We start from the raw sequence: 71,843 nt of genomic DNA on the forward strand, positions 1-71,843 counted from the left end.
CCCCTTACAAAGCAGTGTGCAAAGACAGCAAGTAGCACAGGGGAGTTGGAGCCACAGAAAAAAGCATGCTCAGGTTGTTTGCCCTTACAATGCTTAAGCCAGAACTTACAGCAAGAAATCACTACCCATAATAGCACTGTCCATTATTAAAGTCCAGGGACATGTTCTGGCTGTATCTCAGCTACACACTGGGAGCACTAGGCCACTGCATGCAGCAGTCTCACATGTTTTTATGCTGCTATTATTACTTTCAGTTCAATATAAGGAATCCCAGACTGCTGCCCAGACAGGATGTAGCTGGATCCAAACTATAATCATAGAATCATTGAATCATTTAGGTTCACAGAGACCATTAAAATCTTCAAGTCCAACCATTAACCCAGCACTGCTGAGAACACCACTAAACCATGTCCCTAAGTGCCACATCTATACATATTTTAAATACCTTCAGGTGACTCAACCACTTCCCTGGGCAGCCTGTTCCAATCCTTGACAACCCTTTCATTGAAGAAATATACAGTCTGAGATACAACTTGAGGCTGTTTCCTGAGACCAACCCTCACCTCACTGCAACCTCCTTTCAGGAGTTGTAGAGAGTCATGTCACCCCTGAACCTCCTTTTCTCCAGACTAAACAACTCCAGCTCCCTCAGCTGCTCCTTATCAGTCTTGTGCTCTGGACCCTTTGCCAGCTTCACTGCCCTTCTCTGGACACTCTCCAGTGCCTCAATATCTTATTTGCAGTGAGGGGCCCAGAACTGGACACATCTGAGGTGTGGCCTCACTAGTGCTGAGTACAGGATTGAGTACAGCATTGAGCGGGATGATCACTGAGTACAGTGATTGTCCCCTGCACTCACTAGTGCTGAGCACAGGGGGACAATCACTGCCTTGGTGCTGCTGGCCACACTCTTGCTGATACAGGCCTGGATGCCACTGGCCTTCTTGGCCACCTGAGCACGCTGGTGGCTCATGTTCAGTCAGCTGTCAAACAAGGCCCCCATGTCCTTTTCTGTCAGAGAGATGTCCAGCCACTTTCCCCTAAGCCTGTAGTGTTGCATGGGGTTGTTGTGACTCAAGTGCAGGACCCTGAAACTTGGTGGTTAGACTTCTTTCTGGAACTCTTCCACAGCCCAAAAGATATCACAGTTAATGTTATCTAATACTGGATCTCAAATGTTTTTCTCTCTCCACTGTACCCAAGTACCTACAATGCCATTTTTTTTCAGAAAACCCTGATCAAGAGTACCTTGAGGCTGGGACCTAGAAAGAAAATAGCTTGATTACTCTTCACATTTCATTTCACATTCATGAACAAAAGGTATTTGTATCCCCTATGTCACATGTATGGCAGTATTAACTTGCACAACCATGTGACAGGCAATAGTCAATCATGTCATATTTGCCTTTAAAAAAAAATTTCACCAAAAGTGGACTTGTACCACAATTGTAAATATCCACAAGTCAAATGAGCAGAATCCATCTCAAAGTGACAACATTTTTTTGTGCATAAAAATGTTAGGCACTGTTTTAAGCACTTTTTCCCAACCTACTCATGATAGAAATGGGAGTTCTAAGAGAAGGAGAACCTTGACTTTTCAAGGGAATAGTTCACACATTTTTTACCCTGTAGTGTGATGAGGTAACATAGCTCAAGATCATGCAATGATACACATTCACAGAAGAGCTACTGAAGATGACCTCACAAGAGGAGAAGTTTCAAACATACAGTTTTAAGAAATAATGTCACCTAAAACACTATAAAATAGTGAACTCCCTTAAAATAACTTGATGCAAACTCTTTCCCAGCATGTGACTGCTTGGCATGGTCCAAACCTTTCAATGGTATTCATCTGCAGATGACCAGCACAGTTTATTGTGAGGTTTTGCTACCTGCTGACTTTGCACCTACACTAAACACAGGTTGCTAAAATTCTCCACTAGATCATCCCACAGTTTGTATATATAAAGGCTGACAGAACTTCTTTCAGAACAGATGTAGATGTTGGCTTCCTCACCTGGGGCACATTTGATCACAATCAACAGCCTTTTACTCTCCAATAACACATTATTTCAGTTGTCCACTCCAGCCAAGGAAACTGGGACATCAGCAATGAAGGGGTGCTTTAATCCTTGAGCACTGATGTTTAAAATAGACACCCTGATGCACAAAAGTGTTCCAAACATGATAGCTGGCATCAGTCCCTACTTATATACTGATTGGATTATTTTTCCAGAGAAGATTATTGGTTTTCTTTTGAATGAATATCACCTTCTTAATGAACACCTGAATGCAGCATGCTAGTGCCCCTAAGAAAGGAAACCCAGTCTTGGTGATATTCCGTGGATACCAGAGTTTTGTCCACAGTTTCTAAAGTCTCAACAGAAACATTCAAATAATACACACCAGACACCTGGACCCTAACTGAGCAAAACACTACTTTTTCTTGCTTAAGATAACCCTAAAAACAAATTAATGGATCTTTCTTGACTGAAGTGCTATAGAAATAGTATAACCACTTTTTTATTTTTCAGAATAGGCACCCTATTGCCCACTATAAACTTAGCCTATATATAAGAGAAAATGTTGGCATTCAATTTTTTTGCTAATTATTTCCCTGTTAAAATGATAATAAAAAATTTTCTTATTATTAAAAAGGTAGGAACATATGTTGGAAAAAATGACTATGTGAAATACGAGCAGTGACAAACTTGAAAAGTGGTCTCACAACATGCCTATTGACATATGGTACCCTTGGCAGCATAAGTGGTCATTTAATGAGGCCCATTGTAGACTGCATGTAACTTATGCTTTAACTTTTGTAAACAGCACCTAGTTGCTATGGCTTGAGGCTCTGTATAAATCATTAAACAAATATATTCAACAATTTATACAAAATCAAGAAGCAGGAAAGCTCCATTTCCATATTTAAATCAGCCTGTATGTACATCATTATTTTATTAACTTCCCAACAGATCCCCTCCATCTCAAACTGTGTTGACAACAGTTGGCTTTTATTTAGCCTACACTTATAGAATTTTGTATGGAGATGTGGAAGCATAAGTTACATTGGGGTTTATAACCTTTCTTTAAGTAATCAAGTCAAGAGGGGTCCATGACCAGATTAATAAAATGGCTACTTATAAGGAAATGAGCTATGGCCACAAGTCACCATCAAATCAAGAATTACAGAGCGAGCACATACAATCTTTTCCAAGCTCACATCAGGCCTCTTCCAGAAATTGAAAGAGACAGCCCTACAAGGGCTCGAGCACAGTCTTTAAACTTAATGTGAGTAATCACATTAGCATCAGTTGAACTTCTCTTGTGCTTAAACACATGTAAGTCCTTGTGGTATTGGTATCTAAATTCATATGGTTAGACTTTATGGAATACAGAAACTGCAGAGCGCATAAGTGTAAAAAAATGTCCTTCTATCGTTGATTTTACACCCAAACAGTTCAGAGTTCTAATAAAAGGCACACAGAATAATGGTATAAAATTATTCTTATCCCTTATTCTCAGAAGCATCAGTCAATGAGAAGAAAAGACTATAGCCTATCCATATTTAATTATAAAGAAGGTTTCTCTCTGATTAATTGAATCATTAAACATGCACAGATACATTTCATGGTATTAAATATTAGTTACCTTCCAGTATATTAAGAAGTAAAAATCAGAGTGGATTAAATGGGAAGAATTATTCTTAGAGTACATCTTGCAGTGCATACCACCCCTCACTTGTTTCCCAGGAAACCAAATGAAAGCATAGACATTTCACACAGAACAAGAAAATGTGCATAGGCTGCAGAACAACTGGCAAAAAATCTTGACTTCTTTTTAATTTATTTATGGTTTAACAATTGTACTGTTTATTCTAGCCTTTACAAATGAACAATTTCAGGAATACTCATAATCTGGTGCTGGCAGTTGGTGTCGCCATTAAAAATACAATAAAAACACTAGTTTAGGCATTAGGAGACATGGAAAAACATACTGAACCAAAATATTCACAGCATATGTTCATAATAACAGAGGATTTATCGAAACAAATATTTTTATCTGAGAATCCATGTTTTAAGTAGCAAGTAACTGTGTTAGCAAATGCCATGCCTCAGTTCACAGGTTTGTTTATATACATATATGTATATATTTATACATGATTTACACCCAGAGAATTTATTTCTGTCCTATAACTTAATTAAAAAAGAGTATAAAGGAGAAGATTAAAAAAAAAAAAAAGGAAATTAGGTGTCACTCAAAGAAATGACAAGGCTGAGAGAATAGTTTGGAGCAGAGGCTTTAAGCTGCCATGCTGTGCCTTTCACAGCTGCCTACACTTCATGTCATTAATAACCAGTAAATAAGATCTGCAGGTGGGCATATAGGGCACCCTGAGCCAAGAAGCTGTAGCTAGGGCTTCTGTCTCTAAGATGGGTGGCCAGGCTCATTTGCACAAGGCTGCTTATGTTTCCATACAGAAGTGTAACCCTACTTAGCATAGCTTCAGGGAAGCTGCTACAATAGAGAGAATGCTAATTACTGTAACCAACTGGCAATGATGCATCCAAAATTAAATGGCCTGTGACTGAGCAGATGAACAATTTTTATAGCCCTAAGTTCAGGGAACATGGATATTCTGTCAAATTAACAGACAGTCTATTTGGTCTTAATAGGTAAATTGAAGTATTTTAAAACACATTTAAATGTGCTATTAAGTTATCAGTTATTAAGTGCAGTTCTCCTTTCAGCTTAAAGGTATACAATTTGAAGCTAAAATGCCTCTAGTTATTACATTAAAAAATGAAAACACACAACCAAACAAACAAAAATAAACTTACAACATTTTATAGTCCCTAAAAGCTTAATTTTCAGGTGAAACTGCAACATTGCCTCTGCTCCTACTCTTAGTTCCTGTTCATCTCTTTGTACTTCGGCAAAATTCCCACTGAAGTCAGTAGCAGCTCTGAACACAGAGGTCCTCAGATACAGACACTGGAGGCTGCCTCATCAGTTTTCAATTCCAGTGAAAGCTGGGATTTTTTTCAGGAGAACACTGTAAGATCAAAGTTCTTACTTGACTTTCTACAGTGAACATTCATAAGAAAATCAAAACCAAGGCCAGATATAAATAGTCCTTGATTTTTTCTCATTGCACTTAGCAAATTAATTAGCCATATATTTCAGCACAGATGATACAGCAATCCAGGTTTCCTATAAGCACTTAAATAAATTCATATATTCCTCAACTAACTTTATTATATTTTTAAAGTTACCAAAGATCTTTGTCTGAATACTAGAAAATACTTGATAAAATGAAAAAAAAGAAAAGTGAATAAACTATGTACAAAAAAGTTACAAAAGGCAAATTTTATTGCCAGAGTACAATCCTTTTCAAAGGATGTTTTGTAGCAAGTAAGACTCACAAAGAAAATTATTGGTGCAGTATATCTGTAAAAATGGTTCATTTAGAGAATTGTCAGCAAGCAAGACTGGTTCATTTCAGGAAAATACAATTGTAAGCAAGTCTGCCTTAGTGTCCCCCCAGAAATAAACAGCTGGCTCTAAAACCCACTGCACTTAGGATATTATTACAGAAATGTCACTGAAATCAAGATCTTTAGTTACTGGTCAGACTTCACTTTTTTGTCAACTGAATTGAAGCAGACATTTCTTCACCCAGCTTTCTAATACCAAACTGTGGGATTCACCTTGTCAGCCGTAAAACAAATCTACAATATCTGGCAAACTCACTCTAGCAACCCTTTATAGGCCCTGGGTTAAAACTAGACACTTGTAGAATACAATTCAGCAAATTGATTTCGGAAGTTTATCTGAAGATGTGATGTCATATCCTAGAAAGCTCTCTTTCTTGGCAGTGACTCCTAGATGTTGTTGGTGAAATTTGCTTTTTGTTGGATGAAGAGGAATCTAAAAAAATTTCTTACTAATTTTTCAGACAGCCAAGTTGTGCACCCTGCACTCCTTTCAAAGGGCTCTTTATGAGTTCCTTGAAGAGAGCACACCCACCGAGGGAGCCCCTCTCAAAGCTACCGGGACACCACCTCCTCCACTCCCATGAGCATGGAGGGGTGGAGGGAGCTGCAGGGATGAGCTGCAAGGAGCAAAGCTGGCAAGAACAGCTTCAGCCATCACTCAAGCCAGAATTGATGGATATTGATAACATCACCACGGCATCTCTGCAGTTTTATCTTCGGTTCCTCACCCTCCTATTCATTGTTCATTCCAATTACTTCTCTCTTCATTCTTCCGTTTCTCCATTTCCTGCCTAACATAACCCCACAGACAGATTTGGAAAACAATAGCACAAAGTTTATAAAGCTGCAGCAGTTTCTGGATAGATGTTACATCCTTCACTCCCTTCTCTTGTCAATTTAAGATCTGTACAGCAGCCTATTTCTTTATTATGTTTTTTTGTGAAATTTGCCTCAGTGGCTAAGACCACATTTACCTGAACTGTGGTGTCCCAGGGGCACTCTGAAGTAACATCTGACAAGCTATTATAAAATACTAACAGGGTGGGAGATTTCTGTTTTAATCTGGTGACATTACAATGACAGACAAGAAGAAAAATTACTTGAATATTTAACATCTTTGCTAAACATTCTCGCAATGAAGAGATGGAGAAACTGGGATTACAGATTTCAGAGGTAAGTCAAGAAGGAAAGATCTGGGACTGATTTGGATCTGTAGCATCTTTTACATCTTTCTGGCAAATGCCTGGTCCTGCAAGGAGCCATGTACAATGCCCTGGTTGCCACTTCACTCCAGAGGTCACTGATTTTGAGCCAAGGATAACCATATATATATATATAAACAAAATACAAAATTCCACTTTTTTATATTTTTAACAATAAAGGTTTTTCAAATATCAGCTGAATTCAATCAATTCAATCCAATTAATGCAAAAACAGGTGTATCTACTGCATATACTTACAGGAAATGCATTGTTTTTCTCTTACATTATTCTGAAGTTTAAAGAATTTCATTGAAATACACAGCCTTGCATATTCTAGACTAAACAAACTCTGCATGTTTAGGAAAAGATTGATTTTTTTTTTTTAAAAAAGGCATTTTCATAAGCTAGTACCTTATATTCAGCTACCATATTAATTCTCAGAAGTGCTGAAGATTGTTGAGCAGTGAATTAGTGACAAAATACTTCAGTGGGAAAACACCAGTTGGGCCATTTTGCAGGTGTCTGCAGCAAAAAGCCAGGAAGAGTTGGGGCACTGTTACAATCATCTCTCTCTATTGCTTTGCAGCTTTTCTTTTTCTTCTTTTCTGCCAGAAAAGATTGTCTGGGATTACCAAACTCAACATAAAACACTGCTGAAATTCACAGTAGCATCTGTCAAACCACTGGATAAACTGGATAACCTGGTTCCAGCCATCACACTATGGCAAAGAACTGGTCAGAGAGTCATATATTTACTGGATCTCCTTGGCATCCCTCCTGTTTGAAGACATTAGCTGCAACTGGCCTCAGAATCCACTTCTGATTACACAATACAGAGAACAGACAAGCATTTTTTAAGGTTACAGCTGAAGCAATTTAACATGTCCCCAGTTCCATACCCTTGCTAGCTCTTCTCTGCTGGAAATGATTGTGCCATAGCAGACAATGCCCTTCTAGATTTGCCATAAATGCAAAACAAAGAAATTTTGTCCAGCATGTTCATAGTCCAACGATAATGAAAGTAAAAAACAGTCTAACTTTGCAGCAAACAGAGTGGTAGCAAACAGCTTAGAGATGAAAATATCTTAAATCTTCACAGCTACTCATAAAATAAATGGGTTATCTGAATGCCCTCTGCACACATTTCTGACATGATCCTTACAGGCTGACTCTGAAAGTGCAGAAAAGCAGTGTGTGTGACAGATTTAAAGGAAGGGGTCTGATAACTTGCTGCAGTGTGATTTAATTTTTTATGGTAAATGAGTGGTATATTTGATTGGGGAATAGGACTCTGGAAACTACATCAGCTTTCTGCAACTTTAGATAAATGGATAGTCACAAAAGTGATCCATTCTCCATCAGCCAAAAAAAGGAATGCTAACAGGGGTCTGCATGACTCCATACTGATGCTGGAGAGCACACCAGGACACTCTGCTGCTCATGATTTGAAACTGTATTTCAGAGCCTCTCAGAAGAGCTGTGCCAGGATAAATAAGAGTTTTGGAGTGACAACAACGGGCAACCAGTTTTGATGTCAGACATAAAAGATGAATCATAGAATTTTTCAGAGCTGTAAAAGATAATAGTCATTACATGATCCCATTACTCTGAAGTCCTCAGTCAAGTGAGATTTTAGGGAACATTGACTTTGACACGCTTTTTTCTAACCAGAGTATGGGACAAAGAACCAAATGTACTGCAGAAGCCAACCAAGAAATTTGTCAATCTCAGTGTGAAGTACAGCATTCAAAGTAAAATACAAAGTAGGGGGTAGAAAAGGATGCGTCCTGCGTGGTGAATGCTTTAGGTCACTCTTCAGATGTGTGATCTTACTCCTGATATGTCCTGATCTGTTTCTTAAACTACAAGATCAGGCATACCCACAAATATACTGCTTCAAGTGTGATGAATGTGCTATAAGGAGGACTGTGTTCCCTCCAAATGCTTTGATCAGTCCTTACTCTTCCTTGCAGCATCTCACTTCAAAAATTCCTAAATTTCTGTTTACAGACACAACTTCTGCAAAAGTAAGCACTGGATTTTTTCCTAGGCAGAAGGGAGGCAGAAGCAGGCCCTGCAAGAGCACTCCCAGGTACCCTCACCATCCTAGAATGAGTCACAAGTCATGTGCAACCTCCATGACAGGGACTGCAGCAGGGCTGGGGACATTCAACCTATGTACCCACAAACACAAACACCACTCCCATGGCTTGTGGGATGTCTGGCAGAGGCCAAGGGGCAGCCAAGTGCTGTATGACAATCACGAAGACAACATCATCTGTGATGGACTACCAGGAATCAGGACATGGCCACTGAGGGTGGGAAGAGAAATGTCAGAGCCCTCTTTGCTCCTCTCAGAAAAATCCACACTTAGTCACAAATTTACTCCTACCTGGGATGAGTGGTATGTATCTTTGACATGAAGAGGTTTATGGGTGACAGATGCCAGTCAGCAAGCCCTACAGGATGACTGTGGGCACTCAGGGCGTTCCACGAGGAGGTGACAAACCTGCCAAAAGGTGGCACAATGTGCAGTGGCTGCACCGTTGGCTGGCTGCTCAAATTAAATTTTAATAGAACTTTTAAAAATAATTTCAGTGTAAACCACAATGTATGTGAGTGAGCCTAAATTAATAAAAAACTATCTTTCAAGAATGAAGAATAAATGTAATCTGAGATCAATATTTATGAAGCTGTGATTAATTGACTGATGACCAAATGATTACAAACTTCTGTCTGAGGCAGCTACTCAAATGTATTAGCTTTGACAAAAAAAATTTAAAAAAATACAAACTGGGTCAATGAAAAAATGCATTCCTAATCAATTTTTAATAGCACTTAAGATTTTATGATTTTTTAAACTTTCCTTTTAATAATTAATCAGAAAAATGAATCTAATTTAAACAAGGTGGTGTAAGGTGTTCTGTATCTGTTTGATGGTGTTCTTAATGAAGAAATTCAATTAGGGCTGACTTTTCACTATAAATCTCTGGTTTTAAGGAATGCTCTGATTGGCTGGTAAACATTTGAGACTGGGAGAATAATGGAGGTGAACCGCACTGCTCAGCACAATCTACTCATTAAGATTTTACACTGTTAATTCCAGCCTCCCCTTGCTTAACAAGGGAAGGGAAGGGAAGGGAAGGGAAGGGAAGGGAAGGGAAGGGAAGGGAAGGGAAGGGAAGGGAAGGGAAGGGAAGGGAAGGGAAGGGAAGGGAAGGGAAGGGAAGGGAAGGGAAGGGAAGGGAAGGGAAGGGAAGGGAAGGGAAGGGAAGGGAAGGGAAGGGAAGGGAAGGGAAGGGAAGGGAAGGGAAGGGAAGGGAAGGGAGACCATGATCTCTGTAATCTCTGTAACTTTATCAAACTTTTCTGATGTTTTGCATTTTTTTGCCTCACACACTACATCCTGGGGGACAGATCCTCCACTGCCAGCAAGCACCACAAGGTTTTCTGAAAGGCTTTTGTAATTACAATTTAAATCAAGACCTGTTGCATCAAACCATCAAACACTTGGAGCAATGCCAGAGATAAGGTAGCAACCAAAACTTGTAGAATAATGGTCTAAATTTGAAGATATTCCCTGCAGAAGCAGTCTCCTAAGTCAGTTAAATCTATGCAGATGGGTTAGCAAGAGACTTTCTATGTATAAAAGATAGCTAAAATTCACCCCTCTTCACTGTTATATGGCCTATTTCACAAAGGCTCTCTATGTACTAGCAAATAAAATAAGCAAATAAGATTAGAAAGTCTGTTTATCCATACCTCTTGATGGTCAGCACCTCACGTAGTACATGTGTGGCTCATTGCAACCAGCCTTCATCCAGACAGTCTCCTGTCTGGTGAAAAGTGCATGGAGACATCCTTAGGCTGAGATATGCGAGCAGGGTAGAGACTGCCTGCACAGCACAATATTTGTGGGGCTTCTCCCTGCCCTCAGATGTTATTCTACTATAATACAGTTTGTTTAGATAAAATATCTGAACAACAGTCTAAAGGGAAATCAACCTCTTGCATGACCCTCAAAAAGAAAGAAGGGCACAGCCTAATGTCCTAAGTATGAAAGCTTCATCGACTTCAGGTACAACTCAGCATTATCTATTTACTTGTTTGACTCCTTGCTGACACATCAAGAAAAATGGAAAACATCAGAACTGCAAGATCAAAAAATCTAAAACAGATCATGAAAAATGGGGTTTTTCTTACTGAACTTTGGATGCCTACAAGCAAGATGTCTACATCTGAGCTAGTCCTTGAATTCCCTTGTGGGTTTGGAACCTGAGAGCAGAAACATTCTTCTTTAAGAAGGTAAAGTTACAGCGGTTAAACTCAAAATGAAAACTTTATCTTTAAAAGTGATTTGCCATCTTTTACTATTTCTTGTGAAGAAGACTAACTGCACCAAGCTTCCACAAGACTATCAATCTCAATTATTAAATCAACAAGATATTCTCTTTCTCTGTCCTAGTTGGCTTACCCAATGGCCAGAGATTATTCTGGCCTCTAATATAAATTTTATTTCCTTTCTGGAAATACCAGGGTTTTTTTGCAGTCAAACCCCAAAACACTCTTTTAAAGAGAGTGCTTACATTTTAAAATGAAAGCCACATGGGAACTCCCAAAGAGCAGGTGGCAAGAGCAGCCTACAGTCCCTCAGGCAGCATAGACAGGGATAGCTGAGAGCTACAAATTTTCACTGAATGGTCTCTGAATGGAAGCTGGTGAATCCCCAAGATAGTGTCTCACAACAGGAGTCAGTGAGGCCACCACTCTGCAGGGCTCCCCAGCAGTAAAATCCTGAGCAGGTGGAACCTCTTTTCACCCTTTAATAACCACAGGTCTGAATTAGGCACTTAGAATCCAATGCTTCTTTGCTCAGTTTGAGGCCAATTTCACTGTGTATTCCACTACATCATGCAAAACCACCTGGGAAACCCTTTTATAAAAGCTGAAGATCCATCCAGTCTTGTTCCTGGAGAGGAAACTCTTCATAGCCAACTTGAACAGATTTCGCTATTGCAGAAGTGGCCACTGAGGGTGGATAGTTTGGCTATCAGTAGTTTATATCTATTTGTGTTGGTACAAAAATGACCTTTAGGTTAGGTTTTCACGGCATAAAGCCCCACATCCAAATATATATATATATATATATATATATATATATATATATATTCAAATTATTGGAAGTAATGCAACTGCATTATTTGTCACTGGGCTAATCAGCCAAGAAGACAGACATTAGACATTTCATACCTACACCTGCTCTTTCCTCTCTCTGCACACTGCTGGGAAACATGCACAGATCCAAAATGCAGGAATTTATGTACTTTAAGCCAAAAATATGGTAAGTCTATTAATCTTAATGAATCAAACAATATGTCTCAAGCAGAAAAGATTTAATTGTCTCAGTTTAGTACTCTGATCAGTTTTTCTTGTCCTATATTGGTTCTTTTCAAGCTCTCATCAAAGAACTTTTCACATTTTGTGGCTATTTTCATATTTCCACTATTAATCCTCTCGGGTTTCTGAGATTTCAGGAGCAGGTAGTGAAATTGCTGAAGCATTTCACAAATGAAGCCCTAATCCTAGGAGATCATTCATGGTCAGAGTCTCGGCTTTTAACCCATCTTTCCTCTATAGATTTACCAGCAGTGGCCAGACTGTTGGAAAATTGCCTGACTGTTTGATCCTTATGCCCTAGTGCCTCTGCAGAGGCATGCCAGGCATTCCAGGAATTTTTTTATCTGTTTCATCCTGGCTCCAGCCCTCTTGCAGAAGTATCCTTCATGCTATGTGGACTATGGTGTTCAATAGCCTGGACCTGTTAAACATTTGTTACCTCCTGCATTTACATGGTATTTCTCAGCTCCCCTCAGCTGCAGCAGATTGTTACCCCTCCAGCTTCTTTCTCCTTGCTCTCTGAGGTCTCACTTTCAGTACTGCAGAATTAAGTATTTTCCATACCCCTGAAGAGTTGGTAACATCAACCCATAAATTTCAACAAAACCTGAGGCGCTACTAGATCACAAATAATTTTTTTAAGTATTCCTTCACAGACTATGCATACAACTTCAGCAGAAATCCACTAAACAAATATGTTTAACCTCCTTAAGAGAAAACATGTTCCTTTTAGCAGCTTATTCAGAAAAATAAACTCCTTTACAAGTTATTTTTGGTTGAGAGAAAATATATTCATCCCAACAGAGCTTGTTCTCTAACAGGTCACTTTCCAGTTACATACACTTTTTTGAAGCAGTGGAAGTCATGTCTTTGAAAGGGTTCCTGCTTCATCCCAGATTCATTTAAAAGAGTTTCACATGTCAAATGTAAGACACATTTCCTTGCTTTTGATTTCTCTTTCATGCATTTACCCTTTCTACTCTCTATATTGTCTATTCACATTTTTTCAATAAAAGTCAATATAAAAATAAAGCTAAGAAAAATAAATAAGAGGGATTTGTGGCGTTCCTGTGTAGTTTGCTGGCTTCACAGTAAATTTACTCAATGAATTTTTAGACTTCAGTGGTTCTATATCAACCTCAAAATTCTCAAAAACTTTACATTTCTCTTGAAAAAATTTCTCTGAGCACCATCACACCTAAGCAGCACATCAGTAGTGCCAAGACTAAAAGAATCTCTACGTAGATGTCCACTCACTCCAGCCTATCTTAATTAATGGTATGTGCATTATGTTGGTAAATGGTTCTTTTCTTATTTGACAGCAATTTTTCCTGAAGTTTACTAAAAAGTGTTGTAACTTGTAATTTTTATCAAGCACACCTTATTTAAATCCATCCTCTCCTACCCAAGCATTGCGTTACCACCAAATCCGCTAGGTCTTGTCTGTGCTGGAATGTCACCATGGATTAGTTCCTTTGCTTTATTTGCAGTGACTTACTTATATCAAACTGAAATGCATCCTTGCAACTGTGCTATGTCTGTCTAAGATACTTTCCTTGTTAGTCATTGCATCCACAACTTTATGCTTGTTTGAATTAGCTGCACAGCATTATAAGCATTTATCTTGTGGTGCAATGTTAAATCACTCAGGTCTATAATTTTCAGCATGCTGTGGCACATTTACAAGAAACTACAGGAATCCTGGGACTGAGGTCAAGCGAGCAGGCTCCTAGGAGCCTCATATACCCCCAGCACTGCTACCCAGCTGCTCTCCAGCAGCCCAGAAAATGCAACACAAAAGCTCCATGATTTGCAGAGTCGTTGGCACAAGCTGAGCAGCAGATGCAAAATTTTCATCCTTGGATTTGGCCCCACATGGTATCATTACATGTAGCACCTTGCAGGGCATGAGGGCTTACTCCAGTCCTCATTTTCTTGTTGTCCCCAAAGCTGCAAGGGCTGTGCCTATCCCACCTGAGCTGCTGGGCAATGCGGTGGGCCAAGAAGCAAAGCTGCCCATGCAGCAGGAGGGAACCCAGCGGTGATGCCAGGTGTGACTGCAGATGGACTCGAGGTAATGGGGAGTGGGGGCTCATGCCCTGGGAGCTTGCCCGAGAACATGAGAACATGTTCCCATATCCCAGGAAGGACGTGTGGGAATGAGACCATAGGAGGCCACCAGGTTGGTTAGAGGGATGGAGCACCTCTTCAAAGGCTAAGAGAACTGGGATTCTTCAGGCTAGAAAAGGCTTCAGGGTGACCTAATTGCAGCCTTCCAGTAACCGAAGAGAACTTACAGGAAAGATGGGCCAAGACTATTTACAAGGGCACAGGAAAAGGAGGAATCGATTCAAATTGAAAGAGAGCAGGTTTAGATTAGATATCGAGTGGTGAGGCACTGGAACCGGCTGTCCAGAGTTGTGGGTGCCACGTGCCCGGGAGTGTTCCAGGGATGGGGCTCTGACAGCCTGGTCTAGGAAAGGTGTCCCTGCCCGTGGCACGGGGCTGGCAACAAGACCATCTTTAAGGTCGCTCCTATCCCGAGCCATTCTACGATCCTGTAATTCTATAACTCTGTAATTCTACGATTCTGTGATTCAGGACAATTAACAGAATTAAAACAGCCGTTTATTTAATTCAGCACGATGAAACCTGAGCACAGCAAAGGTTTACCAGGGGAAAGGAGATCACCCTCGCTACGGCGTCGGCCTCCTCCTGCACAGGCACCGTGCCTGCGCCTCCCCATGGCGCCGTGCTTCCCCCCAGGAATGCCGTGCCTAGGCCGAGACCTCCATGGACCCCCGGGCCACCCCCTCGGGGGGCAGCAGAGCAGAGCAGAGCCGTGAGGGGCCGCGGCCCCCGCCCGCCCGCCCTCCAGGAGCGCTGCCACCGCGCGCGGCGCTCCCCGCCGCCCAGCCGCGGCTTGGCCTCGCCGGCTGCCGTAGCGGGGCTGGCGGGGCCGGGGCCGCCCGCGGGACTTCCGTGCTGCTGGCGCCGGGCCGCGCCGCTCGGGCCGCCATGGCGCAGCACGGCCCCAGCGTCACGCTGTCCCTCACGCTGCCCATCACCTGCCACATCTGCCTGGGCAAGGTAACGGCGCCGCCGCGGCCCGGCCCCGGGGCTGGGTGCGGGGCAGGGAGGTCCGGCCGGTGGCGGCTGCTCAGGGGCCCCGGCGCGGCTCGACGCTCTGACCCTCGCCGGGGTTCTCTTCTAAGGCTCTGCGGCTCCGTGCGGGGAAGGACATTTGCGTGTGCGCCGTTCCCGGCAGTGCCGAGGCTTGCTGGGACCCTTGGGATGTTGGGAATCGCGCGTGGTCCCGGCGGGAGGTGTTGAATGGCCGGGGGGGCGCGGGTGCGCAGCTCCCGAGGTGCGGGTGCCGAGGTTTGCGGGGTTTGTCCCGTTTCCAGGAGGATGCTCGGATATCAAATGCTCGGGGAGCTTGTGTTTGAGTGTCGCGGAGGACAAGTGAAACAAAGAGCGGGTGTACAAGCAAGGAGATTTAAAAGGGGTTGAGCAAAACTGCAGCAGTCTGGAGAAAAAGTTTCCGTTTCCTCTCTCTGACCCTTTCTCAGTTCCTTTCTCTTCTCCCTCGGGAAGCAGAGGGCTCTTGCTAGTCTGTTCTTTTCTAAAAGCCCCAGAGCTAATTTCATGGCTGTCACTAATTGCTTCTCAAATTCTTTGCGCATTCCTTACTACTTTTTTTTTTTTTCCCTCGTTTGATTTTCTTAAAACTCAACAATAATTGCAAGGGGAGACGTAGTGTTTTATGTTTGTACTCTGGCATTTATTGTCTGGTTTGTTTCTACTTCACCTGGCCTTTACTCCCAGACCTTCTCTGTTGGAGCGATAACAAAAGAGCCGGCACATTTGATGTGTGAAGTAGGTGTGTAGCACTGGTAGTGAAAGTACTCAGGCGTCTCTCTTTTCTTTAGCCTCATAATTCTGACAGTGTGTTACTTTTAGAGACCGTGTTTACTCATTTCTTGGCTTTTTTTCATGGAAGCTGAGCAAGACTTTCTGGCTGTTGTCCTGTTACTTTTCTTTTTGTGTTCATCTGTCTAATGAGAGTGGAGGAGAAGCCAGGTGTATTCTGTATTGTAATGCAGCGTGGATCCCTTCCACAGAGAGAGTGTGAAACCAAACTGACAAAGATATTTGCGATTTGGATCCGTTCCTAGTTACTTTCTGCTCTAAGCACTTAACAGTTTGGTTGGGTATTCATTCATATCTTGCTATATAGCCACTGTGTTATTCCAAGCCACTGTTTCAAACTTTCACTTCCTTTTTAGATGTTCCTGAGTTTGTAGTGGAAGAGACTTCCACCCTCTTCCTTGCTGTCTTGCACTGAGATAATACATTAACATACATGAATGAATTGTGAATCCATTGGTGATGCATGTAATAAAGATACTTGAATGCTTTCGTTTTTAGATGTGTAAATCTGTTTAAATTTTGGCAAAGCTGACAGCTCTGACTGCCCTTTCTTTTTAATACACATCTTTGTCTCTAGCTTGGAACTTCATTGAAAAACTTCACCAGAAAAACCCATTTTCTTAGGATTAAGGTTGGAGGAAGGAATTTGTTTAGCCTGAATTAAGGAAAAAATCTTGTCAATTTTACTGTCTTTTGGGGGAAGCAGGGAGTATCACGGAGGATTGACATAATCTGATACTTTTGAGATTTGTAGCGTAGATTTCACGTCAGGTAGAAGGCCCACCCTAAACTCAGAATGTATCTCTTGCTATCCCTGCAAAATTTGCAAAGGTCTGACTGCAAGACACAAACTATTCACTGAGCAGTATGGTAAGAGGATAAAAAAGGAGATATTGCAGAGAAACTCTTTCAAGGAGTTGGCCACTCATTGTTTTTAATGGAGCTGAAATCTTGGGCAGCAGGGACATATTAGCCCATTTTGTTAATGTGGGCAATGTTAGAAAGTATATTGGCAAGATGTGCAATAACCATTTAAAATAACAGTGAATTGCTTGGGTCAATTTCATGTTTGTTACTGGAATATTCTTTTGGTACAGTCGGGGCTGTCTTCTAACATACCTGTATTTTTTTAATTAGATAGCAGATCAGGAGCCATCTGCTTCAGACTGTTTTACTTGTCCCAGGATGTCTGAAGGTCTCTCTTGTTGGTTCTAGTGTCAACAGGTTGCTTTGGCTCAAGACACACTTCTGTGTTGCTTGAGACAGTGTGGGATGTCTGGGGATTGGTTCACTGGTGTGTACCTGATTTTCCATGTGCCTGCTCCTCCGTTAGTGCTGCCTGAAGGCCCAGAAGTGCCTTCAAAGTGAGGTAGATCTGTACAGGATTGGATGTTGATCTGCATAAGAATGGCAATATGTTGGAGGGAAAAATTAGGAAATTGCCCAAAATCACCAAGCTGATCAAGCCTTCTGAAATAAACCATAGTATTTCTAGACATTGTCGTCAATAAATGAACTGGAATTGTGCTGTAATTCAAGTAAAATGCTTTTTTAGTAATAGGTATGTCCTGGGCTTGTCACAGTTGGTGGGAAGGGCAGTGGCACCACCAGCCATTGTGTGACATTTCAATAGTGGCTTTTGCTGTTCTGGTGTGCATTGCTTTGTGTGGATCCTGAGCCAACTAAAGTATAAAACCCCAGCCCTGAAATGAAACCTGTAAAGGTGTGTAAATCAGAAGCACTGTACCCTGGAGAGTAATAAATGTGACTTACTATTTTGCTAGAGATATGGAGTAATCATTCATGTGCAGGAAGTGTGCTTCTGTGTCAGGTTTGGGGTAACTGAGGGTCTCTTGCTCCCCGGGGGGAAAACCTGCACTCATGAAACGTCTTTTCCTGTTTGGATTATTTTATGTTATTCTGCTCTGTATCTTTTCATCACCATCCATATAACTATTCTCAGGCTGCTTTAGAGTAAGAAAGAAGTATGGCTAGAGAAAAAGTCTTTCTTTTTTTCCTGCTAGCTGCAGGTGAGAAGGCTATTCTTCTTGTAAAACAAAGCAATAAGTAATAGGACTTTTAAAATTAGAAATAATGGAAATTGTGGTATTTAAATGTTTCCAAAGCATTGGTGTGCTAATGCTTGCAATAATCACAAAAAAAAGTCTTCTTAACTAGAGGTGAAAGTTCTGTTCATACCTTCAGTAACTTGAGTTTCTGTTTATGTATAGATACTTCCTTTGACTCTCAGGATATTGGAGGTCTTAAAAATATTGTGAATCCTGTAAGGTAACAGAGGCATAGAGAGTGAATTGAAGAAGGAAGTGACAGATCTGGGCCTTAATTCATATCCATGAATATTTCAGTGGTTAAACAGTCGGGATTTAACTTGTGCAATGCTGATCATAAGGGTACAATTGCTACAGGACACATCTGGTCTTTTGGCCCAAGTGGTTACTGACTGTCCTTTCCAGGTGATTGCTTCTCCCTGCCAACATTTCATTTTTCCTTTTTAGTCTGACTATTAACAGAATGAAAGAGGAATATCTTGAAAATTATGAGGAACTTCATTTTAAGATGAAGATTCTCTTGAACTTGGGTTTTAAATGCAGTACAGTAGAATTTACAATAATATATATTGTCACTTCTGTGTCTAAAAATACATTTCTTGGAAAAAGACAGGAGTGAAGGAAAAACAATTATTTGAAGACCCCTAACACAAATACTAATGTTAATAAGTAAGAGATTCAAGAGTGTATATTATAGTAAGCTGTAGCAAACTGCAATAAGGCATAAAGTTTTTCTTCATCATATTTGGTCCCTCTATGCACATTTACTTTCAAACAGGGTTTGTACTTAAATGACAAGACAGAATAGTGCATTGTCATTAATATTTTCTAAAAGTTTGTTTACCCTGCTGTTTTGGAAGGGGAGGGAAAGCTTGAAAGAATCTGTGTCTGATTGGAATATTTAATCCTTCAGTTAGCTGCCCCATTCTTGGCTAATGACTTATTTAGTAGCAATGCATATCTAGCAGGAGACTTGAATTAGTGATTGCTGGTTCACATTTCAGCTCTGTGGTTTTGGCCCTGGTCCTTTTAAAAGCTGATTTCCATGAAGCTGCTTATCCGCAGGCTAAAGTTAATCTGTAACACTTTATGTTCCAATGATACCTTTTCCACAGTGAAGTGTTGGATGGTGCCAGGAGAGATCCCTCCGTGCCTCACTTTTGAAAAGACACCTATTTTGGTCGTGTTCTACCTTGGGAGGAGAAGGCATTTCTCTGGAGTAGCTGGCTGTAGTTCATGGAGGTTGTGGGGTAAAGGAAAGGTGCTGCTGCTGCTCTGGTTATTAACAAGCTCTTGCAAACAAGGACCTCAGTTCTGCAGAAATTGTTATAGCTTTGGTGCCTTTAATAAGAGGGAAACCTGGTGTTGTGAGTCAGGAGATTACTCCTAGCCCTGCAAAACAACAGTGTCACTTTCCTGCAAGGCCAGACTTCCTCTGAGAGATGGGGTTGTGTATTTTCGTATTTTGTTACTTGAAGAAGTTTTTTGGTATTCAGAGTCTGTTTTTTCTTTTTTTCTTTTTATGTCCTCTTTAATGCTAAAAGGTCCGTCATCCAGTTATCTGTGTGAACAACCATGTGTTCTGTTCCGTTTGTATTGAAGTGTGGCTGAAGAACAATAATCAGTGCCCAGCTTGCAGGATTCCCATCACACCTGAAAATCCCTGCAAGGAGATTATAGGTAAGGACAGGTTTAGGCTTTGAAAAACTTTCTGGTATTTACTGCTGGAGGAGATTGCTTTGAGTCCAGAGATGCCTGGATACCTTTTCTTCTGTGTGTTTTTTACCAACATCTAAGGAAGAATTAACTGAATCTTTAACCTTGTAGCTATTAGGGATGTTAGTGGAAAGTTCCAAAGATATTGTGTATGGCTAGATTATGGCTAGATTATGGCTAGATTATCCAAACACAATAAGTACCCAATGGCTCTAATCATTGTTTTTAAATCTTGGTTGGATGGTGCCTTTAACTGAAAAAAATGCATTAAAAATGCATTTTCACCTATACATTGCATCCTATTCACCTAAGAGACCATCAGTTAGCTGAGAAGTAGTGTACGTCAATCCAGAATCTTGAATGAGTATGTCGGTTTTTTTACTTGTTGTTCATTTGTTTTGTTTTGTTTGTCACTTCCTCCTTTTTTTTTATTTTTAAGAAAATTACTCTTAGCACAGAAATAAGACAAAGCTACAGCAACTGCATGAGGCTCTTAACTTCCCCAGAGCTAGGAAATACTGCACTCTTTATTTGACATAAAATATCAGCCCTGCTATTTCATTCTAAGAGAAAAATTATCCTTATAATCTCACTTTAAGAACTTATAGTAAGTTGTACTAATTAAATGTATGCTTGATACCCTGCCCCTTTCCTTCAGCTTTATTAGTATGGTCTTAAATAACATAGGATTCTGTTAAGGAAAAAAATAGTTGAAAAATGTAAAATTTTCTTCCTTCTGTGAATCAAGATTTTGACTTCTAAACATCACTAGTACGTACTCAAGTTAAACCTGTTTTGAAAGGGAAAGGACTTTAACTCTTCCATGGTAGCCAATTGGTCCAATATGAGATGCATTTGTAGTTGATAATATGAAAAGTTGTATAAGGCGTATTACTAGTATTGAATTGACTGAAAAGGAAACAGTATCAATGCTTCTTTCATCCTGTTGTTGCTTTAGGAGGAACAAGTGAAAGTGATCCTATATTTAGTCCAACAGTCAGAAAACACCTACGTAAAACAAGGCTTGAATTGCTCCACAAGGAATACGAGGTAAGGACAAGTGGGAGTGTTGTGACTTTCACATACGAATGGTCCTTTTGCTTTGAGTCCTGCTGTTTTTAATTTGAGTAAAGGTGTATACTGTATCTACATGAGACTCAATTGCATTAAAATGCCACCTTTTGACTAAAGTTACAAGAGAGCATTTGCTGGTGCTTCAAGTGGTCCCACTGAAGTCATGGTAATAGTCTTTCTAGACAACAGGTAGCCAAGTACAACCAATTCTTTAGTTTTGTGGGAATTTGACCCCCCAGGTGGTATGGCATTTTCTTTATGCGTATTAGGTGTAGGGAACTTTTTGTTTTGTCTTCAGTACAAACACTGACATTTTCTGAAATAATTCCCTGTTGCTCAGAGAGACTAAATTCCGTCTTAAAGAATACTGCTCTTTGTAACCTTCTGGCATAGGTTAATTTTTAGCATTATTGTTTTACTGTTTTCTGAAAGTGAGTAAGTGCTTGAAAGTAGAGCTGAATGCTCCAATCTCCTGCTGGAAAAGTACTCTCTTGGGAAGAAGATGGAAAGCTGTTAATAAGGAATGTGCTTAGTTTTTTTTCTCAGCTGTTGTTTCCTCAGTAGCAGCAGTGTGAAGACATCACATATTTTTGAAGGAAACCTGTCATGGGGAGGAGAATGAGGGAAAGGAAATGGACTCTCTCTATATCCTTAACACTGGGGAAGAGCTATCTTTTATAACATGCTTGCCCATAGCTCGGGTTCTTTTAGTCTCTCTGAAAGAAGGAGTCAGGAAAAGATGCTTCCTGCCTTCCTGTTGAATCAACTCAAAATTCATACAGCTAGTCCTACAATAACATAAATTGCTTCTTAAAAAATGCTTATTTTAAAATGGTTGTTTCCATGCTAGGGGCAGGAGTGATTATTTGTGAAAATATGCCTTGGATTTATGTAAATGCTGTATGTGGCCTCCATAAGTAGTGTTACCATGAACAACTCATACAGTTGAATTGGTAAACAGTGTAGAAGGCATGTTTTCAGGATAAATTATTTCTTTTATCCCTTTAACAAGAGGCTCTGGAAGGTTTTTGCTTCCCTGTAGCTTCAGACTGATACAGCTAGGAGCTTTGTTCTTTGCATTTTCTTTACAGTCTTCTGTAAGATGTAGCTGCTTTGGCATAGCTGGAGCGGCCTTGTCCAGGCAGTGTTCTGTCTGTTTTGAATTTGGAGACTTTCAGCATCCCAACGTGTGACGTTTCAGAATAATATGAGAGAAACACTCTTAAATAACAGCAAATGAGTCAGCAGAGGACGACCTTAAGAACACTCTTGATACAGGAAATCCTCCCACAGAGTGCCCTAATAATAGATTCATGTTGCTGAATGCTTTGAAGCTTTTGGTCTGCTCGACAGTTTGTTCAGGGTCCTTTATGTAGTCAAGGGATTCCCTGCACTAAAACCTTCAGTATGCTTGAGTGTGCAGGTTGATTAAAATCCTGCCTAAAGCACAGTACATAAGCATACTTAGATATATGTGTAAGTGAAGGCATGCATCTGGGCTTGCCAGAACCCATGTTTCTAAAGTGCTGTGGGAACTTGCCAGTATTATTTAATTAATCTCACAAATTATTTTAATTCCTCTGAATTTCTGACACCTTTAGGATGAAATAGAATCCCTGCAAAAAGAAGTAGAAGATCTGAGAGGTAAAAACCTCAGTTTACAGATACAGCTGAAATCTCTTCTGGATCCTGCGGCATCAGCTTTGTCTTGCCAAAATGAGGAAAGTAGCCAGTCAGCAAATGAAGCAAATACCAGTGGCCCAGAAACCCCAGAGGAGTGGAGCAAAAAGCTGAAAACTGCCAATGATATGTGTGAAAAACTGATGGATAATGTGGAAAAGCTAAGGGAGGTAATAAATGTAACATTCTTTGTCTCTTCTTTAGTGTAACTGTTTTGTGTTCATTAAATGAGAGTAAAAGCTACCATGACCTTCAGGTACTTCATAGATCTAGAAGAAAGAGGAAAAAAATTGAATTCCAGTGAGTGTTGGTGTATCATAGTATTTCCATATAGCCCTTGCAAGCATCAGATGTTATTGCTTGTTCTAGTGAGTCCTGTATGTGACTCTTAGTCAACTCCTCTGTCACTCTGTGACTGGGTAATTGGATTATAGTAGCACTTGTCGACAGTATTGATGACCAGATTTTTCAGGCTTGCAATAATCTATACAATATATCTATTTTGCAACATCCAGTGGGCAAACAGTACAGTTGGCTAAGGCAGATTTTGCACTATTGCCCTCCCTGCTAGCCGATATTTTTGGTGCAATTTGCTGAGACAGAGTAACTTGACCCTTTGACTGAAAATAGACAAGCTTCAGCATTTTATGACCAGAATATCCTTTACTGGAAACCTGCAGACTTTTTATACATCTTGATGTAATACAGAGGTAAATCTGATACTGCAGAAGCAAGGATGAAGGAGATAGGCATGTGAAAAAAACCTCTAAATAAAAGTATCTTGCAAAATATACCTGCAGGTGCAAGTAAAAGCACCTTAAACATTGAAGAAGAGTGAAATTTCAGATTAATTTGAAATCAAGGTAGAAAAAACTGGACTTGTATTTATTCAAAATGCTGCCTTGATTTCTTCTATTAACAATACCGGGTTGCTCCCTGCAAAACTGAAGTGTGGTACGTTTAGGACTTCTTTAAGAAGTTTTTAGCATTAATGGTGTTCACACTTTTTCTGTGCTGTAAATTCGGAGGCACACATTGTGCTGTTCTGCCATTTTGTTAATGTGACACTTCTAGGACCCCAGGAGCTTCAGATTCATTTGTAGATGGCAAAATAGGATTCACAGCAAGAAGTTCTTGTCTGCATATATTTTGGTTAGGTTTCTTTTCATCAAGTTAAACTGTACTGCTTCTTTTTCTTTTTTTCTCTTTCGGGATGACTAAGTTTTTAACTTATTCTCTAGGTAAGTAAAAAGAACCCTGTAACAGAAACTGAAGAAGGGATTTGCTTGGATATTTTTTCAGTATAACTTTAGCCTTAGCAAGAAAGGAGATTTAAGCATATTTAATCTCTGAATTTGGTGAAGAGTTAAAAAAAAAAATAAAGGCTTAGGTTTCAGGGAAGAGTTCTTAAACTGTTGTCATAGAATCATTTGGGTTGGAAAAGAACTTTAAGATCATTGAGTCCAACACTTTTTTCCCATCTGTTCCCTGTCCAACAGCTGCTCAATTCCATAAGTACCTAAAGCAGTTGGCTCTGGCAGACCTTGTCTCACTTGTCAGTGTGCACTGCCCATCCCTATTCTGAGCAGCAAGACACCTTTCCCATGCACACACTGTCTGGAACCAGAAACCTTCTCCCTTAAAGTACCTGACCCAGGAGTTTCAACCAGACAGCACTTCCCAATTAGACAAGATCCCTCAGTAAATGTGGTTGCTACCACTTTCTTTTTCAAGACCAGACTGAATCTGGAAATAGCAACCACCTTTATCATTTAATGTTCTAGAGCAGACAAATATAGTAATGCCCAAGGTAGGTATTATTGCTTTGAGTGGAGTCATAAAAGCTATGGAATTGGTGAAACAAACTCCATGAGAGAAAGCCTAGACTAAGTACACTCATTAAAAATGCAGTTACATGAACTCATTAATGTAGACATTGTGCTGTAAGTGGGGGTCCCTTGCAGATTACAGACTTGTAGGGTAGACACTAGAAGAAAGAGGACAGAAGGACACCAGAGGGGTTCAGTCCTGCCTTGCCATGTGCCACATGGATGCCTTGCCTATCAGCGCTACACAAGTAATGAAATTTTTTACTTTATTATGCAGCTGGGGTAAAACTGTGTTTTTGGAAAGAGAGAAAGGGCTTGGCCATGTTGTCAAATGGTTTGATGATACTTTGGAACTGAGCGCTCCTGAATTCTCATTCATTGCTTTCAGGATAGTTTTTAGTGCTTTTATTTTTTAAATACCCAGTAGTTAACACTCAACTCTGGGCTCACCCTTCCCTTCTTTGCCACAAGTCTCTAGTTATTCTTTCTGTCCTTAGGAATATTGTGGTGTTGGGGATAGGGGGTGTTTGTTTATATTTTTTTTGCTCCATTTCTCCTCCCCCTCACTTGGAAAGGTTGCTAGGGATATTTGTATGAGCATTTAAAGTTCTCTGACTCTCTTCTTGCACCATTTGATGCTTCTGAAAAAGTACATTTCACTCTGAGCCAAACTGCATAGCTCTTTCTTCAGATCTAGCTCTAGATCATACTTTTATTATGCAGTGGAAGCGTTATCTAATTGAGACTATGAATTACAAGTCCTGGACTGGTGGTGCTGTTTTTAGCATAGGGAGATTGAACAGACTCTAGGAAGTGCAAAGAGTGTATTCTGCCTTGTTAGGATAGTGGCATTCATTGTTCTGAAACAGGGCGGCAGGAAAACTTCTCTCTATGTGAAGTGTATTGTTAACAAGTGTGTCTGCTGAGCTGAGAAGAAGGAATTGACCTCAATTCAAGGAGTAAGAATGGTTGTGAATCAGGAATCTTAATCAGAATGTCTTGGAAGAAAGTGAAGACTGCAAATAGCTTGTCATAATGGATTTACATCCACAGGATAACTATGCTTTAAAAACAAGCCAAAAACCCACAAAGTAATCTTGCTCTAATTTGGAATGGAGGAAGCTGTTCAACATTAGTTTTGCTGATACCTGCACATTGTAATGTTAATGTACTTAACGTATTTAGTCATGTGGAAAAAAAACATGGAATTGCCATTAGTACATCTCCTTAATGACTTTCTGTGCTAACTAACATAGCTGTGTTTATTTCCCTAGATAGGACACTTGCAATGTATTTTGGGAATATAAATAAAAAATGTCTGTTCGCCATTCAGTTTTGCAAACCATTTCCCGTGGTGATTTTTAAGTGGTGTCCCTGTCTGAAGGCTGTTTCCTGCCTGCACATTTCTAGTTCTGTCTCTTTAAAAAGCAGAAACAGCTTGTCCTATAAATATTAGAAGTCATTTCTGTTTCACTGTATACTTATTTTTTTCCTTTTCTTTTCCTTAGGCAAATAAGAAACTGAGCGTGGAAAACAATAGCCTTTTAAGAGAGAATTTGCGACTAAAAGCTGAAGTTGATAGTAGATCACCCCAAAAGTATGTGAATATTTTAAAAGCTACTATCTTTTATTTATAGACTGTTTAACTGTTGTAGGCCTGTTTAACCTAAAACTGTGGTGGTGTACGTGGTGTTGCATATGTGTCTCCAGGTAGACTTTGGAATTTTTATCCTCATGGACATAGGTGAAAAATGAAACTTAAAAAATAGCAGCAAGTGGGTGAGAAATGCAAATTAGAGTATCACAGCAAGTCCACAGTGAAGGAATATGACTTGATTACAAGTGCTGTTCCTTTGTTACATGGCCAGTATTGAAGTACTGGATTTGTATTGAAACACTGGATTTGTGTCTGGGCAACATATGCAGAATTGAGCTTCTGCAGCATGAGAACATTCCCAGAACTGACATCAGTGTTTAATACTCTGTTTTAAACAGTTATAACACCAAGAACAATACCCTCCAAAAGCAAAAACTTCACCATACTCATTAGAGCTGTATTCTAAGGTACCTCTTTTTGGGAGTACTTTGTGAAGCAATATATTGATATTTTTAAAGTTCTTTTCTTTCATTGATTTTCTCTACCTTTCTTCTCTCATTTGTTTAGATATTAAAAAGCTAATAGCTATATTGTCCAAAGGTTTATACAGAGCTTTTGAGGAAGGGGATTGAGAGGCACCCATGTAACGTGAAAAGAAAGCTTTCTGGATTTTGTTCTAGTTCTGGCAGCACACCTGCTGGAAGAGAAAATTCCTCCTTGTAGAAGAGCTTACTTGACAGACTGCTTGTTATTAGAGACAACAGGAAAGAAGATGCATGATCCTTGTGCTGTGGATACATTGTGCCCTGAAGACCCCTAGTAAGATAGAGCCCTGTTTAAGGCCATGGCAATGGCTTTTATGGTATGGGATATCTTTTCCATAAGACTGAAGAGTGAGTTGGCAAGGATGGCAAACTTAAAAAGTAAATATATATAACTAAATAAATCCTAGAAAAGAAGATCTAGAAGAGACCAGATAATCTAAATTGATTTTTACTTTTCTGATATCAGGTAAACACCCCAGTGGAGACAATTTCCCTTTCTTCTAGCTTGTGCATGCTTTACCATGTTTGCCTAAAACAGTAGCCTGTCACTTTCTGCTTTAGAAGCCCAGATGTAGTCAAATGTTATTACAAATTGGACAGTGTCAGGGTCTGTCTTGCAATCCAGATGCCCACTAAATTGGCCTGTCTGTGTCTCTGCTATTATTTTTTAATTATTATTTCTTTAGTCTCCTGAACAAATATGACATTCTGCCTGCCTATTGAGAATTATCTTTGGCCTGTGATAACTCTAGAGCTGTGCATGGGATTCAGGACATTAATTCAATCAGGCTTAAAGTGGGCTGGGAACAGGTCAAACACTTCAGGAGTTTGTATTTTTGTACTCTGATTCTGCTATATTGAGGCTTGCCTTTGCTTTGAGCCCAGTGGTGTGCTACAAGAATTTAAGTACATGCAAGGAAAAACTTGTCCTGAAAGAAACCCTTCAGCACATGAAATTTAGCGATTTTGATTCATCCAGCCTGTAACCCTTCATTCCTCATCACATGTTAAAGATTGAATTTGTCCAGGTCTTCTAGATACTTATGACTTGAGAGAAAAAGTAAACATGTGTTTATTTGGTTTTGCTCTGCACTCAAGAATCTCCAGTGTTGATGGTTTTCTGAAGTCATAATGCTTAGAACTGGTACTAGACTACAAGTAAAGTCTTGGTAGCACTAACTAGAAAAACTGTCTTCTGTCCTTAAAACATCTTATATCAATACCTTGCAATACCTTTTTTGTTGTTTCCTTCTACCTGACACTTCTAGCACAATGGCCAGTACCAGTTCTGCCAAATTGCTATTTAAAAAGTTACCTTCCTTCCTCATTTTGCATTTATGCAGTTAATGTCCCCTTTCAAAGTGGGAATTAACCCCTTTATTGGCTTTCTTTAGGTTGATGTTTTGATGCATATCAAACTCCATTCTTTCAAATCCCAGGTACATCCTTCAGATGGTGAGAAATCTCTCCCATCTTAATGTTGTTAGCAGAACTTTTAAATTAACTTTCATCCTTGTGGTCGTTATTCTGGTCAATATCCAGATCAGACCTAACATCAAGACATTTTTTAAATATTCTTTCAGCTTTGATGGCAAACTTTGATAATATTTAAAGGGTATTTCAGCTAGGTTTCACACTTTGAACAGGGCTTGCAATAAATGGGTTTTTTAACTTGTCTATAAAATCAGAATTGAAGGCATAAGCATCAGAGCCCAACAATGTCACTAGAATTAAGTTTCTGTGCAAGTACGTGGATTTACAAGTAGAGTTGTTTCTGTGTGCTTTATTCAGAAGTTTTCAGAAGGTAATTTTTGGAAAAGTGTCTGAGTAGGTCTTTAATGTAATTTAAAATAGCTACTGAATTAGATTTCTGTAATTTAGTGTCACCACTGTTGTTTCATTTTTCATATATGCTTTAGCTTCAGATTCTCAGGTATAGATTCATGCTTAAACAAATAATTAAAGTACCTAAATAAAACTGGTATCAAAGTATTTTATAAAGGTTTTGTCAGTATTCAGTCCCTGTATATCCCACGTGTAGTTCATTTTGTGCATGATGACATTGGAGCTAAATAAGCACAACATAAATTGTTTTAGTGGACTTTGCTTTACAGAAGAGGAAACACTAATGGCAGGTGAATGATCCTTTTGTAACACAGACTCTATCTCTTATATCACAGGGAAAAGTATAATTAGTCTCCTTCAGTGGTCAATAAAGAACTTTCCTTTTATCATAGACTTGGATTGTTTTTTCTTTGTTCTTATCCATTAAAACCTGCTGGAAAATGTCATGTATGCCAATAAAATCAATTTTTCAGTCATGTCAGGAATTTTTATACATTTTTTAAACTGATGATGCTGATTTATTGATTAGCTTTTTATTTTTTTCCTGAAAACATTTTTGAGACTAGATCTTCACCAGAATACCATACCATCATATAGTTGGGACACAGGTGTGAAAGGCAAATGAGGCTAAGTTCCTAGCTCTGATTCTGACCGAAGACCTGCATAAGTTGTCCATTTCTCAAGCAAATCAAACTGATTTGTGGTTGTTGTTTGTTCTTTTTTTTACCTTTTCTCCTGATGAATTTTCAGTGACTTCCACTTCCACGGTACAGAATAAAAAAAAAACTTCTGATACTTAAGTTTTGCAGGATAATAAAGCCCTATTACTTCCAGCACTACTTGAAATAGAAAACTGTTAGGTCTATTGGCAGGGCACAGTGAATCTAAAAGCATTTTTGGCAAAGGGATGTTTGCTTTTTACCTGAAGGAAAATAACTAGCAAGTCCATCTACTCCAGGGTATAGTGTATTTTATGAATGGTTAGATTCAAATCAGTTTGAACCAGACTTCTAGGCTTCCTAGGAGTCTTTTCCCTAAATATTTAATTCCTTCTGCCAGTTAAAATCCCAGTCTGAAAAACTATCTGTAACATGCATAAAATCATTGCATTATCTCTTTTCTCTGGTTTAGCAAGTTGTTTTATTGTTGCAGTTTTGGGAAGGAGGAGCAGTTCTTCAGTTTTACTGTTTATCTTGTCTAGATTTGTGACTTCCGATACGCTGAAATCTAAACCTGTTGACCTGTTGACTTTCTTGGTCATTCTTTACTACATTAAATTTTTACCTAGCTCAAATATTTCTGCACATACCAGACTACAAAATTCAATCTGCACTTCACCAGACGTACAAATTAGCGTCTTAAAACCCATATCCAGGGTGCAGAGGGTAAGAACATTTGCTGTCTTCCCTGATAGAAAACTGGACTATGGTCTCACCTCTCTGCAAGTTTGCTGGTCCAGAGGAATGACCATTTTTTGAAGACTAGCTGCAGTGTGGCCTTAAAAGTAAAGTAGAGAAAAGTAGCATATAATAGCCTTCAGATTAACTCTTGAGTTCTTGAGTCACAGCATTAAATCCTGAGAAAGTGCCCACTTCAGGCATGAAGATGTAAACCTTAGGCAGATGAATGAGGACATTCAGATCACACTCTGGTTTTGTGGGTTTTCCAGTAGGGGTTTTTTTTAGTAATTCTGAAATAATTCTTTCTAGCTTTTGCTATTTGATAACCCTAGTGTAATCTGCCTTTCTTACATGGAAAACCAGGAATGAATATTTGTCTCAATTCAGTCAATTCCGTTCATGACAATGGAAGCTCACTTCAAAGAATGTACCTGACTTGTCTGTTCCCAGTGGACACTACGTCTTGACTTTTTGTGGATTTTGGGTTTTTTTTTGCTTGCTAGGAATAGGCCCTCATCTGGCAGTAATGGGTTTTTTTTTGGTTCCGATGTCTGTGGAAATATGACACACTTTTAAGACAGTTGTGTAAAACCTGAAATGTTGCCAAGATGTTTCTGCAGATCACCTTTCATAGGTGATATAGAGGGGAATTGCAGAACTGGTACAGCTGGTATATGATACCACCAAAGAACTGTAGAAACTAGTAGGTATTTCAGCTGGTTTGTTCTTGAATTTCCTGCCTTTCTCCCCATCTACCTGCAGAACCCAAGGGAAAATGTGTATGTAAATGATGGAGCTGGATTTGGTAGTACACTCTGGCATTGCCTTTACCTCAAACGGTAATAAGCCCTGAATGTACCTTGTCTTTTTCCACTTTTCACCCTTTGTGTCCTTTGGAGGATGCATCCTGAACTGCAGGGTGATCCCCAGCCTGAGCCATCAGGTGATTAGAATTGGAGAGTCAATTTCCATAGCACCCTTCCAGCCCTAGTCCTGGGGGAGTGGTTGTACAAGAAAACTGTCCATTGCAGCTGCTTGCTGTCCAGAGAGAGAAGAGTTTGTATGAGGCTGTGTGGTTTGAAACTGACTCAAGGGCTCAACCACACAGACATGCAGCAGTTAGTGGTCACTGATGTGTAAAATAAAACCCTAAAGCTGAATTTGCAGAGCTGATAGGTAAGAAGAGAAGGAAGAAACAACTGAAAATTTTACTCTTCAACTTCCCAAACAGTTTCTAAATGGACTTCTTCAGAAGTTGTTGTGGTTTAACCCCAGGCAGCAACTTAAGCCCCACACAGCCTCTCACTCCCTCCCCTCTCAGGGTAGAGAAGTGGAGAAGTGAAAAAACACATGGGTTGAGGTAAAGACAGTTCAATAGGGAAAGAAAAGCTGTACACAAGCAAAGCAAACCAAGGAATTCGTTCACCACTTCCACAGACAGACAGATGTTCATATGTCTCAGAAAAACAGGTCTCCATCTGTGCCTAGCAGTGACTTCAGGAAACAAACACAATCACTCAGAATATCCCACCTTTACTTCTTTTCCCAGCTTTTTATTCTGAGTGTAATGAGTTAATGGTCTGGAATATCCCTTTGGTGTGTTGGATCATCTGACCCAGCTGTGTTCCTCCCCAACTTCGTGTGCATCCCCAGCCTTCTCACTTGTGGGTTAAGAGGCAGAAGATGCCTTGTAAGAACTGCACAGGAGTTGTTGTTGAACTGCACAGAAGTTGTAAGAAGTTGTTCTTACAACTGCAGTGTTGTAAGAACTGCACAGGAGCAACTAAAATGTCCCTGTGTTATCAGCATTGTTTCCATCATACATGCAAAACATAGTCCCATAGTAGCTGCTGTGAAGAAAAGTAACTGTATCCCAGATAAAATCAGGATAGGAGTACTGGATTGTCAGGTGAAACTTAAATTTATTTTCATGTACCTGTATTGCATTCTGTTGTTACTGTCATAAGACCATAATTTTTTGGCTGTAGCAAGGCTCACTGTATATCTGAAGGGAAAAAAGGAAAAAATCACTTACAAGTGGTTTGGTTTGGGAAGATGGGGAGGGTTCTGATTTCTTTAGCCAAAATATGAATGTTTTCAAACTCTCTTCTGGGTTGCTAGATCAGTCACTAAAACACCTATATCTGGAGTAATCGGCTGTCTTAAAAATCTATGTCCTTGAAAATTTGGGAAATGAATGTATGCAAGTCTTTAAGCAGGAACAGAAAGTGACTACTGTTCTAATGCCTAACTGCAGAAGTAACTTTGTAGGCAGCTTGTCATATGTTACATTTCTAAAAACCAAAATTCCCAAGCACATCCCTCTGCAACAATTAACATATTAGTGATGCTATTTGCCTTTGAACAACATACTGTATTTTTTTAACCTGAGGACACTTGTTATAAAAGTTACACTTGAGAATACAGTGCTTCCTCATAAGCAAATCTCAGGCTGTCACTAATGCTATTTGCATTAAATAAACATATTACACCATTTTTCCATTAAAAAGGAATTACCAGGTATGCATATAAATGTAAACATGTTTTAATTTTTATGTCAGCATGTCTGTTAGAGGAGACTCCAGAAAATCTTCCTTGTTTTACAAAAGCATTTTTCCTTCTCACTTGGCTATTCAGCTAAATTGTATTTTTCGTCATCTTTCTATCTTTTATTAAGGAGTGTAGGGTTTGCTCCTGTAAGACTGTGTGAATAAGTCTGTTAGAGAAAGGCAAAATAAATACCTCTGGATCACCTTAGGAAGTGGGAAAGCTCTTGCTTGGCCTCTGCTGTGCCGCAGTGACTCCGTCCATGTCAAACTAAAATATGTGTTCCTTTAACTGGAGGAGGAAATAAACCAAAATATGTTTTATATAAGGATGCTTATTTCATGTAACCCCCTTCCCCTGAAAATATAATGGAAACATTCTTGAGCTGTGATTCTGCTTTTACCTAGTTTCATAGGGGAGAGAGAAAGTCTTCTGTGCCTTTTTTCCTATTTCCCTCTTGTGTACAGCTAGAAATGGACCAACTGCTATAAGCAGTTGGGAAAACTTGTTTTCCAAAGAGCAAGCTAATGAAAAATTGTCTGTCTTCTTTTTTTATGAACATGAAGATAATTGGGTAGACGTCCTGTGGAGGTGAAGGAGTCCTTGCCTCCATTGAGTTGCAGTCCAGCTAGCTTCTTTTGGGGAAAAAAGAAATCTTACTAAATATAAAATTTCTACATTACCATTTCTTGTCTACAAGGAAGTGATTGGTATGCACCAAAACTGTGTGAAGCTTAGGCTGATCTAATTAGAAAGTGGTCTGTTAGCTGTGACAGAAGTGACTTAGACTGTTCTGTAGATTTTATCCATCACTGAACCATCTACACCAAAGTCTTCAGAGTTCTTTAAATATGCAGAAGCAGGTAAGAAGTGAAATATATCAGTAGATCTGGTCACTCCTGCCCAATTTTTGGGGGCTTATGATAGCCCTTATTGCTTTCCCCAGCTGTCCAGTTAATTGTATTGCAGTTGTCAGCATACAGCAGCTTCCAGCTGTTTCGGGCTCACAACTTGAAGAAGAATATGGTTTGATTGTTTGCTGGAAATTCATGCATGGATCCATGGCTGTTTTGCCAGCATAGTTGGAGGCCACAGATACACCACCTTCAGATTTCACTGATCGAAGGGTTGCAGTGGGAGCATTTTTTGAAGTGAGCTGATGGAATGGAAGGAAATTCGGTGTGACTCTGAGGGAGGGACAGGCAGACAAAGAAAAACGTAGACGTTTCAGACAGTGTTTATGCTGAAAGAGCAAATAGATGCCTGTGCTGTAGCATGGAGCTGCAAGATGGAAAATGGAAATTCACTGTAAGCCCACATACAGAATTGTCCTTTCTTTGTGATATAACACGTTATTTGTCAGAGTTATAGGGTGGCTGCAGGTTTTTCCCTCCTTTCTAATAGGAAACTTTATCAGAACTTTAATTGTTTTTTTCTTTCTGTAAATTGAAAGCCTTGAATAGAGCAGGGAATTCCCTGGTGCTCACCTGTCAGTGACAGGTTAGAATTAGTCAGGGCATATAGCTGAAACCTTCACTTGCCCTCTGGGGAAGGTCAGTCTTGAAAGCCTGGTGGAGGATGAGGGGAAGGCAAGTCCATATCTTGACAGTTGAAAATGTGCTCAAGCTGGAAACCCCACGAGCAGAAAACGTTCACAAACCACAAGCAGCACGTTTTTGTATTGGAGTTAAGACAGAAATCAGATTGTTCTGGTTCTAAAGCTCAGAAAAACAAGTAACTCAAAGTGGATATGGCATCCACAGGATGGGTGAGGAAAAGCTGTATATCTAATGGGAACATAATTGAAATTGTCTATGTAAGTATTTAAACCACCTCAAAGGACTAATGCAATTTCGGCATTTCATATCAGCATTTTGTTTTTGACAAGGTGACATTGTGCAAGAAATGTATTGTAAAACACTGCTGTACTGTAGGAAAATGATTGAATGTAAATATTTCAAGATGTGGACCACTGTTCAAATGTTATCATAAATCTTTGCCATTGTTTTAGGGGATAATTCTTCATGCATATTTGAGTTGAATTGATAGAACCAGCCCCTGGAAGGGTAATCTGCTTGTTATTGCCTTGCTACCACTAATACTTTAATTTTGTCTTTTCATGTATTACCTCCACCTTTATGTTATTTGTGATGATTTCAGTATTTTTTTTATAACTAGAAGAGAGAAGTTCTGACTTGTTTTCAAATTAACAGAGTGTTTAATAGCTTCGTTCTGTCTTGAAATGAGCTTGCAAACCTTCACAGTAGTGTCTTTTTCCAGCTTAATATTTTCTTTCTTTTTTACTTATTGCAGGTTTGGTAGGTTTACAGTAGCTGCACTTCATTCCAAGGTGGAACAAAGTGAACGTGAAATGAACCGTCTGAAAAAGGCACTGGAAAGAAGTGATAAATACATAGAAGAAATAGAGTGTCAGCTTTTACAGCTGAAAAAGGCAGGCAAAGGAAGCCAGACAGTGAGTGCTGTTAGTGAGAGAGTGCTTTCCACAGATGCTGAAGGAGGTGAGAGCAGTGAAGATACAACATGTTTGAAAACCCAAGCTGAGGAGAAAAAGGCTTTGAATACCAGTCAGAGTCCTGACAATCTTGAGCAGCTGACAAGTGGTGGAACTTGTTTAAGCTCTTCCAGTCAACATGGCTTGAACAGCTCAAATACCCAGTGTGCCCCAAAGAAAGAACTATTTCCAGGATGTCACAGGGTTCTCCTGGATGAAAATAGTACAAATATGGATGCCTGCTTAGAAGACCAGTGGAATAAAATTGAGGAATGCACCCCGTACAAAGATGAAGAACTTTATGATCTTCCACCACCGTGCACTCCTTTTCTGTCTCTCAGTCGCCTTCAATTGAACACTCCTGATGGAAAAGAAAATGCAAGAAAACCATTGACATTCCTGAGAAAACTGAAATTTGAAGAGTTTCATGACACTTCAGATGATTGCAGCAAAGATTCTTCCCAGCACAGCAGAAGCAGCTGTAATAGCGAAAAGAAGCTAAACTGTTTTACTGCAGGGAAATCAGGAGTTTGGGGCACCTGCCCAACAAATTTTGCTGAGAACTTAGATTTTGATGGATCAGAGCAAAATTCAGTAGCTGGTCAGTCAGATGAGACAAGAGCAAAGTCCAGTGATAAAACAAGTTCTTGCTTGCCTAAGAGGTTGCATACTCTCTGCTCTTCCGAAATGAACCGCACAAGAACCTCCAGCGAGACCTCTATGGATGCTGCCTACCTCGATAAAATCTCTGAGTTGGACTCAATGATGTCTGAGTCAGACAACAGCAAGAGTCCGTGCTATAATTTCAAGTCTTCTGATCTTGACGGTTCTTCAAAGTCAACAGAGTGTGCTAAACTTCTGAATGGAACAGAGAAGAATCTGGAAGAGATGAATGAGGAGCAAAGTATGAAGTGTCCAGAGACAAGCGATCCGATAGCTGACAGAACTGGCTGGAAACCTGCTATGTTTTCCAACCTCTCTCCGTCTGATGTAGATATGAATGACCACTTTCCACTGTTTACAGGCCAAAATGTGGTGGCTACTGATTCCAAACCTCCAAACTCTTTATTTCAAAGGGACTTTTCCCCAAATGTACTGTTCAGTAACTCACAAAGGTTATTTGAGGAACAGAAGTTTGGTTCATGTTTTTTAAAGATGTCATCTGATCTGCAAAGTCAGATTAATCCTCCTTGGGTGTCTTCCTTTACAGCAGAAAGGAAAAATAAAAATGTCAGTCAGTCAACCAAGAGGAAAATTCAGAACAGCCTTTCCAGTGCTAGTCCATCAAAAACCACCAAAAACTGATTCTGCGTAGGAAATCAAACGTGACTCAAAGTTATAAACCTGCAAATGTTTAATATTTACAGGTGAACTTAATTTTTAATGACTTCCATGTAGTTCTGATCCTGTCATTTTCGACTATGTGAAAACTGAACATTCGCCTGCCCATTGCAAGCTCTCTCCCAAGGAAGAACCATTCCAGATTCTTTTGACTGGGCATTTTATTTACCTGGGAGCTTGGGAGTTTTTGATGCTCTTTAAGTTATCAGATTACATGCTCTTCCAATTGTGAGCACAGCTAATGGTTCCTTGACAGTTCTAAGTGGTGTTGTCAAATTAGTCATTTATGTAAGAATTAGTTTTAAAGGTTACATTTCCCATTCCTAAAGATTACATTTTGTGCATGTAAGGCAGCTACTGGTCATATATCCTATGGATTTGTGAAATTGCTATAAATTAATGTCAGTTTTGCCATAAAACTTGCCTCCCAGAGGAAATGTTCCTGCTTAGACTATTTCATATCACTGTACTGTACTGAAACTCTTGTTTTAAGTGGGTGTAAGGTAGCAGCCCCTTTCTTTTCAGGGTCACAGCACTTCAGTTAGAAAACATCACTTTTAACACTGCGATTATGGCTTGTCTCTTTTTGAAGTTAAGCACAATTTTTAATTTAGTTCACAAAAATCATTGTTATTCTAAATGTGTTTAGTATGCCTGTATAGACCATAAAAATGGGTTTGTATGCTAATGATTTGTTTACCTAATGTGCACTGAACATCTTACATTAATACTGTACCATTTTACATTAATACTGCATGCTTTTCTATGTGAATTGAATAAAACATGTTATAAGCACTCTAATCCTTCATGTTGCCTCAAATATTGAATTAGAAAAAAAAAGGGGAAACTTTTTTTTTCCCTAATTTGGAAAATACATATCTAAGTTTTGTAAAGCATAAACCTGAGCTTATTCACAAAAAAAAAAAAAAAAAAAAAAAAAGAAAATATTAAAAATCTCTCTTCCTCCTTCTTGTTAGACATAGTACCATTCCAGTGTCAGCGTCGATACAGTTGATGGAAATGGCTTTCGGCCTCTCTGGAGGTGACTCTTCCAGAAAGTATTGCATAGGTCAACATAATGTGATGGCCTGCTACAGGCAGGAGACCTAATTAAGCAGCAGAGCAAAATTGGTTTCTTTGCATTATTGTGTTTTAAGTTTTTTTAAGGCCATATTTAATTACAAGATGCAGTGTTTTTTTCTTTCTATATAGGACTCTGATGGTATTTCTTAGAAACAGACATCCTCACTTCATCAATACCTATGATATGAAAAATCCATATGCTGCCTTTTGTCCCTTTGAAAAAAGAGATAGCCACTTGGAAAATTTCAATGGATTGGCTCATCTTGTATAGTTAGGTTCTGTAAGCTTTTTGAACAAGAACTACACCTCCCATTGTAATTTGAGTATGCATTTGTGCAATTGATGTGTTCATTCTGGGACTTATCTTTTCTGAGCTTTACCAAAAAATCATCATTCAAGCCATGCATGCAAGGACTGTTTTGTGGTTACAGGCAGGATGGCATTGTGCTTGCATATACTACCTTCAGTATACCACCTGAATTTTTAATCTTCACAGAAAAATCTAGTCATTCAATTTTCATATATTTTTCAGAAATTAGGGAGCTCTCAAAACCATCTGTAAATTAACTGTTACTTGATTTGAGTTTTACTAAAAGTCAAAAAAATGCTGCCTTGCTTCAACTCTTTGGGAGAAGAGACAAACACTTTTATTAAAACATGCTTGTGTTGCAGACCAATCACAAACACACCGTAAGTGCTGTGTGTTGTGGGTTTGTTTCCTTGTGGTGTGGGGCGAGTGAATTTATGGGCTTCATTTTACACCCTGATTTTTCATGTTTCATTCCAGTTACAGAGGCATCAATACAATTGGTGCCATGCCTGAAATTAAACTAGAATAAAGCAGGTTTTTTTTCATGTTACTTGTCCTTGGAGCAGGAACACCACATACAGGCTTGCTTTTCAATAAAGACGTTTTGACCACATGTGTCTTGCAGCTTGAAGGGGTAGAAGACCCAAGCCTAACATTAAAATAAAAAGGTTGCATTCCTCTTGGCTTAAAATTTGGTAGTGTGATCAGTGCAATATCAACTCCAAAATTTCAGTTAAATGTAATGACTGGGATTTCTTCAGGTATAAATTTCTCAGCTGTACATGGGGTTTCAGTTCTCCAGGCTGTGTTCTGTCAATGCCTTCCTTGCCTAAGCTCCTTCTGCACTTGATAAAACTGGCCTAAACTAGAGGTCATTGCTGTTAATTTTTTATAGTAGTTACCTAGTTATGTAGTAATGTAGAACTGGAATACACAAGATCTGCTACTTTACTATTAGAATTTTTATTGAGACAATAGACATTTCCGAGTGATGTACAGATGAGATTTATGATGTCTAATGATATTTAATAACTCATAAAATTTTACTTCATCTAGTAGTACCTACTGTATTAAATACAAGGCAATTTGCAGATTTTAACACAAGAGAATGCTCTCCAGGACTTTAAGTAGCTTGGGGAAGTGAGTTTGCTACCAGTCTAAGTTTGTTGTCAGTTAAATCCTTTCAGTTATTTGTAAAAGCAGGAGTGCTAAAGTCAAGTTTTTACTTAGTTATCCTCAGTTTTATCTACACAAAGTCTGGCAAGTGACCTGCTTATCCTCCGTTCCCTACAGGCCTTGTGAGAGTCCATTTCTGCTTGGTAATGCTTCCTCAGGTGAGGGGCTACCAGAATAGCTCTGCCTACGAGCACCAGACAAGGACTTGGGCTGTGTTTGGTTTTAAATGTGCTCTTCTGTCTCTTCTTGAAGAACCTTTAAAAAGGGGCCAAGGGGGACAATGCACAGTTTCTATATGCAGTACCAGGTCTGCTAACTTGGTCACTTATCCTTCAACCTTCTTCATTTCTCACCTGTTTCCCTCACCCAACAATGCCCTTTCAAGGCAGTTTAAACTGAGTCTGATCCTAATTCTTGCATAGCATCCAAATCATGCCTGTGACTCCTAGCAACTGTAGGTTTGAAATACAGTCCTTACACACCTCTTCTGTGCTGTAGTTATGGTTAAAATTTTGCAGACTGTGGACACTCCTTCCTTGCTACTTTTTGGCATAAGAGCATCCCCATGTAAACAGACTAAGGCTTCTATGCTTTTTCCTTCCCAGGTCTGAACCAGGGAAAAGCAGCTCTGAGGTAACTCAGTATGGAAGTTTGTGGTTACTCCAAGGATTGCCCCTCTGGCTACTAATCCAGGTCCAGCCCTTCCTGCACCTTGATTCCTTGCAGCAGTCCTCTGCTGCTGTGACAAGCTGCCTGCTTGTCAGGCCTGGCCTAAAGGGGTGCTCTGGCCATCCTGCCTTTGTGGCCCAGCATTGAGTTACAGCCTCAGTGTCCCTCAGCCCTAACAGGAAAAGCCATCTTCATTAGCTGAAGGGTGACGGGAAAAGCACAGCTGGCACAGGAGAAAGCTTGTCTGTGACAGCTGTGAATGTGGTGAGAGAGAACAGGAGAGTGAAACTGGGATGCAGAACAAATGAAGCTGAGTATTCCTGGTTTTTTCAGTTTTTCTCCTAAGTAGAAAACATAATCTCCTCCCTAAAGCTCTTACAGACTGTGTGGGTGCTGATTTCCAGGGAAGCTAAAAAGACAAGTAGCCAAGCTACTCCTACATCATGCTCATGGGGCCATCGGGTGCCCATTCCAAGCCAGCAGAAAGTACCGGGGGAACCCAGGGACGGGATGAGGAGTCCCTGTCCCTCTCCCGAGTCACTCTCCCCTTGGTAGCATGCCTGGGAAAGCAGTACGGACTAGCCACAGGGCTGGGCGGCTCCGCGGCCACCCGGCTCTCACAGAAAACAGTGTGGGGGGTGCTCTTTATCCTGGCTGCCTTAGAGCTGTCTCCAGATTTTGGGAAGTGTTGGCGCTGTCTGCCAGCCGGGAAAGCGGCACGGAGCCCGTATGTCCTGCCCAGAGGGGGTCGTGGGGATGCGCCTGACCCATCCCTTCCCGGCAGGGGCTCGACCTCCGCCTGCTCAGCCAGGATTACGGTCCCCACTCGGCCGGGGAAGGCCGAGTGTCCCCTGTCCGTGGGCCGCGGGCTCGCTCCTCCCCGGTGCTGTCCTCGCCGGGCTCCCCCGCCCCACACAAACCCTCATTGCGGGGTTTTTTTCCCACCTTCACTGTTAACAAAACGCGGTGATTAAGACTTGAAACCAACAAAGAGTTTTTCTTCCACCTTAACCTTGCACACAATCCTTTAACAAATTAATTAATCCTAATGAATTAACACTTCATTTATTTAAACGCGCTACAGTTCATGAATTAAATTTTCATGCAGTGATTAAAGGCTGTTAAAATATGCATGATTTCGTTAAAATTTTATAATAAATCAGGGCAATGTGTTACATGACAAGGCAACTACTTCCCAGCCCCTCGGAAGGTGCTTTGATTCGCGCGGGGGGCGGGGGGAGCCGAGCGCTCCGCTCCCGGTTTGGGCAGCCGAGCGGACCCCGGGGCGCGGTGAGACGCGCCTGGCGACCGGCCCCTGGCCCTCGGAGCGCTCCTCGTGCCTCTCCCGGGGCTCGCAAAGCTGCGTTTTCCCTCTGCCCCACCGAAACGGGGAGTCCGTGCGGAGCCAGCGATCCTGGACGAGAGTGAAATCCAGCAGCCGGTTTGCCCACGGAGCGGGGCTGAAAGGGAGCAGGGTCTGGGGTATTTCGCTGGAAGGGCTTCTCGGTGTGCTTTTTTATTCTTCCGCACAGCTTGAAAGAAAGAGCGAGAAACTTTACTTACTGTAGTGTTTTCCACCGGACCTCTCCCTAGCTGCTCCGGTCTCCTTCCTTTCCCGAAAGGGGACGTTGCGAACTACCTTGGGACTTAAATCACCATCAAGCGTTTCAATTTTTAATATGACAACATTCTACACTTTGGCTGCAAAAGCAATTATTGCGGCTTGTACACCAGTAATTAGCAGGTCTTTGCTGATGTAAGGAAAGTCCTCATTAGGACAAGGAAATACTTTTTGTGCATTCACCCAAAGCGTTGGTTGTTTTTTGTTGTGCGTTTTGTTGTTTTTTTTTTCTTCTGAAGGTTAATTTTGATCATTTAAAGGGAAAATAGCTTTTATTTTAAATGGGATATTGACTTTCTGTGAACTTCACCAAATAACACATGTACTGTAGGTTTTGTCTCAGTGCTCCCAGTGACATCAGGGTAGGACAAATACCGCGACTGCAAAGTGTAAAGCTAACATTTGCTGAAATGAAGATATCCAGAGGGTTTAGAGTGAGCGGTGAGACCCACATTAGCTATTTTTTTTAAGTCGGGATATATAGCAAACTATGATCAGACGTTAACAGTTAATATCATAAGCTTTAGTATATTCATCTTTGGGGAATCCTAAAAAGAGAAATCAAATACAATGGGTTACAGTAATTAATTTATAAATCGTTTCACTGTGGGAATAAGGGGTTACTTTATTGCTTTCTCGAGATAGGCAGTTCAGTCAATTAAGGAATTCTGCCTATTTCTTGCATTTGAAGCCGGAGAAAACTACGGGAGACAAGTAAATGTGTATATATATGTTCCTCCCTTGCTTTATTGAGCATCTCGGGCCATAAACGTCGGGCTACAGCATGGTCGTGCCGCCAATGAACTCGCTCCTCAAAGCCTGCGAGTTTATTGCCATCAGTATTCATGAGGCTGGGCGTACCCACGAGGAATAGAAACAACAGCGAACATTAAAATAAAATCTATTACCAGGCCCGCGCGATTCTGAGCCTGGCTCAAGCCGTCTGTCCGGGGAGCTGGCAGTGTGTGGCGGGGAGACGGGGACCACCGGGGGCTGGTGACATGGGGTGCGGGTCCCGGCGGGCCCCGGGGAGCCCCCTCGGGCAGCAGCCCCTGCACTCGCTGCGGCCAAGCAAGCAGCAGGACAGCGGCGGCTGCAGCACCTCAGTAGCGGGAGTTACGGTCAGGCTGCAATTTTTAGAGTTGCTTTGAAAGTTAGCCTAAAGTTAGCGCTTTAGCTCTTGAGGGAAAAAAAAAAACTCCCAAGGACCGAGAAGAAAAGTTTTTCCTCAGGGACTTGATAAGTGACAGACTAAATGGTGCTCCACAAAAACCCGTCTTGTCCTTCTTCTCCCCTCTCCTGAAAGATAGGACAGAGGGAAGACTTGGCTGCAACGCCCTAAGGAGGCGCCTCGTCTGCCTCGGGGAGGCAGCGGGGAGCGGGGGCCGGCAGCAGCCCGCCTCCTCCCGGGGTCGGGAGCCTTCTCTCCCCGCACGCCGTCACCCCGGTGCCTCGGGCGGCCGCCCCTGGGCAGCTTCAGTGAAGGAGCGAGGAGCCCTGACAGGGGGTGTGTCTCCAGCCGGGCGGGACTGCTTCCCCCCGAGGAGAATCCAGTAGGATGTATATCGCAAGCTGTGCATGCCCAGATGTGCCCACCGCCATCCCAGGGTTCAGAAGACATCTCGGAGGTGGGACCCTTCGAACTCCTAAAGGTCCTCGTCTCCTCAGCCTCCGGCTAGCGCTGGGGGTGGAGGTGAGAGAAAGGCTGGATTCTCTGCCTTCATGGCCTTAAAAATAAGCCAGTGAAGAGAAAGGGTCGTTTTAAAAGTACTGGTGGGGGTTGATGCTCCTCCAGCCAAGGAGAAGGTCTCGCCCAGCCCATAGACGTGTGTTCCCATTCCTCTGGCGGCTGCCTGCCCTGGCTGCCCTCGCTGCCCCGACCCTGCCCCTGTCAGCCCAGAAGTTAAAGACCCAGCCGCAGAGGCAAAGCAAGTGCCCGGTGGTATGTAAGGCAGGTCACCGCTTAGCCTAGACACCCTCCCCTCGGCCGCCTTTGCTACCGCTTGCACAATTTTCCCCTCTCTGAGCGTTTTCCTTCGGGAAACCTGATGAACTTGATCTGACAGCATCCCGGAGAGTGGGGTTCGCGCAGAGGCACACTGATAAGCACCCATGCATCCCAAGGAACAGCATCCCTTGCGTTCCTCCACGGGACGAGGACGTGATCCCGGGAATCTGCCTCCCTGCCCCGCCGGGCTCAGCCCAGGAGCACCGCGGCTCTGGGCTGGATCTCGCCATGGTCGGGAGCGGCAGCCGGCTCGGCTCGGGCCTTGCTCCTGGAGCTGGGCACTTTTCAGCAACTTTGGCGAAAAACCGAGATGTTTCCCACTTCCTTGCTCCCAAACCCTTTCCCAGGAGGGTTTTCCTTTACAATGGATGGTAGCTGAGAAGTGGCTAGAATAACTTTTAAAAAATGTCAATAAATACACATAAAGTATGATTTGTATGATTTGTGGATTCTGATACAATGATATCGATAAATAAGGAGAGCCCAATCCCAGTTTCAAGTTCATCCCCTCCAGAGATGAAGTTGCATTTCGCTACCCCAGGAGACACGGTAATGGATGGAGACCTGGCTCCCTCTCGCACAAGTAATTGGCAGACGTTCCCTCCTTCCTCCTGGACTGGCTAGGGAGCTAGGGAAAGGCTTATGAAGACAAACGTGTCTTCACTTGGAGTTGTGGTGTGCGCTGTTGTGTGCGCCTGTGTGTTTTCCAGCGTGACCTTTCGGCTATGTTTATGCGCATAAATAAAAGGCGCTCAGGAGAAACGAAACAATTCCGATGCACTCCCCGGCTGTCACATCCCAGATCCAAACACCCCGCTGCCTGCTTGCCTGCAGCCCTGCTGAAACAAGCAAGGCAGCATCTGATCGGTCACCGGGGGACGGCTCCGGCGTGCCCCAAGGGACAGACAGGCTTCACCTTGGGCCGCTCGCTAGGGATTCGTACTAATCTCACAGGCGCAGCAGCAGATTGGCTCCTTCCGTAGTTTTGCCTCCGACTTCATAAGCAACTACGAGAAAAAAATAGAATCTCCTCTAAAACGGGACAGAAATCCCGAATCACTCATAATACTAACAGGGTGACTCCTCTACTCTTTGATTCAAAGTATTCTAAGGATAAACCACAGAAAAGGGAGGGAAAGAAGAGTAAGAAACAGAGAAGGGAGACAGAGAGAGAGACAGAGAGACAGAGAGACAGAGAGAAAGAAAGAAAGAAAGAAAGAAAGAAAGAAAGAAAGAAAGAAAGAAAGAAAGAAAGAAAGAAAGAAAAGAAAGAAAAGAAAGAAAAGAAAGAAAAGAAAGAAAAGAAAGAAAAGAAAGAAAAGAAAGAAAAGAAAGAAAGTTGGTGACTGTTTCCTGCTTCAGGCCACGCCAGTGCCACTTGGGTTTTCCCAGGGAGCAGGAGTTGGGGCTGGGCGGCAGGAGGAGATGCAGTCTCACCTCCGCGGCGCTGCCCGCGCACACGCACGCCCCGCGTGGGCGCAGCGGCTGTCACCCGCGGCGCCTGGCACAGCAATAGGCGCAATAAAACTACACGGGGTGGGGGAAAATTAAATTACAGGGAAAACAATAGCCTCTGAGTGGTTCAAACAAATGCCTGCCGCCGCCCGTCCTCTCCAGGAGCCGGTGTACAATCGGCGGCAGGAGCGCCCCTTTCTTCGGCCAGCGCACCTTTGTGCTCCAGCGCCGAGGGCCGGGCCGGCTCCCTGCGCCGCCGACGGCAGGGAAGGGGCGCCCAGCCCCGCACCCCGCCCATCCCCGCCCCGCCGGGCGCCCCGGGCCGCGCTGGCGGCCGCGCAGCGCGCACGTGTGGCAGCCACAGGTGCCGCAGCCGCCCGGTGCTCGGCGCCGCTCGCTATAAGAGCGGCCCCGCCGCCGCCGCCCCGGTGAGACGGGCGAGGGCTGCGGGAGATGCAACAAGGCGCGGGGAGGCAAGGACCGGGGGCGGCGGGAGGAAAAGGAGGAGGAGGAGGAGGAAAAGGAGGAGGAGGAAAAGGAGGAGGAGGAGGAAGGGGGGGAGACAGCTGATGTCTGTCAAAGCCGGAGCCGCCGCGCTCTCGCGAGAGCCCGCCCGGCGGTAGCCACGGGATGCGGGGCTCAGGTGCGGGCAGAGCGCAGCGCAGCGCGCCCGGCGCCGGGCAGCGGCAGGCAGAGAACTGAGAGAGGGAGGGAGGGAGGGAGCGGGGGCCGGAGGGAGCCTTGCCGCCCGCTCGCCTACCCAGCCCAGCCTCGGCCACCGCGGCAGCGGCGGCGGCGGGGGCAGGGTCCGCTGCGGCACCGCCGCCACCACCGGCTCCGCCACCCGCCGCTGTCAGCGGCTTCCCCCGGCGGGAGGAGAGAGCCCGGAGAGCACTTTTCCCCCGACTTTAGGAGTGTTTGTGGATTTACATGCCAAGCCTTCAAGATGATGTCCATGAACAGCAAACAGCCTCATTTTGCCATGCATCCCACCCTACCTGAGCACAAATACCCCTCTCTACACTCCAGCTCGGAAGCAATAAGAAGAGCATGTCTACCAACTCCACCGGTAAGGGACAGACAGCTGCAGCTCTCTTCTTTCTTTCTCTCCCTTACAAGCGCACACTTTTCTTTCTTTCTTTCTCTCTCTCTCTCTCTCTTTCTGTATACTGCATGTATGTGTATGTGCATTAATAAAAAAACCGCTGCGAGGCACATTTTGACAAGCGGCGCTTAATGTTTTTTTCATGTCTTCCTCTGCAATCATCTGAGCGCCTGTGATCTTTTTTGAAAGCGGTGTTCACACGAGTCTCCGACTTCATCCACTTTCTGTATTAATTTTTATGACTCGGCCTCTGAAAAGGAATGCGTTTTATGTGCTCTTGTGTTTGACACAATTCCCCAGCTGAGAGTTACAGATCCATTTCTTCTCCTCCTTTCTCTTCTCCTTTCGTTCCAATTCCCCCCCTTTTAATTTATTAATTTATTTGTTCCCTTCATTCCTTCCTTCTCTCCTTATCCGATTCCCTCTTGCTTCCTTACCTTTCTACTCTTTGCCTCTTTTCCTGTTTTGCTCCCTCTTCTCGCTTCTTCCCCCTCCCATCCCCCCATTATTCTACCCCATCCCCCTGGTTCCCCTCATTTCCCCGGGCTGTCGCCTGCTGTACCACGCTTCCCCCCAATCTCTTGGCTCTTCCCCCCGATCCCGCACTCCCTTACACGCTGATCCTACTGCCGGCTCCCCGGCCGTCACCCTAACTTTGCCCACCTCTCTCTCCCCTCCCTCGACTTCCCCCCTCCTTTTCCACGGCGCTCCCGCAACCCCACGCTGTCCCCCGCCCGTCCCCTTCCCCCCGCGCACTTTGCCCCCTCTCTGCCCCCTTGCCCTCCTCTCCCCGCACCCCGCTCTGTTTTGTGTCTCCTGCAGCTGCAGAGCAATATCTTCGCCAGCCTCGATGAGACCCTGCTGGCGCGGGCCGAGGCTCTGGCCGCCGTCGACATCGCCGTCTCGCAGGGCAAGAGCCACCCGTTCAAGCCCGACGCCACGTACCACACCATGAACAGTGTGCCCTGCACCTCCACCTCCACCGTGCCCCTGGCGCACCACCACCACCACCACCACCACCACCACCAGGCGCTGGAGCCCGGCGACCTCCTGGACCACATCACCTCCCCCTCCCTTGCGCTCATGCCCGGCGGAGGCGGCGGCGGAGGCGGCGGCGGCGGCGGCCACGACGGGGCGGGCGGCGGCGGCGGCGGGGCCGGCGGCGGCGGGGGCGGCGGCGGCAGCGGCGGGGGCGGCGGTGGCCTCATCTCCACTTCGGCCCACCCGCACTCGCACATGCACGGCCTGGGCCACCTCTCGCACCCGGCCGCCATGAACATGCCGTCGGGGCTGCCGCACCCGGGGCTGGTGGCCGCGCACCACGGCGCCGCGGGGCAGGTGGCCTCGGCGGCGGCGGTGGTGGGGGCGGCCGGGCTGGCCTCCATCTGCGACTCGGACACGGACCCGCGAGAGCTGGAGGCCTTCGCCGAGCGCTTCAAGCAGCGCCGCATCAAGCTGGGGGTGACCCAGGCCGACGTGGGCTCGGCGCTGGCCAACCTGAAGATCCCGGGCGTGGGCTCCCTCAGCCAGAGCACCATCTGCCGCTTCGAGTCCCTCACCCTGTCCCACAACAACATGATCGCCCTCAAGCCCATCCTGCAGGCCTGGCTGGAGGAGGCCGAGGGCGCCCAGCGGGAAAAAATGAACAAGCCCGAGCTCTTCAATGGGGGCGAGAAGAAGCGCAAGCGGACTTCCATCGCCGCCCCGGAGAAGCGCTCGCTGGAGGCGTACTTCGCCGTGCAGCCCCGGCCCTCCTCCGAGAAGATCGCCGCCATCGCCGAGAAATTGGACCTCAAAAAGAACGTGGTGCGGGTTTGGTTTTGCAACCAGAGACAGAAGCAGAAACGGATGAAATTTTCCGCCACCTACTAGGGGCGGGCGGGAGGGGCGGCCCCGGCATCGGGGGCACCGGGGGGCCGGGCCGGGGCCGCGGGGGACGCCCACGCACCGCCACCGTCGCCTGAGACGCCGCGGGAGGCTCCTGGGGACCGAGGGACGATGTAGAAATTAAACGCGAACTACTCGGGGAGAGGGGGGGCGTGCGTGTGGGGGGGTGCGCTATCAATAATTAAAACAAAAAAGACACCGGGACGCCAACGAGAAGAAGGAGGAGAGAGGAGGTAAAAACGCTCTAGAAGCCCAGGGGGGTCACTTCTGCGGCCCTCTCCCCTCTCTGCCCCCCAACCCCCCGACAGAAAGCGGGAGAAAGAGCAACTTACAGCGTAAACACACACAGACACACACCAATAAATACCGTGACAGCAACAGCCACAAACCGAGAAACCTAAGTCACAACTTTCCGAAGGAAAACAAAACCGACCAACAAACCCGGAAGGCGAAACTGTTGGTGATGATGATGCTACGTTTGGTTTGGGTCTCTTTTCATTACTTTCTGCTTTTATTTTTTCTTTTCCCTGGCTTAGTAATGAATGAGGACAGAGGTGGTTTGGTGCGGGGGAACTTTTTCTTTAGTTGGCTTGGGTTTGGGTTTTTTGTTTGTTTGTTTTGGTCTTTATTTTTCTTTGTTTTGTTTTGGTTTTTTCCTGTTGTTTTTTATTTTCCTTCGAACGCGGTTTTTGCGCGAGGCTTTGGCGATGGGTCTTGTCTGTGCCGGGGGAGCGGTGAGAGCGGGGCAAGGGCCGGGAGCGGGGCAGCGGCCCCCCGAGGCTAGGGAGCAGTCCCTTTCCTTTCCGTTGTTGCCTCAATAATCCAGCTGGCTCAAGGAAAACAAGGGGGAAAAAAGTTACTCCACAACCCCTTTGTCTCTCCTCCCTCGCCCGCGTGGTTTGCGTTTCCAGCTGTGTCCAAAGACAGGTCCCTCTCTCTGCAGAGATGCATCTGGAGGCAGATGCCAAACCTGCCAGAGCGGGGATGCTCTCCAAAAGATTATGTTCAGACTCATTAAGGCTCATGGTTAACTATGTTCTTTCTCCTCCCTCCCTCCCCGCTGCTCCCAACCGTATGCCCCCCGGCATCCCCACCAAATCTGCTGGATTTAGGCTAAGGTCCTCCCTTGGTTTCCTCCAAGGGCTGGAGGTTATTGCACCCGGTAGGCAAAAGAAATCACCGGTGATGAGTTTGAAATGACGTTTGTTTCTGAGGGATGTGCATGTTGGGAACAAACACACGACAAAAAAACCACTTGGGCTTAAAAGTCGTTTATTGTGTATCATAAACCTTATGTGGAGGAAGGCTTTTGGAAGGGGTGTGTGGGGTTCAATTTGCACTATCACAGTCTCCTGGATTGGAAGCGATGATGTTATTCTGTAATAACCATGCTGGTATGGCTAATAATAGTCAAGGTGCGTTACACGCCTCACGGATTGAAAACAAACAAAATTATCAGGGCTTGTTAGGTAAAAAAGAGAGTGATGTGCAGAAGCCATCTCTGACTGTCTCTTGCCGAGAGACTGCTGAGGGTTTCAAATAAAAAAAAGAATTTCTGAAAAGAAAAGACCATTTCGTTTAAATCAAAACAATCAATAGACTGCAATTATGCATTACATGATCTGAAAAAAAAAATAAAAAGGAAAAAAATAAAAGGAAAAGAAAAGAGGGAGAAAAAGGCATAGAAAGATCCGTGATAAAGTCTCAATATTATTTATTTATTTATTTATTTATCTATTTATTTTGTTATTATTATTATTTTGTGTATCATTGTTTGCAGCGCAAACATTCTATGCATTTTGAAACTGAGCACTAAATAGACTAGCTTCTGGTAGAATCTTTTGTGGATGGTGTAATTTCACAGTTTAACTGCCTGTTTTCACCGAAAACACAAACGTTCTTGTCACGTTCTTGTATTTAGATTTAAAAGAAGGGGGAAAAAAAGAAAAAAAAAAAGATAAGAAAGACGATTGTAAATATTTTCTTTAATGCACAAAACAACAACAACAACAAAAAAGGTTACAAACTGCAATCACGTGTGGATCCTGAAATGTCTCACTGAATAATCTACCTGTCCATGTATGTTTGCTGAGCTTTCTCCTTGGTTGTGTCTTTACTCTATTTAATTTCTATCAGAAATATTTCTGTACGCCAAAATACAACAGGGAGATGTGTCCCAGCATACTTACAAATAAAACAAAGGTAAAAACAGAATAGTTATTATTATCATTATTGGGTGCATTTAAAAAGAATAAAAATATTTCCACGGCTGGTAAATTCAAGGTATGGCCGTTAGACAATAAGACTAATTCTACCAAAAAGAAAATAGTGAGAGATGTATTTTTCTGCTAAATCCAGAAATCATTACTTTGAGATAGCTCTTATGTGAAAATCGGTGCTCTGAATAAAATTAACTATATATTAGCTGCGTGTGTTTCTTGAAGTTTATTCTATAACTGCAGAATATAAATCAAAGTAAAATTTTAAGAAGGACTTCTGAAGTATTTCTTTTCAGTGTGCTGGAAAGGATTATGCACCTACAAAATATGTATAAAGAAGAAAAGCTTGGGTGGTTTCAGGTTTATATGTTGTTCTGACTGGCCTAATTGCACTTAATTATGTAACAAGATACTTTATTTTTATTTTGGGTTAATAAATATGAAAATCCTAAACTGATCTCTCCTTATGTTGTGAATGCAATTGTTCATTAGGAACGTATAGGATGCCACCTACTGCTTCAAGTGATCAAAGAACCTCTTTCTATTTTCTGATGACCTGTGACTAGATCAGATGCCAAATGTAAAAAGTTACTTAATAGCTGGGATTATTTCTTCTGTAGACATATTTTAGCCAAATCTTTTTAATTTTGCCGGTAAATCTGTGAACCAAGACACGTGATGTTCAGAAAAGAATAATACGTTTAAAAAAGCTGTGATTTTAAACAACTGTTGATGTTAAAAAATAAGCACTAAAGGTATTTTTAAAAAAACCCATAGATCTCGTCCACCGGAAATTGACTTGTTTCTGTTGTTATTAACTTGAAATGTCATCAGAATTTTTAATAAATGCATTTGTAAAAATATTATTTTATAGAAAAGTATTACCGGATATCATTTTTTTGGAGAGTCAGGAATGAACAAATAAAAATAATTACAAATGTTGGGTTTTCTTTTTCATCTGCCCCAAATGATCTAAATGTTGAAAGCGATACCACATTTGTATCATTCAGTAATGACTGATGTATGTACTGAAAAGCTGAGGAGTTTGTTTTGTAATAAGTACAATCCTTATCGAGTACAAAGAAAAAAAAAGTATGTTAATAAAACAAATGGTGAAAATAAAAGCTTTGCAGAGTTTCCTATTTTTGATGGTAGGAAACTGTGCAAAACCAAAACGTCCCGCTTTCTGTCAGATGAATCTGAATAGCTCATAAAACCACAAAATTCTTGTGAGGCCTTTTAAATAAATGCCAAGAAAGAGAGAAAGAAAGAGAGAAAGAGAGAGAGAAAGAGAGAAAGAAAGAGAGAAAGAAAGAGAGAAAGAAAGAGAGAAAGAAAGAGAGAAAGAAAGAAAGAAAGAAAGAAAGAAAGAAAGAAAGAAAGAAAGAAAGAAAGAAAGAAAGAAAGAAAGAAAGAAAGAAAGAAAGAAAGAAAGAAAGAAAGAAAGAAAGAAAGAAAGAAAGAAAGAGTTAGTCTATAAGGTTTTACCTAAGGACTATTAAAACTTTTGCATCCGAGGAAAAAAGTAAGATAAAAGACGAAGAGGCAGAACATGTGTTCTCATTTATTCCCCAACAGTACGCAGCCTCTCGCACAGAGAAGAACCACTTGTGACCACAAAGATACAGAAATCCCCCCACTCCCGCTGTGCCAGGGCCCGAGGCCGCTGCCGGGCGGCGGCTCTGACGACTCCTGCGGTCCAGCCTGTGCCCCTTGCCGGCGAACCTTTCGCTGCTGTCCTCCCTTGAATGGGCTTTTTCTCCACAACCCAGGTATCTCGCCGCTTTCCTAGTGCTCCCTAGCACGATTTCCCAGTCCTAAGTCTGCCAGGCGCGGTTTGGCTCCCGGAATTTCTGCCTAACACTTGCTCTCCGCTTGCTTTCAACTTAGATTAGGCCATCATAAGTGAGTAACAGACACCCACTGCCACGGTCGTATTGATTTTTACTCTCCTGTGATATTAAGACTAATTCGGTCCTGGTTCAACAAGTAAAAAGGCTTCCCAGAAGGAGAATGAAGTGTCCTACAGCACTGACTTTATGGTTTATGTGCCTCCCTCCCCGCCTCCCTGTGTTACCCCTTTCCTCCGAAGAGAAATAGATTTGTCGAAAGATAATTATTTTAACTCTGACGGACTCTAGCGCATAAAGCTTGATAGCGCCGGTGGTGCCCTGTGTTATTCTGGCATTTCCCAAACGATTTTAAATCCCTCCAGTTATTTATATCTCGCTTTTCAGCCGGCGCTTTTTTTTTTTTTTAAGCTTTATTATATTTACCTGCTGATTCCAAAGCGGAGGCGAGCCTAATTGATTTTTAAAAGATCAGCAGCAGAATTCTAATCCGCTTGGGAACCTGTTTCCACCTGCCAGACGAGGGTCTGATTATCGGTAATTATGTTGTTTAAGAGTTGATAAAATAGCGGGGCCCGGCGCTGCGCGGGCCGCTCTCGCAGCCGGGGCGCGGAGGGGACCCGCGCCGGGAGAGGCGCGGCGCGGCGGGGCCGCCGCCATCACGTGCGCCGCTGCAAACACAATTACGGGGCCGCCGTTAATAATTCATGGGCTGAGATTTGGAAAATTAATAAAATGAATTATAACAAGAGGCTAATTAAAAACTTTAGTAATTGTTGTCAAGACAGCTTGATGGGAGGCGTGCTGCACGACGCTTCCCCCCCCCCCCCCCCCCCCTTCCCTTCCTTCCCCCTTCCGCTTTTGGGAAGCTTTTTTTCTTTTTCCTCCTTTGCGACCCCTTCGCACCTGAAGGAGGCTCGGTTTGGGAGAAAAGCAGTGGATGAATATATAGGTCAGCTGAATATATAGGTCCCAGAGATGAGACCGAGGTGGTAAAACTGCAAGCGAGTCTCTTCGCATCGCAGCAAGATAGATAGGCAGGCGGCGGGCGGGTGGGTGCGTGGATGGATGAATGAAACCCAGGGCTCAAAAGTTAATTTAAAATAAGATGTCACATATAAATCTTTGAAGAAGCGGTCGTGGTGGAAAGAGCGCCTGCACCGGAGGGCCGCAGCAGCGGCTGGGGCAGGCAGCGCCCGCGGGCACAGCGCGCACTTTCCGCCTTCGCTTCCGCACCAGCGAGGGCAGCGGCAGGCGGTGCGGGGCCCCCACCGCGCCTCCGGCTCCGCGGGGGCGGAGGCGCCGCGGGATGCTCGCCCTCCCCCGCCGAGACCCTTTCCGCCTGCTGGCTTGCGAGGCAGCTTTGGGGCGGACTCAGCGCGGTGTTCCCGCGGGCAGAGGGGCCAGGGAGCCCGGTCCCTGCGCGGATGCGGGTTTATGGCCCTGCTCGGGAGCTCGCCGTGGCTGGTCGTCCAGGGACAGCTGCACATGCAAAATCTGCTTCCCAAATTGGAGTCACAGCCCCTCTGGGAAAGCAGACGTCCTCCTCTGAACTGCTTTTTAACTCCTTCAGTCTGCTTACCTAAGTGTGCCAAAGCATCTCTAACTCTGGGGGAAAAGTGGTTAAACACTTCTTTTTGTTTTAATATAAAATTAAAATTTATCAGGCAGTCGGGGGGTAGGGGAAATTACTTTTAAAAAATGATGTCTTAAGACGTTAATCACTCTAAACGCTGTACTTAAAGTATTTAAAAGGTTTTATATAAAAATTAATAATTTTTTTAAAGACACTCGGCCCTGCTACGGCGAAGATAAATTGTAACTTCTCACTGATTTCCACAAGCGAGCCATAAAAGACTCCAAAGAGCCTCGCTGGGTGAGAATGCCGACCGACCCTGCCGCTCGCACGGGCTGGAGCGCGGGGCGGGTCCCGGTGCGGGGACAAACCGCCCCGAGCCCGGGTCCGGCAGCGGGAGCAGACAGACGGCTCACACTGCAAACACCGGCGTGCCGAGAGGGTTTTTCATCCCTTGCCCGGGAGGAAGAAAGAAATTTAAAATTGTGAGGCAGAGCTAAAAGATGTAAGATCTGTGTGTATGCTTTCTGGTTTGATTTTCTTTTTTATTTTGTTGTTGCTTTTTTACTTTATTTTAAAAAGGATGTTCCTTGACAAGAAGATAGCATGTCAACATGAACACATCTTTTTACGGGCTGCGCGGAAAGGAGACGAGGCTCCAATATACATAACTTAGCCCTTGATTATGGTCATTATATAAACCGAATTACTGACAAAAGTTTGTTTGGTAACTAATTATAGCTCACTAAATCTCTTCCTCTCTTCACTTCAGCATAATGTATACAAACTTTTGTACACGCGGATCAGAATAAAACAAAGTGTTGACAGCATCCAGCAGTGGAAATTCACTTACACAAGACTTTTTTTTCACTGAAGTGTTGACAATAAACATTTAATGAAGGCAGAGACTTGGATGTCTCCAGACAGTGTCAGAATACTTTAAACAGACCATTAGCATGGCTTCTTCTACTTCAAACAGAGCACACTATACCATAACATTATAAAAATACAAAGTATGAAACAAATAATCTGTTTATACAGATATTTTAAGCTGTTTTCACCAGCTCTGACATCCCCTGTATTTAGTAACAGAAACTTACTCATTTCAGATTACTCGCGCTTAAAAAATGTTAAATACAGTTAATGCAATATTAATCGCCCTTTGGTGATATAAAATGCAATATTTTCAGGCAGCTATTGAGCTTTTCTAGAGGAAGAGCTGATGAAAACAGTCACAGCTGAATAGTGGAGAGAAAAAAGCTCTGTATTTATTGCTTTTGTTTGGCTTTTGGCTACAGAGACAGGAACATTCTAATGGGGTAAGGACATTTATTTTATCTGCAATCTATTGCTGCTAGAGCAGGAGTGGCAGATGGGGTTTGGTGTTATATTCACAGTGTAATTTAGAGCAAATCCTAATAACTAATAATGATTTATGTTAATTTCAATCACTTATGTGACTTTATTAAAGCACTGCTGTAAGAGGAATAGAAGGGGAGGGGGGGAGCAGAGATACTGGAGGGAGACAAGCTGTGTCTGTCTGAAACCGAACCGCATGCTTGAAAGGTTGCTGTGGTGGGCTCCAGCGAAATTTCTGACGCGAGCAAGCAGTTTTGCTTTTGAGACTCTCTCTCGCCGGCGCTAATTTCTTTTAGAAAAAGCCCCGTGTAGAAACCCCGGCCATCGAGGAGAGGCAAAGCAGAATAGAGAGGGAGCAAGAGAAGAAGAGAGCATGCGAGGGAGACTCGTGTTATGCAAAATGTATTGATTGTGTGTGAGGAATCTGCCATGCTGATGTGCTGGGCTCCCGAAAGAATAGAGGAGGCTACTGGCGAAATAGCTAAGAAAGCCCCAAATGTACATACAGGATACAAAACTTTTATTCTGAGCTGCTTCAGCGTGGTGGAGATCTACAGTTCTCTACTCACGTTGCATTTACTCGGCTTTACTCCACACCAAAAACCTCTAGGAGGCTTTACCCCACGGGATTTTGTATTCTTATTAGGGAAAAAGGAAATAATCATAATAGGAAAGCAGCTATAGCAATGACCCTTTCGTATTTTCCCCCATAATCTTCAGTTTCATTAGCAGCTGCTGATACTGAAATGTGCTCACACATAAACACAGAGGCACACGTTGCCGTGTGTGCATTGAAAGGAGAGATATTGGTGAAAGCCAGGAAATCTCAAAACAGCTCGTGCTGCTCTGCATAGGGTAGGTTTGATGTAAAGGTTTGATGTAAGAGAGAGGAGTACTTACAGGATTTTGAAAGGGGGAGTGCTCTTCGCTTCTGGCAATTTACTTTCCCAGGTACCTTTATGCGCTTTTCTGCCTTAAGGCATACAGTCTGAAAGTAAAACAACATCAAAGCTCCTTATTAACACTATTTTACTGAAATCAGAAGAGGAAGCTACCTGAAACGTTTAATCTGGTGTTAGCATTTATTTCCCAGCAAAACAGCCAGAACAAAGTTAAAAAGAGTCGGGGCAACTATCTACAAGGCAAAGTGCAGAAGGTGATGTATGTTTCTGTCAGAACCCTTGAAATGCATCAAATAAACCTCAGGTTTTGTTGCATTCTAAGCCACTATTTGTATAATATAATTCCTCCTTCCAAACACCACGGCTGGGAATAACATCTCTCCCACACCGCCAGGTGCATTAGGTGCGAGTTCCCTAACTTTTGGGTCATTGGCAGGAAAGTCTTTTCTGCACTGCAAGACGGCACTGCATTGTGTATGCGACCGGATTCCACAGAAGGCAATTTTTGTGTACTCTGTGGTAAAGGAGTTATATACATAGCAACACCTTTTTTTATGAAGAATTAAAAAAAAAAAAAAAAGAGTGAGGGAGAGAAATCCCTAGATTATGTACAAGGAGTAATGCCGATGCGGCTTTCCTCCTCTTCGTTTGAAAGCGGCGCAGGACTTTCAAATCCGCCTGGGCGTGCACGCCTGCTTTTTGAACTCTAGCACGGCGGAGGCGCCGCGGGCGGGCTGCGCGCAGGCGGAGCGGCGGGCGGAGCGGAGCGGAGCGGAGAGGAGCGGAGAGGAGCGGAGAGGAGCGGAGCGGCGGCGCTTCAGCACCACGGAGAGCTCCGCCGGGCCGCGGCGGGCGGCGCGGGGCGAGGGGAGGCTGTCTGTCTGCCCGACTCTCCCCCTGTCCGTCTGCGGCTGCACAGAAGCCTGTAATATGTTAATAGCCGTAGGGTATGCCCGAGGTACCATCTCAAGCTGCTTCGCACACCATATGTCAGGCCGTTAGCCACATGGATCTATTAATCAAAGGGGGAGAGAGAAGAGGGGAGAGGCAGGGAGGGGGGGAAGGGAGCTTTTCATACCCCACCCTGTGTTGCTGTACACTTTCTCCTTTCATTTCTCTCGGATATAAAGACCCGGAGTACCTCGAATAGGCAGCTGTAATTCTCTTTTGATCTGCTCTTTCATAGCCTCGGTGTAAAAAGCTCGGGTTAGTGGATAGCGATATTTGAGGGAGGAAGGGGGAATGTGTCACGTTTCCCCTGGCAAAGGATTTGGTTTTAAAGTGCTGCTCAACTTTTGTGACAAAGAGGGTCTCTGTCCACCCCTTCAGCCATCTCCTTGCCGAGGGTGTGTCTGAGGAGAAGGCTTTTTCTAGCGAATCAAGCATCATCTCCCCCCCCAGGCAGCCAGAGCTCTGGCCATCCTTACCGCTTTTATATCTGCCCTATTGCCTATTGCCTCATATCATTTCTTCAAGGAAGGTTTGTCCCACGTGAGATCCACGAAAGGACTGGATCCACAAAATTACCGGGAGAAGGAGAAGAAGCAGTCTGTATAGGAGAGTGCTGTAAAAGCTCTTGTGTATGTGAATTTTTCATGCAGCCCTCAAAGCCCCCACATAAAATTCCGCCTTTCAGGCTCAGCGCCTGAGAAGATGCACGGTCTCACAGGTCTGGTTTCTACTTTTGTTTGGAGGACAGGGCTTTGGGGGGACTTTTTCTACAGGGTTAGAGTGAACATGCTCGCACGGGCTCCTCCTGGACCTCGTTTGCTAGTCCGTAGGTGACGCGTGGGGGCACAGCCCGGCAATTGACACTCCCGACCTAATTCCGAGGCCACCAGATTATTTAATTTTTTTTTTCCCCTTTCACTATGACCGAGAAGGAGCATGAAAGAGACTGACCTTTCGTTAAGATACTAGCTGCATGAAGTTTTGAATTTCTAGATTATTATAAAAGCAGCAGCTCAGGAAAGTTACTGAGTGGTGGAGGAGGGGAGGGCAGGACCATTTCAGCGTGCCGGGATCCTGCAGGAGGGACCGTGGGGGTGGATGGGGCAGGTTCCCTACCCCCGATCTCCAGGTCAAGTGACACGCATGTGTGTGATGCAAATGATGGGAAAACATCCGAAGAAGAGGAAAGGATGCAGGCTACAGCTAACACAAGGATAAACTCTGTTGTTTTTCAGGTTTGTATAAAAAACACAAGATCCCCTAGCTGGTTGAAATTCCCTCTGTTGGTACAGAGCATCATAGAGAGGCAAGTGAGAGGGAAGAGGCGCTTGAGACTATTTGTGCAATTGCAGACACGGGATAGTAACCGTATTGATAAGTATTACATAGCACAGAGAACAGCTTATGTTGAAGTGTGTCTTTAAGACTTACTTTCGACTTATTTTCTAACATTTTTTCCTTTTTCTGTGGCTGAAAAAATAATGAATGCCTCTGTGCTTGGATCTTAAGCTGGCACCCATCTTGCAGAACCTTTGCTTTAATACAGATTGCATTAAACCTGCAAAAATATGAGTGCCTTTCAAAGCAATCCTTTACATAAAGACAGAGGGAAATGCATGGGCTGAGCGTCAGTTGTTTCTGCATTTCCACCTAGCAAAGAGTGTCTTATTACCTTTAAATTTTGGTGCACACACCACCCATCATTTTCTTCCTCTATTTAAAAGGTAACCCATATATCTGTCGTTTTAGGTTTCCAAAGACTCGTAACTTAATTCCTTCAGGCTATTCATCAGCACAGTAATTAAACTAGCAAATGGATGTAAATAAAGTGAAATTGGTTTCATGACAGATGAGCCAAAGAGGCCTCTGACATGAAACAAGCCAGGACAATAATTATTTCTGCACCGGGCTATATGAGGAACTCCATCTAGATTTATTAGGTGCTGCAAGTTATTTGCTGGGAGAAGGCAAGACAGGAGGACTCACTTTAATTTGACGGGATTTTTTTTCCCTTTTTTTGCATCCTAAGTAGGTTAGAGAGCTAAAAATCTGGAATTAACTTTGGCAATACTCTGAGATGCCTCTACCCAAAGTAAAAACACAGCAGGGAAAATAGGTAATATAGGAAAGGCTTATTAAACAATTTCTTCCCAAACGCTTAATAGGAGAAAATCTACTTTAAAACACTCGTCTCGAGCCATCCCCTGTTAAACCCCCCCCCCCAAAAAAAAACAACAACAACAAAAAAAAACCACCAAAAATAATCCAGACCACCGTGATAGCCTGCGTGTGCTTCTCTTTTCTACAAATATGCATATGAAACACTAAAGGCAATAGAAAGAAGGCAGGTTTGGAGAGCTTGGGAATTCTGAAGAGCTTCTCTTAAAAAATAAATAAATTATAATCTCGACTAAATGGTGTCTGTTAAGATCACCCCGCTCCCTCTTCTCTGCCAAGGAAAAGTTTATTGCTGCGGAGGAGAGAAGAGAAAAGGGCTGTGAAAGGGAGGGTATGGATTCTGCAAGGCTCAACTGTAATTGGAACCATCAGGTCCAGCTTGGAGTGGAAGTAATATACAGAATAAATAAAAAAAGGGCTCTCACAGCAGGTGCAGATTAGTCCCTTTTCCCCTGAAAAGATTAGAAACTGACTGCTTTATGCTTAAACGTACTCTCAATTATTTAAGCGCCCCTTCGTGATTAGCAAGTAAAAGTAACGCTCCAAAGCGCTGAAGAAATGAAGCAAGGATAACACCGCTTTCGCCCGGCTCACGCAGCCTTTGCGGCACACGGCTCGCTCCCTGCCGGCTGGCAGCGCTCAGACCGGGCAGCTCTCCTTGGATACACACACCTGTAGGGTGGGGAGGCGGGAGGGGGGGAAGGAGAGAGGGAGGGGAAAAGGAGGCAGGAAGGAGAGAGGGCAGATTCAGCGTGGTAAAAATTCTGCTATCAAAGCAGTGCAGGCTACCGCCCAACCTTTTTTTCAGAGGCGATTGGGATCCGTGGACAGATTTTCACAGGAATGCTGAACCCTCAACATTTTTTCCACTGGGAAGGGGGAAAAAACCCTCCAATCTCACACCAAAATCCCAAACACAACCCTTCCCCCTCACCCCCTCCCCAGGCATTCTCTCTGAATGGGCTGGAAATGAACCGCGGACGCCTGTGTTTGCATACGGCAGTTTGATCAGGGTTCACATCTTTCTGCAATCAAATCAGAGGCGTTTTCCTCCCTTCCTCATGGAGGGGACTATGATAACCGCAAAGCCGAGGAGAGATCCTAAAGGGACTGAAATCCCCTTATGTCTGAAGCTGTCCCTTTTAACACACACCAGACTAATTATTTAAAAGTTCTTGTAAAATTAGAAGACATAGCCCAGTCCTTTAATTAGAATACACTGTGAATAGGGATAGCATATGGAGGGGAATGTCAAGAAGAGGGTGCCGGGGGCAGATCCTAGGAAATCTGTATTCATTTCTGCCTCCTATTTGTTCAGTAATCTCTACCATCATAACTAAATCTTGGAGCACTGATGTAGTTCGAGTTGTTGTTGACTCAACGTCAAAATTCAATCACTGGGGGTTTTGCATCAGCCGGGCCACTTATTTGTCTAATAAATCCGTCATTTTGTAAGAAAAATATTTGAGCAGCCGTACTTGACCTCTTGGTATCCACAAGCCACATTTATTTCTACCAGTTTACAAATGCAAAGTGGAGATGATCATCTTAATGCCTCGAGGTACTGTGTTGATTTCTGATTGGATTTTAGATGGAAATGTCTATTTTAAATACCCCGTGATTAAATTGTACATATAATAGAATTCATGCCTCTTCAAACCAAATCATGATTTGCGAATCCCGAATTTATTTTAAAGGAAATATTATTTAAGAAAAGATGGTTTCTTAAATGATTTGTGACACCCCCCGCGGTAAGATTTTGTTATAACCGGGCATCTTTCTTACTGGAAAACTTCTTTTGACCCTGGAGCGTTCGTATGTGATGGAAAGGTGGCAGACGGGGTGAGGTGGCAGAACTCCCGTTCGAGAGTTCTGCCTGGCCCATGCCATCCCGCGCTGGATGATTTGCTGCCTGTCCATATGCATATTTCTTCCTAAAAGGGTGCCGCGCTGCACAAGTTTAATTGCAACTGGGGTGGGGCAATCAACTTTCTCGAGAGCTTTTGTGTTGGGGGGAGGGAGATGGGGACGGAAGGCTGGGGCGGTCCAAGATCAGTGTCAGGAGAGGGCAGGTTTGGGAGCCTTCCGCCGGGTGGGGTTCAGCCAGGGCCACATGGCCCGGGAGCCCCCGGCGCTGCCCGCGCCCCCAGCCCCGCAGGTCCCGCTGCCTCCCGCGCCCGGGGAAGCCCCAGATCCCGGAGCCTGCCCTCCCAGGCAGCGGGGAGCTCCGGCCCAAGCCGTCCTGGGGGAGGGGAGAGGGACGGCTTGTCTCCTTCAGTAACCCCCCCACCACCTCGCTTTTCTGCCTCCCACCCCTGGAGTTTTCCCCTTGGGCCGCTGTCGGGGTCTTTCCGTCTCCATGGAAATCGAAGGGGCGGCTGTCAGCCCGGGCAGCGGTCATTATTCCCGCATTAGAGCCAGCGATCGATTCGCTCCCCAGCACCCACTCCGCTGGACCGGCAAGGGCCAGGCTGGAGCCGCCGGCCGCGGGGACACTTGCCCGGGAGCATCCCCCGACAGCCACCGCCTGCGAGCTCCTGCAGGGGTGGCCGATGCGAGGAAGGGGGGAAAAGGGAAATATTTCAGCATATTGGAAATATTAATGTTGGCTTGTAGGATTTAATGTAATGGGCCATGGTTATTAACAACTTATAAAGGCTTAAATCAATATAAATTAATTTAATTATGATTTCTAATTGCATTATGCATGATCAATTTGAAACACTACATTAAAGATAATTAGAGCAGGGTGCTAGTCACTAATCACTTCCCTAATAGCTTAATGAAAAGGAATGCCATGTATTACCTGTGGGGTGGACCCATGAAATAATATAAATGCTTGTTTTCCAATGGAAAATAATTGTACCTTTTAATAGACGTTTTAATCACTTTACTGTAAGCACAGAATGGGTTTGGACTTTTTACATGGCCTTGGGTAAATTCTCCTGGTGTTGATTGAAGTGCTGATGTATTACGAGTCTGCCTATTGATGACCCAAAGGAAGACTAACTTTTATGTAAAAGTGTCATGCTGTCCTCAGAAGCTAGTGCCAAGAGGTCACAGTAGATGGAGGTCCTAGCTTAGCATAATGGGTTTAACATTTCCATGACATCATCAGGGAATCTGAAAAGGAGTCTAAGGATAATCAGAGTGGTCATTCAGAAGCAGAGTAAATATTTTATGAGGATATATAGAAGACAGGAAAGAAGGTTGTCAGAAAGGTGAATCTCTACTTCTTCATGCTCTATGCAGAAGGTTTTTCACTTGGTACAAATTTTGATTGAAAACTCGTGTTTTGTTAATAAAAAAAAAAAAGACAGATCATGACCGTTGGAGAGGTGAATTCTCTTTTAGGGGATGATCTAAATAAATTTGTATTCGTGGTTGTCTTGAGGGGTTACAGGTTCTTTTGCTCTTACTTTTTATATAAATACATCCTTAATTGATTATTTGTCCTGCATATTGTCACTTGCTCAGGGATCTGTTCCTACATTAACAATAAAAGTTCATTAATTGCTAAAATTAAAACCAACCAATGTAAATTAATGTCTTGTACATGGACACAGTGAGGCAGATTAATTGAAAATATCTTCCCTGTGATTAGCTTTATTTTCTTATTTTTGCTTGATAACTGAAGCAGTACATGCAGCATAAGCCTCGGTTAGACTCATTATATAATTCATAGTTTTCAGAGAAGTAATGTCTAATTAGGGAAACTGAGATTTGAGGAGAACAGTAAAGAACAGTAGCACATAATACTCACATTTGTCACAGCAAGACCTGTTTGAAGAATTTTCTTTCTTTCAAGTCCTGATTGAGACCTAGAAGCTTTGGGATTCCTGAGGATAACACTGAATAAAGTATCTGAATAAAAAGAAGAAGTGAAAAAGAGAGCTTAAATGTCACCCAAGGAGTATAGCCCTTTAAGGCTAAGTTATTAGGAACTTACTGATTTTAGTACTGAACTATGACTGCAGACAGTTCTGTGGATGGAAGGATTCCAGGGATAAACAGCTGTTCTTTTCCACAAAGATTCCTGTCTAAAAGTGCATAGCAGAATAGCTGTCCCCCCATTCCACCATGTCCTGCAGAGGGAAGCTAGAGGCAGAAATAAGCTTACTTAAGAATTTCTAAGTATTTCAGTGAAATGGGACAAACTGCAAGAAGAATCTGGTCATTCCCTCTGTTCACAGTTTGAAATGATGTGGCCTCATACTGCCAAGATCCAGGGACAAGATCTAAGAGCAATTTATGGAAAGGTTTTAAAAAGCACAGTTCTCCAATCTCAAACTTGCTATTTTTCTTAACAAAAACAACAACAAATCCTTTGCAGAGTCCCTTAGTTCTTGAAAGGAAAGTTCTTATATGTGGAAGTAGAAATAAATACATATGGCATCTTACACCTCAAACTAAGGGTGGGATATCAACATGGTTTAAAATATCCAGATTGAAAAAACCTGATGAATAACAGTGGAGGCACATTGTTGTGGCTTCTGTATCCCTTCAGCTACAGTAGCTATTCCTTGACTCTTGACTTCCTTGCATCCTGACCCTTGCTCTAAATAAAATGATTTCCATGACTTAATCTGTCACGTGTGAGGGGTCCCTAAGCATGAGTCTTCAGTAGCCAAAGAGCTCACAAGGAGAAAAATGGTCTGTATTTCATCAATAGCCCAAGCACTCAAGCTTGTATATAAACTCTTGTTGAGATATGAGATCTCTTCTTTACCTTGAATTAATATTGCACCTGCCTATGTTTTTCCTTTCTGCACCAAATTTGGGGAAGTCTTATGTACCAAAAGGTGCAAGTGAGGTATCAGCTAATACATCTGTTTCTGAGAATATTGATTTTTGATTTTCCTCTTTTTTCTTTTTTCCTAAGTAGAAGCATAAAGAAAATCTTTGCTTTTGCAGGAGAAAAGCTTCACCTCTACATTGCTGAGTGACTAGGTTGAGAACTGCGTGAAGTCTGTGTTTATGCTGTTTTTTTCATATAGCAATTGATTTTAGATAGCCCTGCAAATCAAGGAGGGGGCAAGAGTGCTGTTTGTGTGCCAGAGAAAGGAATGAAAATAACTCTGTGAGATATAGTGATATAGTGACAACAGAAGCTTTGTATTACTTTGTAGCTACAGAACTATCCTGTGCTTTTATCTCTAAACTAAATCCAGCTGTTAATAAAACAAATACCTTAGTGGTTCAATCATCTTAGTGGTTCAAACATGTTTGCATGCTTTTGGAGACCTTCTGAATGGTTGGCATATTTGCAACAGTGGCAATTCACCAGAGCTTTAAGATTAATTTATGAAAATTTTTGCTCCAGATTTTTCTGTTGAAATCAAAATTGATTTTTTGTCATCTAAAATTAAATAAAAGGGTAATTTAAATTCATTTTAATAGCTATTTTTATAGTTTATAGGTATTTAAATAGTCTATATTTTTTAAAATTGCGATTACTGCCTGGCATTTCAAGGCTTCCCCTTTTCTGATTGATGGATTTTTTGCAAAATTCACTGACAGCTGCAGGCATATATGTTAGCAGAAACTTTAATAAAGTCTTTGTTTTTAAGGCTTCAAAACTAAACCTGGAGGCTTTAGTTTTCAACAACAGCGCTAAGTACATTTTGATCAGTGGCTGTTTTAATGCTATGCAGGTAAAATAATTATGTCTGACCAGGTTGTCATTGTGATTGTGATAGTGAGCTGTCACATTTGGTGTTAATATGTTGGGTTGCAATGCTATATTAAAAAAAATTAACAGTTCAAAGATTGTATCACAGTATCAGCTAATTGGACAGTGGGTACCACGATTTTTTGAAAATACCCAGGGTTGTGCTTGAGAAGTTTCTAAGTGATATGAAATAAGGGAAGGTCTTTTCAGCATCCATGGGAGACTGAAGAGGATGAGGCTCTTAGCATGTAATTAAATATTAATAATAGGGAGACGTTGGACTTATTTTTATTCTCTAAAACATTGTTAATAAGTCTCAGTCTGGCACTGAAAACATTAGGCACATTACTGTGTGTCTCACCTTTTTAACCTTGTTTGCATGTTTTAAGTAAACATATCTTAAGGTTTTTTTTGTGATTAGTGACAAAAACAATATGTATGTTAAATCAGTGCTGGGCTTGGGAGAGGAGCACATTCTGGCTCAAATTCATCTGCCTCAAACTGAGTAAATCATGATAGTCACCAGCAGTTTTATCTGTACTTGAATTGTACATGGTTTGATTGTCCATAATAAAGGACAAGAAAGTGGAGCTTAAAGTTATCCAGAAAAAGAAAAAAAAAAAATAGAAACATTAAAAAAATAAACTGGATTCGGAAACAGATGAATATAATGACCTTCCTTACTCTCAATCATATGCTGCCAGATAAGTGTTAGAGTCTGAAAAATTGCACTAATGAAGCTATTTGAAGGCTTTTGTGGACAACTGCTTACTCTTTGAAGATTAAATGAATGATGTTGATGTGATTAATCTTAGTACAGGGAGTGATGCAGCAGCCAGAAAATACCTTGGTGATTTTCATAATTAAACTGAATCAACATTTCAAAGAAATGCCAGTGTTATCACTTGTATATTAGAATTACATTCATTAGACAGAAGAAACAAATAATTTGAGCAAACAAGATTTTCCTTTTGGTGTACTGAGACTTCTGTCATGTCTCAGAGTATCTTACCATAAATCATCATTACTGTTTAATTTTATCCTTGCTTTTTCAGTTACTTTTTTTCTGTTTATTTTTTCTTAACAATCCTAATGATTCACTGTTACTTGCTTTCTGATTACTTATTTTGCTATTAAATAACCTTTCCCGGTTTTCCAGCTAAAATCGCCTGCCCACTCTAGGGTTTCAAATCATTGACACTGAAAAATAATGTGAGTAGTAGCTGGTTTATGTGGACAAGGGACTCAGGCATCCCAATCATCTCTAGCTTTACAAGCGCTCATCTGTAGAGGATAGGACAATCCATAGCATAAAGGAGTGACTACAGACTGCATAAGACTAAGAACACAAATGGTTGTTTACAATGATCTGTGGAAATAATAGTTTGAGTTAGATTCTGCGTAACTCGTTTCCTAAGAATCTTACATATTTCAGTAGGACTGCCCAAAGTAATATTCCTTAACAGCTGCTAAATTGACAGAATCTGGGTTCACATAATTGAGTCACCTTAAGTGGTCTTTAAGAGTGCATGTTTAAAATATTTGAATAATATATGCACACTGTTTCGTAACATAAGGACCTCAGGGTTTTTCCAACAAACGTTCACAGACACATAGGTGGGCACACATATGCATGTATATACTAAAAACCAGTAGACTTGCTGACCTGCTAAACAGTTTTGGTAGAAGCAATGAGCATGAAAATACAGTCAGCTGCTTCTTTAAAGCAAATCCAAGTGAGGGTGTAGGGTTAATGATTTCTGCATCAATACAAATTCACTGTGTTACTCTTCCTATCACCACTTCAGATTATTGGAAAGGTTGCTCTGTGACTTTTGGTAACCTTGATATTTACAGTGTGCTTCTAGTTGTTGCACAATGTTTCTACAAGTGGTAGTTTTCTTCCATGTTCATTTTAAAAGCTGTGCATGGATGTGGAATGCCCACTGATGCCAAGGAAAAGATTTTTGTGTTACTGTTGAAATATGATATAAGGAAAATGCTCCCCCTCCCCATCTGACCTTCAGTCCCTTCACCTAGCCCTGTCTTTCTTCATAGCATTCTCCATTTACCTGCGCTCATTTTTCCCATTTCACTTCTCTCTTCTTCATACAAGAAACATTGTATTTTCAGTCTCTCCATACATAATTTTGTCTATATATTTTACCTTTCTTCTTTATTCTGTGGTGTGCCCCTTATGTTTGGCACTGCTTGGCACTGTGCTCTGTGTATGGTTCAGTAGGTATTCCTCACTCTCAGAATAAATGTGATTACCACCAGTACCAAGGCACCTGCAGGGGGCAGACCCCAAGGTACCTGCTGTAATTAATGGTCTGAAAGTGAATCTGATGAAATTTATGTGTTGGCTAATTTCATACTCACATCTGTCATGCTGGGTGGCATCTCTGTGTTTATCAGTCATCACAGAGTGAACCTTGTGACCAAAGAAAATGGTCAATGAGCTGTGCGTTCATCTCACCTACTTTTAACCATAAAAGAGACAAATTGCCTAGTCTAAGCTAACAGTTAGGTTTCTGCTATTGTTCATGAATAGAGGGGTAGGCATTTCTGGATGGAGATTTATTTCACCTGAGGACAACTGGATGTGATAGCTGAGCTGAATAGCTCTCTGGAGGTTCCTATCCTTTTCATGGCACTAGCACAGACATAAAGCCTCAGCTAATTAACCAGCCTTGGAGAGCTGTAGCTCCTCACCTCAGTCTTTGTGGCCCAGGTCTGCATGAATTTCAGGTGGATCTGAAAAAGAGCGTGGGAAAAAAGGGACTCTGTTCATTGAGGATTTTTTTTGGCTGCAGATGTGTGAACATGAGAATGACTCCATAGTCATTCATGTGGAAGAGCAACAGCAGATTGGTTGGCTGGGCTAGAAACTCCCCTTGCCTTCTTAGAGATCCAACTTGGTTTCTTTGCCTTAAGTGGGATGGAGGAGAGGAGGATAAAAGGAGGAAGTGTCCTCTACTCCCAGGGTCAATAGCAAAATGTATTTTGTATGACTGTATATTGAGCTGTTTTTAAATTTCTCTTACTTGCTTCTACTCTTAAAAATTAATGCAGTGGGCATCCCTCATGGCATCTCAGATATTTTAAATACAGTCTGCCTTTTTCTGCTCTCCTCCTTCTCATCCCTGAGCTTGACCTAGGACTGCAGGATCCCAGCAGAAGGCCTGGGTAAGATCAGTGGCCGAGTGCAATGCAGTGCATGTGCTGCCAACGCGAGGGCACTGCTCCTGGTGAGGATGGTGCTGCACCATTGGGCTTGAGGGTTTGAGGTGATTATCTGGCAAAGGTACAGACAGGAAAGGAAAAGTAGCTGAGATAGATAGATAGATAGATAGATAGATAGATAGATAGATAGATATAGCTGTGATAAGTAGCTCCCACAAAGAGGTGCAAGGAAGCAACAGCAGAGAGTGGGTGTAAGTGCAGTATTAATCTTCTGTTATACCATGCTAGCTACATGGATATCATCAATTCCTTTTGTGCAGATACAGTAATACTGATTTCTTCCTTTGGGACAGAACAATTAATTAGGGTGAGATTCCCTTCAGCTGGCTTAGTCGTTCAAGAAATAGGCATTGAACCTGAACTGTTTGTTCAAGGTCTCTTTGGAGTCAATGTAAAGGTATAACACCTCATGGGAATTCCGTCTACCTCTGAACAAGTATCTCATGCAGGATAGATGAATTTCTCCTTGGAGGTACCTATTTCTCTTCATTTTTAAAGGGTTGCAGCTAGGGAGAATCAATCCTTTTCCTCCTGTAAAATATTTATGTGATTTCAATAGTCATCTGACCATAAAAAAGGTGGGCAGGAGCACACTGTACAACACAGGCGTGTTGTATGCACACACCAATGTACATACATGTGCATTCATGTGGCTCCAGGAGCCACAAGTAGTGCGGGGTCTTAATAAATTTAGGGAAGCAACACTATGGAACAGTTCCAGCAAAGAAAATTGAAAGACAAAAACTGCTTCTTCTGTTGGAGATTTCCAGTTTATTAATGCTATTGGAAGCTGGAAAGACTACTTTTCAGACTTTTGAGAAACAGCTTGAAGAGGGTGGTAGTTATAGGGGAGCGTTTATTAACCCCTGACAGGCTGCTGTTGTAAACAGGAGTTATAATGACTATTGGTTGAACCATACTGTTTGTAAAAAATATTTAGTAAGTATGGATAGAAAGAGATAAAACAATGAAAGTAATGAAAATATCTTCAGAAATAAACACTTTAAAAAAGAGTTAAAGTTTAAAAACATGTTCCTACCCATCTTACATAAACACCATGCTCATAAAAACAAGGAAAAGGGCTATAAGGAGTATATTTTATTTTGCTTACCCTGTACAATGAACATTCATATTAAACAAGAAAGATACAGCATGTAAACCTTAATTTTGAGCTAGTTATTCCTGCGGATCCTTTACATAGCACCTTAATGTATAATATACATTTTTATTTTCATATGTTTTAAAAGGTATGAACAAAAAATGTACCTAAAAAGATATTGTTTTATAACTGGTTTGTGATAGAAGATTTATAGTAGTTGTTTATCCATAATAGTGTTGTATATTTAACACAAAGATGGAAAAAGTACAACATTGTTGGCTTAAGAAAAAACGATGTGTTTTTATGGTTTACATTTCAGTATTAATAATTGAGTATACAGATGATTTTGTTTCCCCTTTAAAGGAGCTTTCTAGGAAAGCTGCATTTCAAAATTGTTCAACAGTTTTTAGTAATTTAGTTTTTAGGTGTTTGGCTGTAGAATGGTTTGTGATGAAGTACAGATGGCTTCATTTCTTAAAACAATGGTCCTTAGTCACATTAAATGCTACTGCTAAATTTTTCTGTTCCAGACCTTAAAATGCTTTTCATAAGTGATGATTGGAAGTTTCAGACAGACAAGTGAGATGTGATTCTGTTCATTGGATCAAGAGACTCAGAGATCTTGGTTATGCTTTTTGCTGAGGTGCCAATTGCCCCTGGAGAGGTGGTAGGGTAACCAGGGGATCTGTGTTGTGTTTTGGACTTACAGGTACAAAGCAGCACCTATATACTTGACTTATAGAGGCCAGGAGTGATATTTTATGCTGTCTGGAATGGCATTAGATGCTATATTTAGGAAAAGGAGTCCCTCACTGACCTAAGGAGACATTGATTTTATGGAGAGATGACTTGCACCCTTGAAGTTGCCTTTGTCAATGCTAAAGGGAATCTAGACTGACTTGTCCAGTCATGGGCATTTAAGCTGTAAAAGTAAAGTTAGGTGAGCTGAATTTTACTTTTGAGACCCAAGTCCAAAACCTACTGCTCTAATATTCTGTTCAGCTGCCAGTTCATCCTGGGAGGCCCATAAAATATTTAAGTTTCTAATTTCGATTCTCCCCCTGAATTTCTTAGAAAAGCTGAGTAACAAAGTTAGCATTTAGGACCATAAATTGTTCGATCTCCATCTCCAAAGTGTGTTGGTGTCATACCATGACTCAAGGAGCCTTAATGCCTTACAGCTGTCAGGTATGTCTGTTAAAACACAACTGGAATTGATCCTCTTTTCTCTAAGAAAGTCTTATCATTAGGATACTTGTTTAAAAATTGGGTTCAGGACTTGTTTCAGCTTGAGATAATCAAGGTTTAATTCAGTTGTCCACGAATAAGGCCCTAGCACTATTTCAAACATCCCAGGTTTATCTGTCTGCAGAGCTGGTGCACGTAACACAGGAACTGAGTAGACCTGGGGTGTCAGCTAAAGGGTGGCTGGAGGTCTACCCTGCACACATTTCTGACTCCAGAAGCCCTTGTATAGGCAACAGGATGAATCTCCGAACATCAGTGTACAATCTTCAGAGGGAGGCAATGGTATAGCCAAAATCTGTGGCTGACTTTTCACAGCTGCTATCTTTATGTGAGCCTGTTCTTGATAGGCAAGATCTCTGGACTGCTCTTTGATGCCTAGTTCACTCCACCAATCAATTAGGACACCTAAGAACCCAATTTAGACAGTCTGTGACTGTCTAATTAATGTTCTTAATTTTACTAACTCCAAAGAGGGAATTAGGAGACGATGTAACCCTTTGAGACTATGATCAGCCAGCACTTCATTACTGGATTATTCTAGGGTCAAAAATCTGCTTCTGGACAATCTGCTAACTACCTAAATTCTGATCCTCCAGATATGTAACACACGCCTATACAATCTTTGGATTTTGTATTTTATCCAACACATTTATTGTATATGTAATAATAAATGTGTTGGATAAGAATAGTTTTAACTCCTGAACCTTGCCAAGTTCTGTGGCCCTGTACATGAACAGGGGATGCCAATCCATTCAGGATTGCACAAATGTAGAAGAGAGCATATGCTTTAAGTTTAGTCTGAACTTGTTTTCATTTAAAGGTAGAAAATCCTGATTCATTCTGTTTTGTTAGGGATTTGAAACCGCATCTCTCACCCAAATGTTCTAAGCATCAGGCTAGTAGATTTTCTGGGGTTGGCTGCTCACAGCCTCTCCTTGCAAGACGTGATGTTCCACTTCACAGAGAGTGATTAAATATTCATTAAGCTAGTGAAAGAACAAGCTTCTCAGAAGACAGAAAGAGTCTGGTACTTAAGGCAGTCACCTGGGAAAAAGGGAGATCTGGATTCCAGTCACTGCTGTAATGATTACTTAGTATTAAATACATACACTGGTTCACGAACTGGAACCCAGCTTCTTTTTTCTCGTGGGGAGGGGGGTTGACTATCAAGTACTTCACACTTTCTGTCTATTCCAGTGATTACTTAATTATCCAGGAAAGCTGTGGCTGGGGAGAACAAGCACTTCTCTAGGAGATGGGAGATTGTAGTTCCATGTGGCAAAGAAAACTAAGTGTGTCTTTTTTAGGCCATTTATTATCCAAAAGCTAGGAGAGGAACAGAACACCCTTTCTTTAGGGAGTAAATGCTGTAATTCAGGGCTTTAGAAACATGGAATTCCAAGTGGAAGGTAGCATCTCCTCTAATTCAAAAGTAAGTTGCAGCACAGGGAGAAGGTTTAAGGCATATGTTTAATATTGACATTTCCTGAATATTCCTTGCCTAGCATGGAATTTTTGTGGATACCATGTTTTTGGCACATTCTGTAAGGAAACAGACATCTAACTTAGGACTACAGATTTTGCTGCAAAATTACATCTGTTGGATAGGTGCTATGATATTTAACTAAAATCCCTTGCAGATCTGTCCTTTAAGGTAAAATTCTCAAAGACGCTTCACATTGCTTTCATAACTCCTCTTGAAGTCAGTGTAGATTTTACCATGGACTTAAGAAGGGGCAGACCTGTACCAGCAGAGATATTTTATGCCTCATTTCCCCCTTGCAATTTCAAATGAAAGAGAGTATATATCATGTTAAACACATGTTTCCACAATAATTTAATTTTTGATACGAAGATTATGGATTTCTAGCTTTAATTTTTTTAACATGTATGTTTCTATGCTGACAAATATAAAGTTGAGTAAATTGATGTGAATAATTTGGACTTCTAATATGCCTGATGGAGATGTGGCTCTCATTTATCAACAAATGACCTAGGAAGTTTTAGGGTTATGCTGCATGGGGTGAATCTGAGCATATATGAAC

The 71,843-nt window shown here is 42.3% G+C and overlaps 2 protein-coding genes across 2 annotated transcripts; both read left to right on the forward strand.

Annotated features, from left to right (window-relative positions):
- Window positions 1-14,985: 14,985 nt before the first annotated feature.
- Window positions 14,986-36,986, forward strand: OBI1 (ORC ubiquitin ligase 1). The gene is made up of 6 exons (XM_064408476.1): window positions 14,986-15,187; window positions 19,644-19,779; window positions 20,774-20,865; window positions 22,491-22,739; window positions 25,907-25,995; window positions 34,646-36,986. Exons 1-6 carry the CDS (start codon window positions 15,116-15,118, stop codon window positions 36,147-36,149), a joined length of 2,142 nt encoding a protein of 713 aa, XP_064264546.1. The 5' UTR covers window positions 14,986-15,115; the 3' UTR covers window positions 36,150-36,986.
- An 8,286-nt stretch (window positions 36,987-45,272) lies between these two features.
- Window positions 45,273-47,888, forward strand: POU4F1 (POU class 4 homeobox 1). Its single transcript, XM_064408477.1, has 2 exons — window positions 45,273-45,576; window positions 46,435-47,888. The coding sequence occupies exons 1-2, from the start codon at window positions 45,454-45,456 to the stop codon at window positions 47,482-47,484; spliced, it is 1,173 nt and encodes a 390-aa protein (XP_064264547.1). The 5' UTR covers window positions 45,273-45,453; the 3' UTR covers window positions 47,485-47,888.
- The last annotated feature ends 23,955 nt before the right edge of the window (window positions 47,889-71,843 follow it).

The sequence above is a fragment of the Passer domesticus genome, chromosome 2 (assembly GCF_036417665.1).
Source record: "Passer domesticus isolate bPasDom1 chromosome 2, bPasDom1.hap1, whole genome shotgun sequence".
Lineage (NCBI taxonomy): Eukaryota > Metazoa > Chordata > Aves > Passeriformes > Passeridae > Passer > Passer domesticus.

Coding starts and splice junctions, on each gene's coding strand:
- OBI1 (XM_064408476.1), top strand. CDS start 15,116: ATGGCGCAGCACGGCCCCAGCGTCACGCTGTCCCTCACGCTGCCCATC. Junction 15,188..19,643: donor GCCACATCTGCCTGGGCAAG/GTAACGGCGCCG, acceptor TAATGCTAAAAG/GTCCGTCATCCAGTTATCTG. Junction 25,996..34,645: donor GATAGTAGATCACCCCAAAA/GTATGTGAATAT, acceptor TACTTATTGCAG/GTTTGGTAGGTTTACAGTAG.
- POU4F1 (XM_064408477.1), top strand. CDS start 45,454: ATGATGTCCATGAACAGCAAACAGCCTCATTTTGCCATGCATCCCACC. Junction 45,577..46,434: donor CATGTCTACCAACTCCACCG/GTAAGGGACAGA, acceptor TGTCTCCTGCAG/CTGCAGAGCAATATCTTCGC.